Source organism: Delphinapterus leucas, chromosome 19 (genome assembly GCF_059928025.1).
Source record: "Delphinapterus leucas isolate spDelLeu-1000000601 "Yukka" chromosome 19, BTC_Dleu_Yukka2, whole genome shotgun sequence".
NCBI classification, from domain to species: Eukaryota; Metazoa; Chordata; class Mammalia; order Artiodactyla; family Monodontidae; genus Delphinapterus; species Delphinapterus leucas.
This window is the reverse complement of record NC_143147.1, coordinates 16274267-16327335: the sequence shown is the minus strand read 5'-3', so window position 1 is coordinate 16327335 and position 53069 is coordinate 16274267. Positions and strand designations below refer to the sequence as shown.

Below are 53069 nucleotides of genomic sequence, written 5' to 3'. Positions count from 1 at the left end.
GGTGAGGTCAGGGGACAGTCCCTGGTCACAGAGTGAATGTGACAGAGACCTCAGAGGGACAGAGGGCGACCAGGAGCTAGACCAAGGTGGAGCGAAGCCCCAGACACCAGACACTTGCCTTTCCAGAATGGATCTTCTCTCCTGGGACTGCGCCCGCGAGTGCCTGGGCCCTCACCTCTGCAAAACTGGTGGTCGTTCTCCTCAGAGCCCAGATGCTGGATGTCCTGAAAGTCCCTCGCCATGCTGGGTCCTGGGCTGGGGCTGGGGCTGAGCTCGGGCTTGCTGCTGTGCTAAGATGCTAATTCAGGCAGAGGCTGATAGTAGGTCGAGGCAACTGTTTGGGTTGGATCTGAGGTTGGCGGGAAGTGTGGGGCTGAAATACAGCTGGGTCCCATCCTTCCTCAGGAGATGCCTGGGCCTTGACATGGCCGGGAGCCTCCCCTCCATACGTTCCAAATCACCCCACATCTTCCCATCAGCCCCCCACTCTCTCTGAACCAGGGTCTCTTTAATCCCAGACACCCCAGTCCCACCTGCCTCCCGACCTCGGTTACCTGCTACAGGTTTGGAGGGCTGACTCTCCAGTCTCCCAGGCAGCCCAGGCCCCAGGGTGAAGGAGGGGCTTGAGCCAGAAGTGGAGCAGGTGGTGCTCACAGAGGAAAGGAGGGAAGGGGAGGGGGCCTGTCCAGGCGAGGGCCCTGAACCCGTGTGTCCGAGTGTCCAAGTGCTTCTAACCTGGCATCTCCTGCCCCTGGGACTTTGGACGGTAAACAGAAGTGGTTGGAACTCAGGCAAAGCGTGATGGGGGCGGGGGGCAGGACTGTCTCTGTCCCTCACAGAGAAGGGGTCTCTTTGGTCCGCTTTCCCCCCACAAGCAAGTCACCTCACTCCTCATGGCACATTTGGGAGGGGGCCAGGCCAGGAGGGGCCGGGGTGCAGTTGGCTCTTCCCCCCCTGCCCCTCCCCCCTTTCACTTCCCGCCTCTGAATTTCCCAGAATTGTTGGGCAGATATCCCTGACCAGGATCAGAGGGGTCGCTTCTGTGCTCTTGCCCAATCCGGCATCTGAGCCTAGGCGCACCCCGCCGCGTCCTGCTGCATCAGCCACCAGGCTCCCCGGCTCTGGGCCAGATGGCCTCACTCTCCAGGAGGGGAGTAAAGCCCCTCAGGGACCCAAAGTTCGAGGGAAGGAGGGAAGAGCATCCCTTCAGAAGGCAGTGGGCAGGAGGGGTTCAACCTCATAAAATAAGCCCCTTCTGTGGCCCTGGCAACACAAACCTCGGTCCTCACACCCAGCCATGGGGCTGAATAATCCACAGACCTTTTCTCAGGTAACTCTCACTCCAGAAGGTGGGTCTTCTGCTGTTCCCACTTCACGGAGGAGGAAATAAAGCCTTGGGGAGATTAAGTGACTTGACCCGGGTGGAGGTGGGTAGGGAAATTGGGAGGCAAAACCGGATAAAGAAGAAAAAAGGCATACCATCCGAGGGGGTCTTCACAGTCCTCTGAAGAAGACGTGCCTCCATGAACTGAAAAGCGTGATTAACTCGCCGTCTACTCTCGCGCAAACTTGCCGTCTACTCTCGCGCGAACTTGCCGTCTACTCTCGCGCGACCTCGCCGTCTACGCTCGCGCGAACAATAGCTTGGGAAAGAAAACCCGGTTTTCGTCCCTGATTTTCTGACCCTGACCAAACTTAGCTGCAGGCTACGGGCAGAGTTCCTTTTATAAAGCTGCCTGTGTTTCCCCTTGTGCTGAAAAGGGTTTGGGACAGAGGCCTGTGCTTTTCTTGGGGTAACTTTCTGACACACAGGAAGTAGCCACACACTCCAATAGCCTGGCATTCCTGCGAAGCCACAGAAGCAGTGGTGGCTGCTTTGCTTTTTGACTGTAACTCGCAGTAAGAGATACGTTTTACAGTGTGATCCAGAGCACACACGCGGGCACCCACACACACGCATATTTGTATGTTTTACTTTCTCCTGAATCCCCAGTGCCTGGCACATAGTAGGTTCTCAATGAGTATTTACTGAATGAATGAATGAATTTGTAGATAGATTATTAAGATGAACGTTTCATAAAACAATGCTTACCTTACTACTTGCATTCAAATTCATGACCAACTAAATTGAGTTTCCCAAGTTGGGGTCACAACTCAAAGTTTGAAAAACACGACCATGAAGTCCCAGTCTTGGCAGGGATGTGGTTTTAGTTCCAAGATGCAGGCACAAGCTTAACAAATGGCTTATTCTACTGAGTATCAAGGTTTACCAACGGCCATCCAGGGATGGGGGCATTCTCACCGGCCACATACGTTTACTGAACTGATTCCAAGTTTCAGGGTACAACCCCCCACCCCGGCACTGGCGAGAGAGAACAGAGAAGACGTTTCTCTGCATCCTTCTCTTTCTCCCTATTTGAAAGTCAGCATTTCAATCTACCAAAAATTGACATATGCTTGGGCTGTTTCTGAGGTTTCCATATTGTCTCATTACTTTTTGTTGGTTTTCTGATTTTGGTTATGGAATCCTGTTTTATTTGGTTGATTTAGATTTTTTGTTTGTTTGTTTCGTTTCTGTACCTCAGGTGCAGGAAGTTAGGTTAGTGGTATTCCTGAATTCATGACACCCAGTCCTCCTCGGAAGTCTGAGCAAGACCTTTCTCTTATTTTATTGCTTTTCCTCCTGCATCCTGTTTCCCCACACCAATTCCTCGACTCTTCAGAGGCAGCCAAAATCATGCGTTTGCAACTTGTTACAGTCTCCAAAGATGGTGGCCGTCAAGTTCTCCCCTCACTGTCCATCACCCATCCAGAGGTCGAGTCCATTTCCCCTCCCCTTGAATCTGGGCTGCCCGTGTGACTTGCCTCAACCAATAGAAAGTGCTCGAATTGATAATCTGTCAGTTCTGGACCCAGCCTTCAAGAGACCTGGAAGCTTCATTTTTCACTCTTGGAAGCCGGCCACCAGGCTGTAAGGAAGTCCAGCTATCCTGCTGGAGAGAGAGACCTAGTGGAGAGACCCGGGGGGTAAGACACAATATGGAGAGAGAGAGAACATGAAGGCGCACCAAGGCCCTCCACATGTGAACAAAGCCTTCTGGGAGCTTCCAGCCCAGCCCAGCCAACAGCTGAATGCATCCAAGTGTGTAACCCTAGCCAATGCCACATGGTCCATGTGGCCTAGGCCTGCTCAGATTTCTGACCCAGAGAATCCTGAGAAACAATAAATATACAATTGACCCTTGAATGATGCAGGGGTTAGGGGCACCGACCCTCCCCTGCAGTTGAAAATTCAAGTATAACTTCACCCCCTGTATCCCCGGTTCAGTATCTGCAGATGGTGTAACACATTTTTAGTGAAAAAAATCTGCATATACGTGGAACCACGCAGTCCAAACCCGTCTTGTTCAAGGGTCCACTGTAGTTGTTTGTTTTAAGCCACTGAAGCTTTGGGTTGGTCTGTTATGTATCAATAGATAACTGAAATAATATATATTCTTAAATATGTATCCTTATCAAATATGTGGTATAGTTTGTGTGCCTATCTGTTTTTTAAAGTAGATAAATGGAACTTTTATACATCTCATTTGTTCCTGATCTTTTTCACCCAAGAATAAATGTTTAAGATCTAACCATGTTGCTATTTGTACATCTGGTTTGTTGCTATGAACCGCTGCACAATATTCAATGGAGTGTATCCATCATAGTATATTTACCCAATCCCCTAATGATGAACCCTAGATTGTCACCAACACCCAACTACCACAATGAACACATCATGTCCCCACGTGGACCTAGGTGAGACTGTCTCTAGGGACTATAACCAAGAATGAAATTGCCAGGTCACAGAATATTCTCACACTTAATTTCATGCACACACGCACACATTATTTTTTTTTTTTGCATCAATGAGATCCTAACCGCAATACCCTTTTTCAGTACAGTTTTTCTTCCTTTTCTTTCCTCGATTGCCTTATGCTTCTCTACTCAGTCCCCTCACTGCATCCTCCATCCTTGCCTCTCCTGTGATAATATTAATCACCTAGAAATGGTCTTACTGTTTTATCTCTGCTATTAATGCTTCGTCAAGTTCCCATGTGGACCTAGGTGAGAATTTCCCTGTGAAATATACCCAGGAGTGAAAGTGGGAGGTCACAAAGGATTCTCTTGCTTAATTTCACTGAGTCCTGGCAGGCTCTACATTTTCCAGAATTGTTGTGCCCATTGACACTCCCACCACCAGGACATGAGGACTCCCTTTTTTGACTCATCCTTCTCAACACTTGATATTATCCAGCTTCTCAGTAGCTGCCAGCCTGATGCCATCTCACTGTTCTGGGTTGCATTTAGGGTTAATAGTGGGTCTGAACATTTCTTCATCCATTTTCTAGTCTTTCGGATTTCCCCTTGCACAGACTGCTTTTTTACATCCTTTATCCATTTTTCTATTGGGTTTCCTGAATTCACTTTGCTGATTTGCAGAATTTCTTGTATAGTCTTGATACTCTTTCGGAAAACAAGAAAGGTCTTTTGAAAATAAAAAATATTATTGTTAAAGCCAAAAATGTTAACAGAAGTTTTGGAAGATAAAAATTAGGAAATCTTTCAAAAAAAAAAGAACAGAAGGACAAAGTTTATTTTAATTTTTAATGAGAAAACAGCTAAGTTGGGGTATTTTTTTCCCCTGGCATCATGTTTCCATGTACATTTCCCAGTAGGGAAACTCTCTGGGCCTCCCTCCACAGGTCCCTGCCCTCACTCACTCTCCCCAGGGGAGGAAGCCTGACGTACTGAGAACGCCTGGCTCAGCCCCATGGGGCTCTCTTTGGTATCTCCCTGCTCAGTTTGTGATCTACTTTGTGCCAGGACACTTGAGCCTGCCCCTGCAGAGAAAGCCTGCTTTGCCCAGCTCTGCCTGTGACTAGGTAAATATGTCTGCCTAATTCCTGGATGAAATATTAACAAGTCCTTTTTTTTTTTTTGGCGGTACGCAGGCCTCTCACTGTTGTGGCCTCTCCCGTTGCGGAGCACAGGCTCTGGATGCGCAGGCTCGGCGGCCATGACTCACGGGCCCAGCCGCTCCACGGCATGTGGGATCTTCCCAGACCGGGGCACGAACCCGTGTCCCCGGCATCGGCAGGCGGGCTCGCAACCGCTGCGCCACCAGGGAAGCCCAACAAGTCCTTTTGATTTAAGGTTCTGAGCCAAATCCACCTTCACTGCTTATCAACAATAAAGCTATTATTGTATATTTATTATATAACAATAATAATAAAGAATTAGAATGGATTCCGCCTTTCAGCTGTTACATTCAACATTGGGAGACAGGATGATGCCTTCAGACTTCCAAGGGAAATTTTTTTCAACCTGGAATTGTAGGTGCAAATGATCATTGGCATGAGAAAGTAGAATAAAGAGCTTTCAGATGTGCCATGGCTCAGAATATTTATTTCCTATTTCTACTATGTTTGGAAGTACCATAGAAAGTGAGGAAATAATCCAAAAACAAGACACGTAAAAGAATATCTCAATATGGGACTTTTTGTTATTATTAAATAAAATCTTATTCAACTCTTTCTGTATTTCTGCCTACAGGTTGGCTTTTTTTCGTATAATGCTAACTAATGAAATTCGAGAGGCTGGCCTTAAAAATGCAAGTCATTTTATAATAAACTTAAGAGATACAAGGAAGAGATGGAGACTCACTTTTCTTTCTTTTCTTTTTTTTTTTTTTTGAATGCATTGAGTCTTCGTTGCTGCCCGCCAGCTTTCTCTAGTTGTGGCGAGCCAGAGCTACTCTTCGTTGTGGTGCACGGGCTTCTCATTGCAGTGGCTTCTCTTGTTGCGGAGCACAGTCTCTAGGCGCACAGGCTTCAGTAGTTGCAGCATGCGGGCTCAGTTGTTGTGGCTCACCGGCTCTAGAGTGCAGGCTCAGTAGTTGTGGCGCGGGCTTAGTTGCTCCGCGGCATATGGGATCTTCCCAGACCAGGGCTCCAAACCCATGTCCCCTGCATTGGCAGGCGGATTCTTAACCACTGCACCACCAGGGAAGTCCTCTCATTTGATAGGCTGTACAGTGAGAATGATCACAAGCCTACCCATCTTGTTATCCTGTGAACTATGGAGACCAAGGTGGACTTTCATAATTCTTGTGGATGTATTCTATTCTCTGCAACATTAACTCTCTCTTTGGAAGGCTTAGGATTCCCAAAACTTTCAAAGAAATTGTTGCCATCACTGGTAAAAATAATTTCCCCCAAATGCCTGTGGTTCTGACTGGTTGTCTTTCTTGGTCACTTGTTGTACTGGGAATTTCTAAGCAAGGATATAATTCTTATTTCAAATCAGAAATAGTGGCTCAGTGGCCCTTTCCTCTTTTCTCATGGGCATGATGGAAAAACTAAGAGCTAGGACTCTGCTAGACTGATACTTAGCAAATAATTTGAATTAACACTCAAGACAGTGGCTAAGAAGACTATAAAGAAGTCCTCCTGAGAAAAGTGAATTCGATTTTATGGAGTTTTAATTTTAAGAAATAGAAAATTATTATAAGGAAAACATTGCAAGATGAATAATTATTATATCTCCAGTAAAAGCAAAAGAAACTGTACAAGAAAGAAAATGTTATAATAGTAGAGTAATAGGTCCTAGAGGACATAATATTTACATAGACATATAATGTGAGTGCTTTCTTTTTATTTTTTTGAACACTTTATTTTTAAACTAAAGATGCCACTATTACTATATTTGGAAGATAGCAGTGGCATAAGAGAGCTAATTCTCATCTTTCATAGAAAATAAATGGTCTAACATTTATAAATCCCCTCCTCTACTTTGTCCAGTGGGCACATTGCAGGGGTGGGGGAGGGTGCAATAGAATGAGTTGGAGGAAACCTGACAAGTAATTGTCCTTTTGCTTTATGAAAAGGTTGGCCCTGGGCCTTGACATGACTTGTGCCCTGGTAGGAAACCATTTGGAGAACACAGTATCTTAATACATTGTGGACCCAGGCCTCTACTTCCTGTATCTTAAAGGATGTTAGCTAGAATTCTAGGAATCACCTAGAATTTTAACCAGTGGACGTGGGGAGCACATGAGAGCCAGGCTTCTGGCTGAGACAAGCATGTGACTAGTGGTGCCACTCATCAGTCGAGGAGCACATGGGGAGATCTGGTATGGCAGCAGGGGCAAGGAGGCTGAGTTTCACTGGGGACATGGGTTTATGTCCCATCTGGTGGCCCATTCAGATGGAGCTATCTAGAGGGCAGTTGGACACAGATGAATCTAAAGCTCAGTGGAGGGACTTCCCCGGTGGTGCAGTGGTTAAGAATCCACCTGCCAATGCAGGGGACACGGGTTCGAGCCCTGGTCCGGGAAGATCCCACATGCCGTGGAGCAGCTAAGCCCGTGTGCCACAACTACTGAGCTTGCGTGCCACAACTACTGAAGCCTGAGCTCCTAGAGCCCGTGCTCCACAACAAGAGAAGCCACCGCAATGAGAAGACAGAACACCACAACAAAGAGTAGCTCCCGCTCGCCGCAACTAGAGAAAGCCTGCACGCAGGAACAAAGACCCAACGCAGCCAAAAATAAATTAAGACAAAATAAAAATAAATTAATTAAAAGAAAAAAAGAAGGAAATTCTCACACATAATCCAACACGGATGAACCTGGAGGACATTATGCTAAGTGAAATAAGACAGCCACAAAAAGACTAATACTGTATGATTTAGAGTGGCCAAATTCATAGAGAAAGAAAGTAGAATAGTAGTTGCCAGGGGTTGGGGGAGGTGCGTATGGGGAGTTATTATTTACTGGGTACAAAGTTTCAGGTTCTCAAGATGAAAAAGTTCTGGAGATGGATGGTAGTGATGATTGCACCACAGTATGTACTTAATGACATTAAACTCTACACAAAAATGACTAGAATAGTAAATTTACTGTTATCTATATGTTACCACAACAAAAAAGGGGAGAAAAATGGAGAAACGAAAAGAGATTTAAATTGCTATATCTCATCAAATATAAGATGCCATCAATTGTAAGATACTTCATTATTTATGTGCCACATAATTTTTTTTTTTTTTTTTTTGGTCATGCCATGAGGCTTGTGGGATCTTAATTCCCTGACCAGGGATTGGACCCAGGCCCTCAGCAGTGAAATCAGAGTCCTAACCACTGGACCACCAGGGAGTTCCCACCACATAATTTCTTATCACTTAGAATTTCTATGGTATACTAACTACACGAGCTTTTTTAGACTTATTTGGACATGTATTTTATCCTATATCACTCCTGTGCATACCTAAATATAAGTAAAGTAAAACAGTTTAAACATTCCTTAAACTTCTTCATTTTCAGAATACAATTCTTTTGAATCGTTTTTGACTCAGAATTGTCAGTGCCCGTGTTTTCCCACACAATGTCGTTCTCTGTGCCATCAAGAGTGTTACTGATGCAGGTTTTCTTAAAAGAGTGCTCCAGGGCTTCCCTGGTGGTGCAGTGGTTGAGAGTCCGCCTGCCGATGCAGGGGACACGGGTTCGTGCCCCGGTCTGGGAAGATCCCACGTGCCGCGGAGCGGCTGGGCCCGTGAGCCATGGCCGCTGAGCCTGTGCGTCCGGAGCCTGTGCTCCGCAACGGGAGAGGCCGCAGCAGTGGGAGGCCCGCGTATCGCAAAAAAAAAAAGAGTGCTCCATTGTTATCTCCAGGATTTTCTTCCAAGCAGCTGATCTCCACTCTACAAGCTTTCTTTATTGTTCCAGAATATGTCAATGGAAGGTTCTCAGACAAGATTCAGAACTCATATTCTTTCCACAAATGATGCTTAAATGGTTAGCTGTCTGAAACACAGAGGCACTGCAATGACTGATCAAGCCTTCGGGAACAACAACCACATTTGGACATGCACATTTATGTCACAACTATCACCTGGATGGAAGCAATTGTGAGATGTCATCAACTATAACATATCCCAATTTCAGAGATGCTAATGTGAAAAAATGTACATGATAACAACTATAAAGTATAGTATAAGTAAAATTATGAGGCAGTAAGGTAGAACCACTATATCCAAAATACATGTAAGAACTGTAGAAAAAGAGTAGAAAACAATGGAGAAGAAATAACCTAAGAAATAAGAGAAAACACTTCCTCAAACTGTATAAAGCCTTCATCTATTGCTCCAATGGATTCATCTAGAAATTGATCCCTAGTGTCTGAAGCAAATGCAACCCCATTCATTTATTAATTTGCTTGTGTATTCAGTTAACAAATACTAGGAACTTGCTGTGCTTCAACACTTGCACTCCATACCTTATCAGTGCCTCAAAAAAAAGCCAGTATATTTCTTTCTCTCTGATAATAAATACTATGTAACCGTGTCTCCCTTTTCACTTTAGTTTCCAGGAGTCTCAGAGTGAAACCAGACTAAACATTAACTACTTTACAAAGTAGTAGTCCTGGTAGCCTGTATTACTTCTATTTATCTTTTTCTCTTTATCTTGACTTTCTACTTTTATTTTCAGTTTCCCCGATCCATATTCTTTATTTTCAGATATATTTTGCCGTCTCTCTACTATGTATTTTTATTGTAAATCCTTCAAATACTTTCAGAACTTATGTATCCCCTACCACCAGCAGCCAACCTGCTTCACCATAGGCTCTCCATGGAAAGCCCCAGAACCAGCCTTGACCCTTCTCTCTCCTGTCACACTGGTGAATTACACATCCTGCCCATCCAACCTTCTAAACATTTCTACAAGCCTTATTACAGCAGCCCCAGCTCAAGGTCCAAAAATGTCACTTTATTTTTCCATAATTGAATTTGAATAGTATATCAAGCCTTCTTTCTGCTTCATAGCAGAAATTTTATTAGAACAGGATAAGGGATGTAGTGTTTACTTCTAACAATAACTTGAGACATGGTGAAAGAAATCTGTTCACTTTCTTTTTGTGCCACTTACATCCCACCACACACACGCACGTGCGCGCGCACACACACACACGAAAAGAGACAATTACAAGCTGCCAGTTTCAACAAAGGTCAAGTGTAAACATAAACAAGTGGGTTTTGTGAACCAGAAGAAGTGGATGTTCTTTTTTATAACAAGAGGATGAGATTTTTAAACAAATACAAAGAGTGGGCTGGAAGGAAGAGGGGATGAGATTTGGAGAAGGGAGTTTCTGCAGGTAAGGGGTGCCTTATTCCCCCACCCTGGAGGCAAGAAGCCTGCATGCCTCCCAGGATGTATGGGCTTCCAGAGCTCTCTCAGAAGCTTAGCGATAGTTTCACAAATAGGGCAGTAGGGATGATGCTTCTGAGGGCCAGGGACCAGAGAATTAATTTACTCAAGCTAAGCCTGAAAGAACCATCCCTAGCAAGGTGAGGGAAGTCCCCTCTCAGCAACCCCACAGCTCTTGGAAGACTAGACTTTTAAGAGTTCCTGTAACCCCGCAAGGTGAAGGCAAAGCATGGGTGATCCTGGGGGAAGTGTCACAGAAGTCATCTGGCTGGGCCAAAGGAACCTGCCAGAAGGGGACAGAGTATGGACCACCATGGGGGCTAAAATGGAATGTTCCCCTATGGGGTCAGCACATGGCAAGTCAATCAGACATCACATAGAGGCCCAGTAGAGTTGGATCCTGCCCAGCTTGAACAAATGGTAAAGAATTCTATATTCACTCCAGCAGTAAAGTGAAGGAAGGCATTGCAACCTTAGTGGTTGTGTATACTTCCATCTATTCAATCTGACCAAACAAAGTTATGGAATAGATTCAATGGAACCCAGGGGATGTGAGTCGAGAGTTCAATCCCATCTTAGCAACTAGAAAAGGGCTTAGAAATTCTCCCTGTGGCTCCAAGAGAATCATTCAAATCACAAGCAGCCCCAGGTCCCATATCCCAGTCTCAGAACTCTGACCAGAGAGAAGTCTCAGCCCCAGGTGACATGGGATGGTAACGCTTTTCCTCTAGGGAAGTATATTCTAAACCCAGGAAGGTTTGAAACTAAATACATAAATGACAAAGTAAATCAAATACATGGTATTAGTACTTTTGAGTTAAATTTAAGAGCAATCTAATATATTGGGTATTGAGATGTGTAAGGAGATATAGTATACTAAAGAATTTGAAGTTAGCCTTGGGATATCAAGTTCAAATATAAAATCAAGTACTTGATTTTAGACTTGTAGTTTCAGTTGGAAAGTATAAAATAATTTGATGATGTCTGTAAACAGTACGGAATGTTTAAGAGGCCTTGAGATTCATTATGAATATTAATTTATAATAAATTAATAATAAACAAGCTTAGTTTTTGCTTGTTAGGTCAGGCTTTTTTTTTTGGCCATACCACACAACCTGTGGGATCTTAGTTCCCCAACCAGGGATTGAACACGGGCCCTCAGCAGTTGAAACTGCAGAGTCCTAACCACTGGACCGCCAGGGAATTCCCAGGTCAGACATTTTTAAATATGTAAAATAAAATACATTGAATGTGTAAATTCAGTTTAAAATGTTTCCAGGCATTTAACTGCACTGTGAATGGGACAGATTATTTTAGAGAGTTTTGTGTCTTCAACTTACGTCATTCTACATTAATTAATGAGAAAATGAAGTTGGTGGCTCTGATTTTGCTCAATTTATAAAGAGAATAATCACACTTAGAAGCTGAACTTATAAGAAGCTTAAAGAAAATGAGTTTTTAAATCTATTTGCACAAATTGATTATTAATTTTTTTAAACCAAATAACAGTAAATAGTCCTTTCTGTAAACAAATACCACCACAAAAATCAAAAATTTACCTTGACATTAGGGTCCATGTGCCAAGGGGCTGGGGTGCAGGGCAAGCTGTCTAGAAGGCACCCACCATGCCAAGAACATCCACAGTAGAGCCCATTCTGACTCCCCTCTGGCCAAGCAAATAGACTGAGCAGAACATCCACTGAGCTCCACCATCACCAGCCTCAGAAGCCAAGAAGGTGGACATCCCACTCTGGCCACCATCTTCCCACATCAGGAGGCTCTGTGTGCATCACAACCAACCCTCCCCTTCCCTCTTCCCTGCTCTCTTTTTCTCCATAGCACTTGTCACCATTTAATATATTACGCATTGGGGGTATATAGATTATCACAGTGCAGAAGCACATACTGGAACACAGACACCATGAGAAGAGGGACTTGGCCTCATTCAGTCCTAAACCCCCAGGCCTAGAATGGTACCTGCCCGTGGTCTGCTCCCAATATACTAATATGGCGCGTGAGTGAATGGATAGCTTTTGTTTCTTACTGTCTGTTTACACATCTCCCTCCCTGTCTGGACTCCAGCTCCTGGAGTTCAGGAGCTACCTTATTACCACTCAATATTCATGCCAAATATTCTGGCACCATGCCCAGAAAAAAAGCATGGGCCCAACATATGTAAACGTGGCCCTTGTCTGAAGGCAGTGTGGAGAAGACCAAGGCCTTTGGAGTCAAAAAACCACACGTTTGAGTTCTGGTTCTGATACTTACCAGCCAGAAGTGAGCCCTGGACAAGTTACTTAAGATCTCTGAACTTCAGCTTCTTCAGATGGAAATGGATATTCTAATAATACCTACCTCTTGCTGTTCTTGGGAGAATTAAATGGGTTCATGGCAGGGAAAATATCTAACACTGAGCCTTTACACAAAGTTCCTTTCACAGGAGATGCTCGATAAAAATCCATCCACTTACTCCTTTTCACCTCCTCCAGTTGCTACAGAGCAAGTCTCCTCCCCGACCACGCACCCTGCCTCCAGCTTCAGGTGCTCGATCTGCATTTACTCTCTGGGGTAGTGACAGGTATTGGAGAGACTGGCAGCCTCTGAGCCCCAGAGGGAGGCCACTGCTGCCTGTGACTCAGGCAGGGGGATGGGAGCAGAAGAATAGGCCCCTGGTTGGGGATTTGGAGACACCAGTAATTTGGGGAACTTCAAGGGCAGGAAGTGAAAGAAGTACGGTGCAGAGGGGAACGAGCAACCCGCATCCCTGTGCCTTCTAGACACACGCACGCATGCACTCCTGAGACACAAGAATGAGGAACCCAGGAGAGCAGACAGGAAGGGTCAAGGGGTAAAGACTTGGCCTGGAGGAGGAGAGTCAAGATGGCCCCACCCCCATTCCAACCCCAGGCCCAGCCCCTGGCCTGATCCAAACCTCTATCCTAGCCCTGATCTCAGGCCCAACTCCAAAGACACGAAGAGCTGGGAGCCCCGTAGGAACTGAGTGCCCCCAAATCATGATCGGATTTCCCCGGTCTCTGCCGTCTGCGTTCCTCCTCCTCCTGGTCTCTGTCTTCCTCCATATCTGCCTTCGCCTCTCTCTCCGCCACCAGCTCCCCTGCTGCCCCCTGGCTTGTTCGCTCATGTATTTCACAGCCGATATTTGTTAAGCATCCATTTGGGAGGAGGTCTGGAACCCCTGTTAGAGTCCTCTGGGGAGAGACAAGAGATGTGAGTCATAGAATCCTACAGTATCCCAGCTGGCGGGGCCCTTAGGCCAGCCCCAGGCTGCCTGCCTCCAACCAAGGAGAGGAAATTGATTCCCCAAGAGAAGACTGTATCCAGGGACCCGCAGCCCATCTAGGGCAATGATCCTGGATAGATGAGATCCTGAGGATGAACGTGTGTATTCATTAGCTAGGCCTGCCATAACAATACCACAGACAGGCTTAAACAACAGAAATTTACCTTCTCACAGCCTGGGGGCTAGAAGTCCAAGATCAAGGTGTCAGCACGTTTGGTATCTCCTGAAGTCTCTCTCCTCAGTTTGCAGATGGCCACCTTCTTGCTGTGCCCTCACATGGCCTTTCCTCTCTGTGTGTCTGCGTCCTAATCTCCTCTTCTTTTTTCTTTTTTCTTTTTTTGCGGTACGCGGGCCTCTCACTGTTGTGGCCTCTCCTGTTGCGGAGCACAGGCTTCGGACACGCAGGCTCAGCAGCCATGGCTCACGGGCCCAGCCGCTCCGCGGCATGTGGGATCTTCCCGGACTGGGGCACAAACCCGTGTCCCCTGCATCGGCAGGCGGACTCTCAACCACTATGCCACCAGGGAAGCCCCTAATCTCCTCTTCTTATAAGGACACCAGTCGTATTGAATTAGGGCCCGCCCTAGTGACCTCATTTTTTTCCAACTTAATTACCTCTTTAAAGACCCTATCTTCAAATACTGTCACATTCCAAGGGACTGGGGGCTTCAGGCTTCAACGTATGAATTTGGGGGAAACACAATTCAGCTCATAATAGCATGGAACAGAGAAATCTTTTCTGAGAGTGTATGTGTTTTCACAGGTGTGTGTCACATGCATTGAGGAAGGAGGGGTCAGAGGAGAGTTACTCTCCCCAAATCCAGCTCAGCCCCAGGCCCCAGAGGAAAGGGCTAGGACAGCCCTCCCATCCATGCAATTACTTTATTCAAAAGTATTTCCTGGAATTCCCTGGCGGTCCAGTTAGGTTAGGACTCGGCACTGCTTTCACTGCCAAGGGCTCGGGTTCAATCCCTGGTTGGAGAACTAAGATCCCGCAAGCCGTGCAGCACAGCCAAAAAAACAAATATTTCCTTAGTGCCTTCTCTCTGCCAGACAGTGCTGTAGGCAGCTCTGCCCTTAGCCCTAGGCTATCGAGCCCACACTTGAGAAGACCCCTCTGTGACCTCCTTAAGCCACTCCCCGACTAAGGAATCCATCAGGTCAGGAGACAAGCCCGCCTGCACCTTCTAGACCAGCTTCAGGACACAGGGACACCCTGCCCACATTCAGGGCCTCGCAGCTCTCTTTGCCGGGGGTGGGGTGGGGGTCCTCCCGAGGGCAGAATTCCCCTCTGGGAACATAGCCCTCGGCCTGGGGTGGCCGGGGGCCTCTGTTTTCAGTGGACCCAGAGGCGGTGTGGCAGGGCAGGCTGCACTGGCTACACCTTTGTGTGTGAGGTTCCTCTGTGAGGACGAACCAGGGGTGAGAAGGGAAGGGAGGGCTGGGCCCGGGGCCTCCATGTGGACCCTTGGCCTGGGCTGCAAGTTACTGTGGACCTGGATTTAGTGTGGGAACAGTGACAAACAAAACAGACATGGCTCCTGTCCCTTGCAAACTTCCTCTCTAAAAGGGAGACAAATAATAGACAAGCATGAAATGGAAAATAAACTAATTTCAGGGAGTGAGCCAGTGCTTGAAGAAAACAGGAGTGATGGCAGGGGGGATCTCTGGAGGAAACAATGCATGCAAAGGCCCTGGGGCAACAAAGAGCTGGGTGTGGCTGAGAAACAGCCAGGAGGTTGATGTGTGAAAGAAGGCGGGTTGGAGGAGCAGAAGTTGGAGAAAAAGTCAGGGGCTAGATCATGTGGGGATCTCAGGGAAGTGGAAGGAGTTTGGTTTATCCTCCTCTGTGAAATGGGGAGCCACTGATGAGTGACTTGGTCTGATTTCCATTTTCAAAGGCTGCCGTTTGAGGATGGACCTTTAGGGGCAAGGGTGGAAGCTGGGGGCTGGGGTTGGTCCAAAAGTCCAAGGAGAGAGATGGTGGTGGTTGAGACTAGGAGATGGCAGTGACGACAGCAAGAAGAGGCCAGATTAAAAGTAGATCTTGGAGGAAGAACCATCATCTCAGCACTGGTTGGGGAGCAACCGTGCGCGGGCAGGGATAGTAAGGCTTCACGAATGATCCCTCAGATGTGGCTGAGAAAGCGGGCAGATTTAAGTGAGTTGGGAAGATGGGGAGAGGGGGTGTGTGGATTTGCAAGTAGAGTGGAAACAGGAATTAAAAAAAGCCTGATTTGGGACATAGTCAGTGTGAGCTGCTTGTTGGACCCGGAGATGTAGATATCAGAGGGAAATCGAATATATAATCTGGGCAGGGTCACCCACACACACACTCACCCCCATTCCAGGAGCCCCTTTGTCCTCCTCCTGCCAGGCTGGTCCCTGGCCACTGGCTATGCTGGCCTCCGGTCTGTGTCTCCTCCCAAGCCAGGATCCCTGGGGGGCTGTGTGTGAGAAGCCCCTGTCCTTGGATCTCCCATGGGAGAGGACTAAGAAAGGGAGTGTGGGGACAGGAAACCCCATTAAAAACACCAAAATCAGAAAGTCCCCAGTTGTTGGACTGATGTTTCCTGCAAATAATGACATCCCTGCCCGACCCACCATCTCCATTGAGGGACCTGTGCTGGAGGGCTAGCAGGGCTGCAAGCTCCGTGCTCTTCCTTCTTTTTCTGTAAAGCAGGGCTCTATCACTCCCCGAAAGCCCCTGCGGAAGTCACGCCGCCCTCAGTCACTGTCGACGCACTTACCCATATCTGCCCGGCTGTGGCCCTATTGATGGAGGCCTCGTTCTCCTTTCCTGGTTTACAAAATCCATGTCACCTGGGACTTTTTGTGGACACACGTGTCACAAGGGCACTGGGAGGCTGGAATGGTTGAGGATATTAAAGATGTGAAACGTAAAAGAGGACGTGAGAAACGCAACCTTCGGGAACCTTCCTCAGATTCCTTGAGCCACAGTCCTTTCTGCCTTCTCGACGTGATCACAAGATCCTATGAGGCCAAATACAAGCAGAGGGGCCTGGTAATGGCAGAAGATGCCCACTGTGTGCAGCTCAGGGCTTACGCCAGGGGTATAGGTATAACCGGGGAGCCTGCCCTCAAGAAGACCGCAAATGAGAAGGAAACAGATCCATAGACAGCACAAGCTCGGAATCAAGAAAGAAATCCAGAAGGGACTTCCCTGGTGGTGCAGTGGGTAAGACTCCATGCTCCCAATGCAGGGGACCTGGGTTCGATCCCTGGTCAGGGAACTAGATCCCACATACATGCTACAACTAAGGAGCCTGCCTGCGGCAACCTGGAACAACCAAGTAAATAAAATAAAATAAATATACATTAAAAGAAAAAAGAAAGGAGGGCTTTCTAGAGAAGATGGTGGCTCAGCTGCCCTCAAGGGAACCTCAGCCTCCAGACTTTTCCACCTACGGTCCCCTAATGTCAGAGGAGAGTAAACTTTGAGAGATCCACTTGCCAAACCACTTTTTAATATAAAAATAATTTTAAATTAAATATCACTGGGACTTCCCTAGTGGTCCAGTGGCTAAGGTTCTGTGACCCCAGCACAGAGGGCATGGGTTCGATCCCTGGTCAGGGACCTAGATCCCACATGCATGCCTCAACTAAGAGTTCACGTGTCACAACTAAAGATCTGCATGCCACAACTGAGACCCAGAACAGCCAAATAAATAAATAAATAAATAAAATTTAAAATAAATATTACAGAGTCGGGAATTCCCTGGCAGTCCAGTAGTTAGGACTCCGCCTTTTCACTGCTGATGGCATGGGTTCAATCCCTGGTCAGGAAACTAAGATTCCACAAGCTGCGTGGCAGAGCCAAAAAAAATAGAAAAGAATTCAAAACAAATTTTTTTTAATATTAATGAGTCAAAATAGACTCTCCAGGGGGGAAAATGCACCTGACACATTACCAAGTAATAATCTAATAATACTAGGTTGACATTTATTGAGAGCTTATTAAGTGCCAGGCTTTGTACGACGTGCTCTACATCCACCATCTCAGTTAAGCCCAATGACAGCCTATGGCAAAGGTACTGCTATGATCCCCATTTTACAGATGAGCAAACTAAAGCTTAGAGAAATTAAATAACATCCCTAACGTCAGTCACAAACAAGTGGCTGAGCCAGGAGGCACACCCAGGTCCGTCTGACTCCAGAGCCAATGCTCTTGCTATCATGCACCCCTGGGTGCATCCCTTGCGTCACAGACTTGCATTGGTTTGAGAAGCACAAGTTAAGAAAGGTCCAAGCTCCTTGCCCCCACCCTCACACATGCTCATCTACAGTCTCCCACACGCTGAACTCTTAGAAGCTGCAGGAAACTACTTGGAGCCACCAGAGCATGACAAGCTGTTCTGTCTCTTTGTTCCTTTTTTTTTTTTTTTTTTTTGTGGTACGCGGGCCTCTCACTGCTGTGGCCTCTCCCGTTGCGGAGCACAGGCTCCGGACGCGCAGGCCCAGCGGCCATGGCTCACGGGCCCAGCCACTCCACAGCATGTGGGATCTTCCCAGGCTGGGGCACGAACCCGTGTCCCCTGCATCGGCAGGCGGACTCTCAGCCACTGCGCCACCAGGGGAGCCCTCTTTGTTCCGTTTCACAGGCTTCTCGCTTTCCTGGAATCCCAGCCCAGGCATCCATCTGGTGATCTCCCATTCATTCTCCAGGATATGACTTAAGAGTCCTCTCTTCCAGGACGCCCTCCCTGATTCACGGAACGGAGCTCACCACGCCCTCCTCAGCTCCACCTCCACACTGGGCAGATTCCCCCGTTGTGGCTCTGGAGCACCGTCTGTCTCTCCTGCTGCACCCTGACACCCTCCAGGCAGGAAGCCTGGCTTTTCCACCTCCGTGTCCCTAACACCCTGCACAGAACCTGGCACACAGCTCGCCTGGAGTCCCCTCCTCCATTTTGCTGTTTAAGATAGAGGAAGGCTAGCATTTTAGTACAAACATTGGGAGAGACTGAGGAAAGAGTTTATCAAAAATTATGGGAACAGGGAACTTCCCTAGTGGTCCAGTGGGTAAGACTCCACGCTCCCAATGCGGGGGAAGCGGGTTTGATCCCTGACTGGGGAACTAGAGCCACAACTAAGAGTCCGCATACCACAACTAAGAAGTCTGCATGCCGCAGCTAAGATCCCTCATGCCACAACTAAGACCCAGTGCAGCCAAAATGAAAATAAATAAATAAAATTTTTTTAAGATGTAGGGGAACAATGGGATTTTGTCTACCAGCTTTACAATCATTTGCATCTTATAACTCACTGGGCCCTGCTGGTACTAAGTAGACGTTGCTGGTAGAGAAGAGGAGGCAGAATTTCAGCCAGAGACCCCCAAGATCCTCACCTCCCCTGCCTCTCTCTTGCCCTCAGCATCTGTCAAATACGTTCTCTTTACTGGATGACCCCGTAGGGTCCTTGAGATCCCAGGCTACAGACAAGTCAAACCTTTGACAACCTTGCTCAGTGCTGTCCCCACCACTTAGAAGAGCACTTGGCACATAGTTGGCACTCAAGAAATGTTGATTTAATGACTTTCTAATCCGGTTATCATTAATATAGAATATTATATTCGTTTCAGGTGTACAACTTAGTGATTCGATTTTTTTTTTTTTTTTGCGGTACGCGGGCCTGTCACTGTTGTGGCCTCTCCCGTTGTGGAGCACAGGCTCCGGACGCGCAGGCTCAGCGGCCATGGCTCACGGGCCCAGCCGCTCCGCGGCATGTGGGATCTTCCCGGACCGGGGCACGAACCCACGTCCCCTGCATCGGCAGGCGGACTCTCAACCACTGTGCCACCACGGAAGCCCTAACGACTTTTTTTTTTTTGACGAAATAACATTTTTAAATTATTGTGGTAGGAAAAATGTTGATGAGGACGTGGAGCAACTGGAACTCACATACACCACTGGTGGGAGGTTAAAATGATGTGATCGCTTTGGAAATCTGTTTGGTAGCATGTACTAAATCTGGACACATGACCCAGGAATGCCAGTCTTAGGGGTATACCCAACAGATGTACACCCATATTTCACTACACAGCCCCAAGACTGTGCCACAATCCAGATGAATCTCACAATTAATAAGTGAAAGAAGTCAGACCCAAAAGAGTGCGTAGGGCCTGGTTCCATTTACTTAAGTACAAAAACAAGCATAACTAACCTGTGCTATTAGAAGTCAGAGAGGCAGCCAGGACTGGAAGGGGACACAGGGGCTCTGGGGCACTGATAATGTTCTTTCGAAATCTGGTTTCTGGTAGCACATGTGTGTTCAATTTGTGAAATCTGACCTATGCGTGTTTCTGGAAAACTTATTTAAATTACTGTAACAGGCGTTCAAAGTCATTCCATGTTTTGGGGGGTTTACTCTTTCACCATTTAAGAAGCTGGGTTTTTCTTTCCTTTTTCGCTTACCTTCCCAACATCCAGGATGGTAGCGCCACCGCGTGGTCACACCTGCATGATGCTCCAGTCTGCGAGGACCTAGGCTCTCCCGCTCATCCGCCCCCTAACATTTTAACTTCTTGCCTCTCTCCAAATAGCTGAAGCGAAACATTAAATAGCAAAGGAATCATTCTGATAGCTAAAAGTTTTCCACAAATCAACTCCTGGGGGCAATTTGGCAACTTTTTCCTCTGATCATTTCCCTTTTATTAACTTTTATTACCTTATTCCAGCTTAAATCCTATACACTTACTGGTTACTCTGACTTCTTAGAGTCGGTAAAGTCTTGCAAAGACCCTGAAGGTGTCACGGTGGCACCAGAAGGTGGTAGGTTCTCTGTGTAATGCCCAGGTTTTAAGTTCAGAAACCAGGATGACTGAGTTTATAAGCCCCAGCTTTATAAGAGCTGGGGCGGGGCGGGGAGGGGGGAGGGCCTCTTGAATTTTACTTTCCACGAAAGTGCTTAACTGATAGAAAGTGCACTCTCCTATCAGATCTTTGCTTCCCTTCTCTCTCTTAGTCAACTTGGGAAACGGGGGTGGGGGGATCTACACAGAGCAATGCCACTCTCACCCTATCTGGTTCTTCCCCCAAGAAGGAGAGAGCGTCCCCTTGGCTCCCCCGGAAGAAAGACAGCCCCTCCCGCCAGGCAGGATCACCACCAACCAACCCCCCACCCCCACCCCGCCTCCACTGCCAAAGCGCCTCTGCCAGCATCACCCTGCCGATGTCTCGGCAGCCCGCCTGCTTGACAACCGGCCTTAACGAACCCTCAAACTCTTGCCTTCAAGGTTAGATGCAAGCATATCTTCACCGATCATGCTTCTAGCATCCCCGTTCAGCAAGTTTCTGACACGGAAGTTCCAGCTGGTTTTGCGGTGTGCAAATAGGCCTGAGAGCGCCAGGGAGCCGAGGCCGGGGAGGGCCCAGAGCTGGGAGGCCAGCGGGACCCATCGGCCTCCGCACACGTCGGGCTCTCTGGCCCTTTCCCAGAGTCTGTGCTAGGCCGGGAGATGCCCTTCTCGCCAGCTCCGCCCGGAAAGTGTGATGAAGGGCATCTGCCAGGCCGCCGGGGGACCTGCGGCCCACTCCCTCCCCCACTGCCCTCGGCCTCCGCCGGGGACCCTCTGTCACCCCCACCCCCGAGTAAGCCCCGCCCTCTCCAGACTCAGGCTCAGTCCTGGACCTCCGGCCAGGCCCGAGTGAGTCTTCCTCCTGGGCCGGTTCTGAAGGTAATCCGCACTCTGGGTCTTAAACTGTTCGCTCTGCCGTTGACAGCAGGTGAGTTCTACCTCCTGGTTCCGTCTTGGATTCATCCCCCAGGTTGTTCCCACCCCCTCACACCACACATACCTCTGGTCTCCAACTCCTGACACCCCCAGGCCAGCCTCCTGCCTCCGGCCTGGCTCAGGGCCACCTAGCTGCCTGTGATCCATCCAGGCAATAGCTTTTCTTCTAATTAACTTTTAATGATGAAACACCGGTGCCTGGTTAAAGGCACATAAGCTTCTTTTGTTTTCCCAAGCTGACAGGTAAAACTTGCTAACAAATTCTCTGTCTGCAAGTGACTTTGCAAGAGAGGATTGCTCTGCTAGAAGCCCTGCAGCCTCTCCTCAGCTGTTTAAGTCGGGAGCCCAGCTGCCCACAGCGGGTGGGGACACAGGTCCTGTCCCCTGGCTTGGACAAGACTGCTCTTCTCCATAGGTCTTGGTGAGAACTTTTCACAGGGGCCAGAGAGCTTCCCATTTCACTCATCCCTACTTATACCCCACCTCTGGCAACCACCATTCTGTTCTCTGTATTTATGATTTTGGTTTTTTGTTTGGGGAATTTTTCTTTTTTCTTCTTTTGGTAAGATTCCACATATAAGTGAGATCATACAATATTTGTCTTTCTCTGTCTTATTTCACTCAGCAAAATGCCCTCCATGTTGTCAAAAATGGCAAGATCGGGCTTCCCTGGTGGTGCATTGGTTAAGAATCCGCCTGACAACGCAGGAGACACGGGTTGAGCTCTGGTCTGGGAAGATCCCACATGCCGGGGAGCAACTAAGCCCGTGCGCCACAACTACCGAGCCTGCGCTCTAGAGCCCACGTGCCCCAACTACTAAAGCCCGCGCGCGTAGAGCCCGTGCTCCGCAACAAGAGAAGCCACCGCAATGAGAAGCCCGTGCACCGCAGCGAAGAGTAGCCCCTGCTCGCGGCAACCAGAGAAAGCCTGCGCGCAGCAACAAAGACCCAAACGCAGCCAAAAATAAATTAATTTTTTTTTAAAAATAGAGAGGTTTAGTAAAAAAAAAAAAAAAAAAAGAGGCAATATCAAAAGTCTTGCTTTATTTGAGGAAATGACTTTTTTTCTTAAACACACAGCTAAATTACTGAACAAAAACAAATTTCTGCATTGGAAACCACGGGTAGATTTGTTTTTAATGTCTGTTTGTGTAGGTTGTACCTCCAGTGTGGAATTCATATTTTAAGTGTTTCTAACTGGTTAACTTATTTTTTAAACGGGTTCCCCACATCCCCAAACCCAGAAAGGGCTGATAACAAAAGAGTTCATTTGTTCCTAAAACAAACCCAAGTTTTTATTTCCCCAGTAGGCACATGACCCTCTGTTTTTGGTCTGTTTGCAATAAAAATACAATTTGTCAGGGTACCTAAATGACATGTTCCTTTAAGGATTGAGCCCCTCCCTTGAACCACAAACCTTATTGTTTGAGAACCGTCCTCTCGTTAAGGGAGGTTGGAATATCTATTATGTTTCTAAACAGTATCCAAGACAAAGAACAACAGTTGGACTGTTGTTGAACTGTAGTTGTTAGATCAAAAAATGTTATTATACATTGGATTGAACTTGAAAGAACTAATTTTGTATTTTAGGTTTGTGAGTTGTTCTCTTTTCCTCCCTAAGAGCAGAAAACACAGCCCTGCTGTGGGAGCTGGTGGGAGGGCAGAATGTTCTCCCTAGGCGATAAAGCCGCCAACCTCCGGGGAGGGGCGGGGGACAAGGAGCTGGGAGACAAGAACTACAAAATCCAAACCAAATTTAAAAGCTTCCTGTTGAACTTTTGCTCCTTTCACCCCAGGAATGTCTCCACAGCAAAACAAACTACTAAAACTACAAGGCAGGCTTGTTTGATAGCAAAGCCCCTCCTCTGCCTTCTGCATGATGGAATGCAGGTCGCTAGGATGATGGGGGTTTAGATTGGAGGAAAGAAGGCATTTCCTCTGCTGTGTGGCCTAGAAACTGCAGGGGTGGCCAGAGGGGGCCCTAAAAGGACACAGGGGGCCAACCTCATTGTCAACGCTCCCAGCGGGTATCTCTGTTCAAAGCAGTGCTATCCTTTTACACCGGCCTTCCTTGCCCACACTGACATCATGCAAAGGAGGAATTTGGGGATTCCAAAACAGGAATTCAATACAAATCTTGCTGGATGCCTTCCTCACTTGTAGGGTTTAATTTCTTAATAATCCTAACTGCCCTGGAGAGAGATTTTTATTGGTGGATTTGGCTCTTTTGTAGCATCACAGATTTTCAGAGGTGGCTCTTTTACATGCATCCACGTAGGAAGGGAGCTGTCTTCGTTTGCTAGGGCTGCTGGGACAAAGTACTGCAGACTGGAGGGCTTAAACAACAGAAATTCATTTTCTTGTAGTACTGGAGTTTGGAAGTCGGAGATCAAGGTGTGGGCAGGTTTCGTTCCTTCTGGGGGTCGTGAGGGAAGGATCTGTTCAGGGCCTCTCTCCCTGGTTTGTAGACGGCCGTCTTCTCCTTGTGTCTTCACTATATGTGTCTGTATCCAAATTTCCCCTTCCCAGTCATATGGATTAGCACCCACTCTAATTACCTCTCTTTAACTTAATTATCTATTTAAAGTCCCTGTCTCCCAATACAGTCACATTGTGAGGTACCGGAGGTTAGGACTTCAACGTATGAATATTGGGGGGACACAGTGCAGCCCTTAACAAGAGTATAATACAAAGTTTATGCACCTAGGCTCTGATGGCCAACTTGAAGATATGCTTTTTGGACAAAGCCTGCATTTGGGGACTGCTTCTGTATTTGTACACAGGTATAGGCTGCCCTCTCTGAATATATGTCCTTTCTGTGGCTTTACCGCCCCCCCAAAGAAATTGCCCCCCCCACAAAAAAAGCAGTTGCACTCTCACTGATTGTTGTAACATTGGCATTTGGTCTCGGGTTCAGGGAAGCCAGTCCTAATGTCTCTGGTCGTAAATGTCCAGAGTGAGACAGGAGAACTCTGCAGTCCACATCTCTCCCTGAGAGATGCATGCCTGCCTTTCCCCTACCCGTCCAGGTCTCTCTTGGTATCCATGCTCTACTCCTCCCACTGTGGAAGTCTGCCTGTGACCACCTTGAGGCACCCTGGGGTGACCCACAGCCAATGCAGGTCTGACTAGGAAGCAGGACCTGGTCTGATCAAGCTTGAGCTACCATGGTCATGATCTGGCTAGGCTGACCTTGGCAATGCACTTGAGACGTTAACCATTGCCCATTTTGAGCCGTAGGATTAAAGAGACAGGTCTGTGTGACACCTAGTTATTTTATTGATAGGAATGCACTTCCGAGAGATTCTGGATTCACTGAGTTAGTCAAAGGAGCTGAGAGCAGCTCTAACAATTTGGTTGATCGATTGAAATCTGCTCTGTACTGGTAGAGATTGAGATAATACCAAAGTGTCCCTGGTATCATGCAGATGAAAGAATACAAAAGCTGGACCTCATGATGGGGGCGGGGGAGGGGAGGTTGGAGACCAGCCAGTCACCCACCTAGTAGCACTTTACTGGTTAATGGTATTGGACGTCATGGAGGTGGCAGCATATATATCTAGTCATTATTCAGCCTATAGATTTGCCTTCACTGGCTGCAGTGCTTCTGCCAGCACCACCACTCATGCCTGGACTTTCAGAAAGCCTTACTCACAGTTGTGGTATACACAACGTACTCCTGAGCCTGCAACTCATTTTACAACAAAGGAAGTACAGCACTGGGCTCAAGCCCATGGGATTCACTGGTCCTTCCTTGTACCTCGTCGCCCAGAAGCAGCTTATCTGACTTCTGGTGGGATGATTTAGTCAACACTGCCTAACTGTGCCAGCTGGGCGACAACACCCTGTGAGACTGGGGTGCTGTCCTACAGGATGCTCTGTAGACTTTGAACGGTTTCTCCCATAGCCTGGATTCACAGGTCCAGAAATCAAAGGGTTCTTCTCCCTATTCCATTTAATAACTAACTCATATTTAGCTTCTGTTCTACCAACTTTAGAGTCATTAATTCCCAAGGGTGAAATGCTTCCATGAGGAAACATGATTGGTTGCACTGAACTGGAAATGGTATCATCCCCATGACCATTTTGGGCCCCTCCTGCCACTGAACCACAGACAGGTTACTATACTGTCTGGAATGATCGATCATGGTTATCAAGATGGAATGGGGTTGCTCCTACACAACAGGGGCAGGGAGGAGTATATCTAGAATTCGGGGCTTCCCTGGTGGCGCAGTGGTTGAGAGTCCGCCTGCCGATGCAGGGGACATGGGTTCGTGCCCCGGTCTGGGAAGATCCCACATGCCGCGGAGCGGCTGGGCCCGTGAGCCATGGCCGCTGAGCCTGCGCGTCCGGAGACTGTGCTCCGCAACGGGAGAGGCCGCGACAGCCTGCGTACCGGAAAAACAAACAAACAAAAAAAAAACACCTAGAATTCGGAGGATTCACGGGCAGCCCTTTGTCCACCCATGCCTTATAGTAAAACTTAATGGAAGACTACAACAACCTAATAAAGGCAGAAAAACCAGCGACTCTCCAGGAATGAAGGTTTGTGTTTCCCACCAGGAAAAGGCACCCTGTCTGCCTACTTTAGTGCATGCTGAGGGCAGAGGGAACAGGGGATGGGTAGTGGAAGAATGACATCATAAAGATGAACTACAGCTCTGTACCCATAACAGAAAGAAGGACTGTAGCAGATATGTATTTCTTCTTCCTTGCTTGTTACAGATTTGAATTCATTAACCAGTTATTTCCTTTTTCCCCTTTTCCTTTCTCCTCCCATATCATATAAAGAGTGGTGGTGGTGGTTAACTTTAAATTTTATTTTTCAGGTCACATAATATCCAGGAGTGGTTGTGACAGAGCTAGAGGAGAAATTAACATCACCCAGAGATGGATAAGGGGAATGATAGGACTTTCTGTCTCCCCTTTTTTGGGCGTCTTTACTGGAATGAAAAACAGTTGCCCCATGTTGGGTAGAAGTGTGATATTGTTATTATTATATGAAAATTAAGCATGGGTAGAAGGGTGATAATATTGAACCATCCTTGCATTTCCTAAATAAAGTCCATTTTGTCATAATGGTACCAATTCTTTTTTTAAAACAATTTTTTAAATTGAAGTATAGCTAATTTACAATGTCATGTTAGTTTCAGGTATACTGCAAAGTGATTCAGTTATATATATATTCTTTTTTAGGTTCTTTTCCATTATAAGTTACTACAAAATAATGAATATAGTTCCCTGTGCTATACAGTAGGTCCTTGTAGTTTATCTATTTTGTATATAGATATTGGGTCCCAATTCTTTTAATGTGTTGCTGGATTACATTTGCTAATATATTATTTAGTATTTTTGTATCAATATTTATAACTAAAATAGGTAAATAATATTTGTGTAATTTTTATTAAGTTTTGGAATTAATGATGTATTGCCTTAATTAAAATAATTTGGAGATTTCTTTCCCTCTTTTTCTGTGCCCTGGAACAGTATCCATATAATCCCTAAAGGTTTGTTAGAATTTTTTGCAAAACCATCTGAGTCTGATCCTTTAGGGGAAGCTATTGGCTCTTTGAAAACTACTTCTTTTATTAGAAATGTCTGTTTATATTTTCTCTCTTCTGGGATTTTTTTTTTTTTTTTTTTTTTTTTTGCAGTACGCGGGCAGTACGCGGGCCTCTCACCACTGCGGCCTCTCCCGCCGCAGAGCACAGGCTCCGGACATGCAGGCCCAGCGGCCACGCGCGGCACACGGGACCCTCCCGGACCAGGGCATGAACCCGTGTCCCCTGCATTGGCAGGCGGACTCTCAACCACTGTGCCACCAGGGAAGCCCCCGCTTATGGGATATTTTTGATGAATAATATTTTTTTAGAAAATGATGCAGCTTTTCAAATTTGTTTTTTATGAACAACAAATGAATTAACGTGTATTTCCATCTTCCCTCCTTCCTTCTCTCAACTCTACCACTGAATTTTTGTTTTAGTCTTATTTCTACACTAAATATATTCAACATTCACTACCTTCCTCTCACTAAAATTTACTCAGTTATCCCTTGGTTAACTCAAGTTCTTCCTCTAGTAATTTCTTTAAGAAGAGCTCGGGCTTCCCTGGTGGTGCAGTGGTTGAGAGTCCGCCTGCCAATGCAGGGGATACAGGTTCGTGCCCCAGTCCAGGAAGACCCCACATGCCGTGGAGCGGCTGGGCCCGTGAGCCATGGCCGCTGAGCCTGCGCATCCGGAGCCTGTGCTCCGCAATGGGAGAGGCCACAGCAGTGAGAGGCCCGCACACACACAAAAGAGCTCGTGAGAACAATATTTCCTGAGATCATACATGTTCAAAACTGTCTATGGTTTAGAGAATAAAAAGACAAGCCACAGTCTGGGAAAAAAAATATTTGCAAAACATATATCTGATAAAGGACTTGTGTCCAAAATTTACAAAGAACTCTTAAAACTCAACAATAAGGGACTTCCCTGGCAGTCCAGTGTTTAAGACTCTGTGATTCCACTGCCGGTCGAGGAACTGAGATTCCACATGCCACACAGTGTGGCAAAATAAAACAACAACAACACCTTAACAATAAGAAAATAAACAACCCAATTGAAAAATGGAGAAAAGATTTGAACAGCCACCTCACCAAAGAAGACACATGGATGGCAAAGAAGTATCTGAAAAGATGCTCAACATTATTTGTCATTAGGGAATTTTACATTAAAACAACAGTGGGTACCACTACACACTTATTAGATGGCTAAAATCCAAAACACTGGCAACAAATGCTGGCAAAAATGTGGAGCAACAGGAACTCTCATCATTGCTGGCGAGAATGCAAAATAGCACAGCTACTTTGGAAGACAACTTGGCGGTTTCTTACAAAGCTAAACATAGGCTTACCTTACAATCCAGGTGAGGTAAGCATTACCTTACAACGCACCCAGGTGTTTACCTAAATCAAGAGAAAACCTAGGTCCACACAAAAACCTGTACACGAATGCCCACAGTAGCTTTACTCATAATTGCCAAATTTTGGAAGCAACCATAATGTCCTTCAATAGGTGAATGGATAAGCAAACTGTGGCACTTCCATGCAATGGAATATTATTCAGTGCTAAAAAGAAGTGAGTGATCAAGCCAAACAGGAAATTTAAATGCACATTACTAGGTGAAAGAAGCCCATCTAAAAAGGCTACGTAGTATATGATTCCAACTCTGTCAAATTCCGGGGAAAGAGAAACTATTGAGACACTAAAAAGATGCCAGAAGGAGTTGGGGGTGGAGGAGAGAAAACTGTCAGTGACCTTTTTATAAAATCCTAACCCATGTTTTCTTTCCCTGACTATCTTGTACCATCTCTTCTGGCATTCGATATGGGTCTGCAGGCATCCAAGGCTAGCCTGATTTTTATCCCCTTTTAAGTGACTTGACTTTTTTCCTGGCTGTTCAAAAAATTCTGTATTTTTAAAAATTCAATAACTTGATCAGTTTTCCCTGGCATAGAGCTTTTTCTTTCCCTGTATAGAGTCAAGTCTCTTTTATCTCAGAAAAACTGTCTTGAAGTCATATATTTAAATGTGTGTTCCCCCAATTTCATTTTCATTTCTCTAATGTTTGTGATGTTTTCCTTCCATTGCTTCTTGAAATTCAGCCAGCTCTCATTCCATCTGCCCCTGTTGTCCCATAATCTCTTTTCTGAGCTCTTGCACCTCTGCCTTTGTATCTTCCTTCATCAGGATGATTGCTTAATTTTTTTTAATCCCTAGGAAAATGTTCAATCGGTGTTTTCAGCTGCTCCCTGGCAAAATTTTTTCTGGTGGGTACTCTTCCTCTACTTGTGAATTTTATGGCTGTCTCCCACATTTTTTTCCCTTTGGTATATCTTCTCAGTGCTGTGCTAGTTACTGTCTTGGACTCGTCATTGAATGAGCTGGATTTTCCTAGGTCAATATTTGCACAGTGTCCTTCCCAGCATCACAGCCCAAGGCTCTCTCCTCAGCTGCTTCCTCTAAATAAGGCCCAACTGTGGGAGTCTTTGTGGAGCCCCAACTCCTCTGCTTCACTGAACAAACAGTGAACAGAATAATCTCACTCCCTCCAGTTCCTGCTTCTTGCTCTACCCCGAGGATACACCAGAATGGTCCTCTCACCTTCCGGAGCCATATTTTTGCTCAGACTTTCAGAAAGCTGCAGCCCCTCCATCCTCTTGCCGTGTTCCCACCTTCCCTTTCTCCTAATCACAATCTCTGCCTACTCACAGCTGGAATTTTGCTGTCTGTGGATAGGTCTATTTTCTCGTTTTATTGAAAACGGAATTTTCCATTCTCTTTATTGCTTTTATGTAATTTTCAAGCAAAGCATTTAAAGTTGACTTTTCTGCAGACGTGTTTGAATTGGAAGTCCCTTTTGGAGATCTGAGGATGTTAGAATGGCTAGCAGCAGTGGTTATGGCCTCATGGAGAAGCAGATCTGGGAGAAACATGCCAACGTGCAGAAAAAGACAGAGCATCCTAACAGCATTTGGGTTCCTTCCAGGAGCCTCAAAGATCAGCTCCACCCCTGTCCTTCACAAGGTTTGGTTTTATGAGTCAATAAATTCTTCTTTTGGTTTCTACCACTTCCAAAAAGGGAGTTCTGACTAATACAGGATGTAGCCACACTCCCCGGTAATCTTTTCCTTGTTTGCTTGGTTTCTCCAGGTCCCGCTGCCCCAGCCTGACACATAACACAAGGTGACTGTTGTCCCCCAGGAGGAGCATAAAATAGGTCACCACCATAAACCAGCATCACACGTGCCAGGATGCAAGAAACGGTCAACCGTTGGAAGCCTTACATCCTTTTACCTCATCCAGCGGCATACCAAGTCCATCCTCCATGCCACGTTCCCTTTTTCCTCGCCATGTTGTCTCTGCCCTGCGTTCCCGTTCCACCTTGGACATCGTTTCCAGGCTTGACTGCTGATCCCAAGGCTGCACCCAAGCTTTCAGAGGGATGTATTGGCTAGTGGTCCTGGACCCACAGAAAAGGCATTTCAGAGATAGAGGGCTTACTATAAAATGATAAAAGATTCAAAGATTCTTTAAAGATATAACAACAAGAATTCTAGGAACTTAAATGAAATAACCTCAACAAATATAAAGGGAAAACTTGATAGAACTACAGAGAGAAACTACCAAATCCACCATCATGGTGGGAGATTTCAACATGCTTCTTGCAATTACTAATCGATCAATGCCCCCCCTCCCAAAATAGCAAAGATATGGAAGATCTGAAAAACCCAATTTTAAAACTTGATTTAATAACACATATAAAACCCTGCTCCAAAGAATTAAAAATTACGGGGCTTCCCTGGTGGCGCAGTGGTTGAGAGTCCGCCTGCCGATGCAGGGGACACGGGTTCGTGCCCCGGTCCGGGAAGATCCCACATGCCGCAGAGCGGCTGGGCCCGTGAGCCATGGCCGCTGGGCCTGCGCGTCCGGAGCCTGTGCTCCGCAACGGGAGAGGCCACAACAGTGAGAGGCCCGCGTACCGCAAATAAAAAAAAAAAAAGGTTGTAAAAAATTACGCAGTCTACTCAAGCACACCTGGAATCTATACTAAATTGGCTGAGCAACAGGATGGAGGCAAGTCTCAACAAGTCTCAAGGAAGGAATATCATATAGATCTCTCATCAAACCTCAGTGAGTAAGAAGCCATTAACAAGTAGAGAAATTTAAACATTCTTGTACAGTTGGAAATTTAAAAACCCACTTCGAATGTCTTATAAATCAAAAAAAAACCCAACAAATTTTAAATATTTAGAATTGAGCAATATTAGACATCAAAACTTGTAGGATGCAGCAAAAGCAGAACATAGGAGAAAATTTATATTCTCACGTCTTTTTATTAGAAAGCACAGACTGGACTTCCCTGGTGGTCCAGTGGCTAAGACTCCGTGCTCCCAATGCAGGGGGCCCGGGTTCGATCCCTGATCAGGGAACAGCTCCAGCCTCACTCCCTCCAGTTCCTGCTTCTTGCTCTACCCTGAGGATACACCAGAATGGTCCTCTCACCTTCCGGAACCATATTTTTACATGCCGCAACTAAAACCCGGCGCAGCCAAAATAAATAAATAAGAAAAGTATAGACTAAATAGCCTTCTTTAGAAGTTAGGAGTGGGGGCTTCCCTCGTGGCGTAGTGGTTAAGAATCCACCTGCCAATGCAGGGGGCACAGGTTCGAGCCCTGGTCCAGGAAGATCGCACATGCCGCAGAGCAACTAAGCCCATGCGCCAAAACTACTGAGCCTGCGCCAAAACTACTGAGCCTGCGCTCTAGAGCCCGTGAGCCACAACTACTGAGCCCGCGTATGGCAACTACTGAAGCCCACGCGCCTGGAGCCTGTGCTCCACAACAAGAAAAGCCACTGCAACAAAGAGTAGCCCCTGCTCGCCGCAACTAGAGAAAGCCCACGCACAGCAATGCAAGACCCAACGCAGCCAAAAATAAATAAAAATAAAATAAAATAAATAAATTTAGAAAAGTTAGGAAAAGAACAGAATAACTCAAAGAAAGCTGAGAGCCAAGATTAATTAAATAGGAAACAGAGACTCACCAGAGATTATCAGCAAAGCCAAAGGTTGTTTCTTTGAAATTGACTGAGAACACCAATCACGAAAAAAATGCAATTCAAAAGGAAATAAAACTTCAGATATAGCAGAGATTAAAAAGAAATAGAATACTATAAACAATATTGGGACATTTGAAAATAAAAATAGAATGGACAAATTACTAGAACAAGTATAACTTTCCAAAAGTTACTCAAAAAGAAATAGAAATCTGAAAATTTTGTTATAGCCAAGCCTTGAAAATAACCCAACTGAGCATCAGAAGGAAAATTAAAATGGGAGAGAGGGAGATTGTAGTAGTCAAAAAATGGAACCCTTTTGAGGTTTTATATGGACATAAAAATATTTCTACATACATTGACATGGATACATCTCACAAACAAAATGTTGGGTGAATAAAAGCAACTTGTAGAATGATTTATAAGTAGGATATTATGTATGTAAAGTCTAGAAACACACAAAATAATGCTAGCCTTTGGTAATGGGCACATACTACGTAAACAAACTAAAACACAAAAACTCATTAACTTCAGGGCGGTTTGTTTACCTAGGAAGAGAAAGGGACAGGATGGGCTTGGAAACAGATACGCTGGTGGCTTTAAATGAGTAGGTATCATTTTTAAAATATATCAGCAATACATGCAGCCAAATATTAAGACCTATGAAAGCTAGATGCTGGGTATATGGATTATTTTTCTTCTGTTTTTCTGTAGGTTTGAAATATCTCTTAATATTAATTTTTTTTAATTAAAAAGAGACTAGGAGGTGAGGAAGTGAAGACAACGAAAAAGCAACTCAAAGAGTTTCGCTCTAAAGAGAAGCAAAGAAGCTGAGAATTCGCTGAAGTGGTCCGTGTTCCAGAGAGCGGGCGTCTGAGGCGGGAGTGGGGAGAGCTTGTTTGTAACTTGTGGGAATGGCTCAGCAGGGAGAGAAAACTCATGGGTGCAGAGGGGAGGGAAGCCCTGGAATCAGTGAGGAGGTGTGGGCTCCAGGGTCTTTGATAGGAGCAGAGAGGCTCCACCGCCATTAACAAAAGGGAAGGAGAGGTGTGTGGGTGGAGATGCAGGCATGGGAGTTGGTACCTGGAGGTGGGAAAGTGAGTGTCTCCTTAGCTGCTGTAACACCCATCTCGGTGGTTTAGCATCACAAAGCGTGTTTCTCACTCACATCACAGTACACAGGAGGACAGGTTTCCTCAGTGGGGCGGCTTAGGGGTCCAGGCCCCTGCCAGCCTCGGCTCTGCTGTCCGTCAGGGCCTCCTTAGGATCCCTTCCATCTGGCAAGCTGAGAAGTAAAGAGACAGAATGAGAAGGACCAAGTAGGACGCATTATGGCCAGGCCTGGACACACACTACAGAAGCCAGTCACACTGACGCAACCTACCTCCAAGGGAGGCTGGGGTGTGAATTCCCCCACGATCGGTGAGAGGAGATGAGATCAGTGCCGATCCAGGTGGTCTCCACCACGGAGTATGGGTCGGTGGGGCGGGGTGGGGGGGCTTCTCATCAGACCAGACATTTTCTCAGTGAAGTAAGAAGCAAGGTCATTGACTGAAAGTGAGGAAGGATCAAGAGAGGGAAAATTATAAAACAACGATCTTGGAGAAATGGAGAGCAGATCAATGTATAGAACCTGCAGGAATGTCGGGCAGTGATGAAGAGTCACTTGAAGTTGGTCACAATTTTAAAGTCAGACAGGTCATCATGTGCTGGTGGGGTTTTTTTGTTTTTTGTTTTTTCGGTACGCAGGCCTCTCACTGTTGTGGCCTCTCTCGTTGCGGAGCACAGGCTCCGGACGCGCAGGCTCAGCAGCCATGGCTCACAGGCCCAGCCGCTCCGTGGCATGTGGGATCTTCCCGGACTGGGGCACAAACCCGTGTCCCCTGCATCGGCAGGCGGACTCTCAACCACTGCGCCACCAGGGAAGCCCTGTGCTGGTGTTTTTGTTGTTATTGGAGCTGCTTCATACAGCCACATCCACCTGCCTGGGTGCAGGACCAGAGCAAGAGGAAAAGAATTTAACTGGGGTTGGAGTTTTGCCTGGTGAGAAAGACAGAGGGAAAGAGGAGCAAGGGAATTCAGGGTACGAAAGGATTATAATTATAATTTTAATTATAGTTGCTTCAAGCTCGCCGAGAAGGGCAGTAAGCATGACAAGGGAAAGATAATTTGAAGGGGCCACAAGGAGCCCCTGCAGTGTCCTCAGGAGACAAGCTTGCCTACATGGCTGTGTCCAGGCAAGGAAACTCTGAGGAAGGTTTTGAACCACTGGACCTCGCATGATTTGCTTAAGAGCAGTCATGTCTGGGTAGGAGTCTGGGCTCCGTGCAGAAAAGGCTAGTGTGACCACCCCACTGATGATGGGAGGCATCCCTGGATGGCACATGGGGTTCATTTTCCAAGAGGTTGGAAAGTTGGCTGCAACATCTGTGAGAGGTAGATTCTCTCTTCTCCTTCAGTTTGCAAACCATGCTGGGTGCATCAAAGTGTACTGGCAGCTTACTTGAATAAGTAGTTTTCATGTTTTCAATACGCAGTTTTGAAAAATGAAGATTCTCCTACATCTTTCTTAGATTTACAACTAGGAAACCTTCCTCATATTAACAATCCATTTATATGTATTTTCCTTAAAGTATTCTAAGGCCTATTTTCCAAGCACAGTTCTGTCCTGATTGGCTTTTTATTCTGAGAGGTTATGCAACATTTGCTTCATGATAGAACTTTGAGGTCAGTTCCTATTAAATGAGTCCTTCTGCAGATAGCACATTCAGTAGCCTTATCCTTTCGATGGAATACTGTACCATATGCTCAACTCTGAAAACCTTGAACACACCAAAATCCATAAAGATTATAAAAGCAAACTAAGCCGTGAACCTATAGTACATGTAGGCATTTAGTTAAGGATAGCAATTCAAACTGACCGGCATCCATTCAAAGCAAGTTCCTCCTTCAACCTTATTTTCACTTGAAATCTGCTAGAAGAAACAGCAAGCTGAAATTTGTTTTATGCACAAGTTAATACCACTGGCTCAGCAAATACAAGTTATTTTGCTTTGGGCAGGAGACTTTTTTTGTAATGGAAAAAATGCTCTACCAATAAGAGGACAGATTTTTGCTTAGAGCAGGAGGCCCTTTATTATTGCTGCAGAAAACAAAAGCCTGGCTGCATTGATGTTTGACGCTCACCGTTACTGAAATCTACATGACGCTTCTTGCTGGGTTTTTGTACATGTGAATATTGTCAAGCTGTGAAAGAAAATGGCTGGAGGTGTGCTTTGTGTGAAAGGTGAGCAATAAAGTATTTGTACTTTCAAAAAAAAAAAAAAAAGTTTACTGGCATCGAGTAGAGAAGGATATGAAGAAAGCCCAGAAATTGCTGAAGATCCCTAAGAGCAACCAGATACCTATTGACCTCAAAAGCAAAACCAAGAAGATGGCATCATTTGTGAGGAAGAATGTTCCAGTGACAGGGGTACTTTTCGGAGGCTTTTGGCTTGGTATGGCATCCTTAGGAGGACGATTCCACTTCCATTGTCCCTGGATGGGTTTTTTCCCCTTCCATCGTTCATCAAAATGTGTCAGCTGTGTTTCCCAACCAGCAGACTCTACACTCCATCAAGAGACACTGAGTAGGAAATGGGGGAGAGGACGTATAAAAAAAGAGAGAGAGAGAGAGAGACACTGTCTCCTCCTCTTCTTCTCTCGGGTCCTCCTCCCTGCCGTTGCAAATCCGAATGGCTTTCTACAGACATCTGTTGGTACAGGCTAACTAATATGGCCCTAACATGAACTTGATGACCATGGAAGAGACCCTTCTCCAGCACATGCCTCACTTGGCTAATCTCTAGGTCAGCAGGAATGTTTCTTCTCCCCCACACCTTGGATACTTACCAGAATTGTTCCAAGATGTGTCACCTTGGAGGTTGAGTGGATCCTCAAATGCTGCTCCAAACTGTTGATCTGGAAAAGAAGTAGCAAGTGCATAGACCTGGTTATTATGTGCTGCGTGGAAATTAACTTAAAGCATTTGCCTTTAAGTATGAAATATTTTGGCATCTAGGTTTCTACTTTCCTTTTTAGTTGGTTTTAGATTACAGAAACAGAACTGTTGGTACCTGCTATTATTATCCTGACAAAAATGGCAACATAAGCACTATAATTGAAAAATCTGAATATGAGCGAATTTATGCTAAATGTATGTGCTGAAGGTATGGTGTTTGGTGGAAGGTCCTTAGGGAAATCAGTTGATTTCCAGACGGTGAATCATTTAGGGGCATTAAGACATTATCCATGGGAGGACTTCCCTGGTGGCACAGTGGTTAAGAATCCGCCTGCCAATGCAGGGGACACGGGTTCGAGCCCTGGTCCGGGAAGATCTCACTTGCCACGGAGCAACTAAGCCCGTGCGCCACAGCTACTGAGCCTGCGTGCCACAACTACTGAAGCCCGCGTGCCTAGAGCCCGTGCTCCTCAACAAAAGAAGCCACCGCAATGAGAAGCCCGCGCGCCACAACGACGAGTATCTCCTGCTCACTGCAACTAGAGAAAGACTGCACGCAGCAACGAAGACCCAACACAGCCATAAATAAATAAATAAAAAGATATTATCCACAGGAAGTTTTCCACCATACAGGTGGAATGCATTCCATGGCTATTTCAAAAGAGTTTATTTTTGGCAAAACATGTGACTTCAGGGGGGAAGAAGTTCTTGGAGTTTTATTTCATAGAAAGGGTTTTAAGCTTTGAAATTTGAAGTTTTCTTCATCTCTTATTAAAACTATGGGGTAACCATAACTTTTCCGTACCAATTTTACTATTCCTGGTCCGTCAGCATAAAATGTAATATTTGAACTGGCATTTTTGAGAAGTAGCATTCCAGGCATTCAGAATTGAGAAAGATGGCACATAAGAAATGAATTATCCCATCACCCAATATTTTTTAAGTGATGAGGTCAATGAATTGGATAAGTGTCCCACCAGAATTTGCATCTTTTCATTTCCGACTTGAAATGTCTCCTTAATTATTAAAGGAAAACTCTGGTTTCCTCTATTCACAACAATTCTGACACCAAATGTGGGGGATTTTCACACACCAGTCAATTCTCAAACTCTGCATATGCCAGCAGGGTGTCCTACAATTCAATTATGACACCAGCTACCTGGAGTTAGCACAGACCCACAGGTTAAGCACTCGGTCCTACAAGACTGTCCCCACTTCAGATACCATCACAAGTCCTGATTGTCATCTGTTCTTCTGACCAACCAGCTGTAAACCAGCCCTCATGAGGTGCAACAGTCTGCTATGAGGGCTCACAAAACTCGGGGAAACACATTTGCTGATTTATGATACAGGATACGATAAAGGATATAGATGAGCAGACAGATGAAGGGTTTCATAAGGCAAAGTCCAGAGGGTCCTGAGCGCAAGAGCTTCTGTCCCTGTGGAGTTGAGAGGGCCCCACTCTCCTGATACTTGAATGTGTTTCCCAACCTACAAGCTCTCCAAACCCTGAAGTTTAGGGGGTTTATGAAGGCTTCACCACATAGGCATGATCAATTATTATTGATCAGTTATCAACTCAGTCTCCAGCCTCTCTCCTCTCCATGGAGGATGGAGGGTGGGACTGAAAGTTCCAAGTTTTTCATCATGGCTTGGTCTTTCTGGTGACCAGCCCCCATCCTGAAGCCATCCAGGAAGGACTCCACCAAGAGGAGCCTCATTAGAACAAAAGATGCTCTTATCACCAAGGAAATTCCAAGGGATTTAGGAGCTGTGTGTCAGGAACTGGGGACAGATACCAAATATATATTTCTTATCACATCACAGCTATCTACTAAATTCCTATATGCACTTGGATATAATAGATATCTATTGTTTGGCTTGCACATCCCTGCCTCCATCCCCCAATCACCACATTTCTGTAAACCCTCCCCCTCCTTTCCATGTGGTCACTACAGCAGATGCCATGACATGACCCTACCCTTGGCTCCAGTTTATTGGCACAGAGTTAGCTGACCCAAAGAGAGCCAATCAGTGTCTTCCCTGGGAGTTTGGGGAGAAAGAGATGGGGTGGCGGGGGGAGAGAGGGAGAGAGAGAATATGTAGGCTATAAAACCCAGGAGTACTGTAAGCATGTGAACTGAAGAGCAGAGAAGCCATCCTGCAATAAGAGAGAAGAATGAGGAAGATGCTCTGAAAAAAGCACAGCTGATACACAGAAAGAACTTCCTGGGTCCTCTATAGAGCTCCAGTCCCCCTTTTGAACCATGAGCCCCAGCTGCACCCCTGCCCCGAGATCCCATGAGACACCCCACAATCCTTCTGATAAACTCCTTCTTTGCTTACGCTGGTTCCCACTGGATTTCTGTCACTTACAAACAAAACAGCCCCTACTAAGTCCCCGGATCCGTTTCTGGAGTCTATTCCATGTCACTGATTCATCTGTCCATCCCCATGCCAGTGCCAAGTGTGGTTTAATTACTTACCTTCTATTTTAATATCTGATAGGACAAGTTCCCTGATTGTTGGGTTTTCTCCTGCAGGTTATTCTCACACATTTATTCATGTTGTCAAATTCCTAAAAAAAAAATGCATAGGAATTTTGATTTGAATAACCTTGCCTTTATACATTAATCTAGGGGAAATTAAAACCATTGCCCTATTGAGACTCCCTAGCCAAGGATAAGCTGGCTGCACTCAAGTATTTCTATGACCTCCATTAGAGTTTTACAGCTGTTTTCGTACACATCTTACACATTTCCTAAGTTCATTCTCAGGGGTCTTATGTATTGGTTGCTATTGAGCATCCTCTTGTTTCTTTCTGCAGTCTGGGGATAGGGGCTGCGGTAGACACCTCTGTTGCCCTACATCACATCCCCTTGACTGCTTCCTATTTCAGCCACAGCAGAGGGGGTAGTGCCACGTGAGCTCGGGCAGGTCCTCCTGCTGACAGCATCCCACCTCCAGGTGCTGCCTGGTCAGCCAAGTACAGCCCAGACCTGCCGAGGAGTGAACCCACAGGGAACAGGAGCTGTGGGGAAATGCTCCAGCCACCCCTCCTTTAGGTTGGTAGCTCAGGAGATGCTGGGGAGCCCCATAGCCCAAAGCTCCTGAAGCATGCAACAACCCCGGTGATGCATCCCTACTGGTCTCTGGTTCCTGCCCCACTCCCCCTGTCTTCCCTCCTTCTTTCTAGAACCAGTTCCCAAGAAAACTCCCTCCCTCAAGCCTTTCTCTCAGGGAGAGACCCTTCTGGAAGAGACTCAAACCAAGACAGGCCTCCTGGGGGATTCTAACTCATGTGAGACAATGGAGTTTTATAGGAGAATCACTCGAGCTGGTTGGTTTCCCTGCTGCCAAGAAACATCACAGCACCTTCAGGCAGCATTGAACAGAGCTGGGAGTAGGCTGCCCTGTGTCTCTTCAGGTGAGAGTGATCCCGAGGGATAGTCCTCTCAGAGGACACAACGAGGGACAGGAAAGGCTAACTTGGACATGGTTTCCTCTCCTCTGACTCTCCTTCCCAGCATGCACATGTGCGCACACACACACACACACACACACAGACAAACATAAACAGACATGCACACATACATACATGCAGAGACACACATATACACACAAACATACATACACATGCACACAGACACATACATAAACATATACGCAAACATACATACACACAGAGAGACACACAGACACAAACATAAATACCTACACACAGATACACACACACAAACACACACGTCAATCTGTAAGCCAAATATTCCTGAGTTTTCTAGCCTTTGGTGCCTTACCAGTCTCTTTAATACATCTGACAAGCCTGTAACTCCACAACCCTGGAACCCTCCCTGGTCTGCCTCCCCCAAATCCAGGCCACAGCCCCTCTCTTTATTCCCCAAAGCAAGGTTAGCTTGAGGCAATAAAGAGGAAGGTAAGACAGTGGCTGGAGAGGGACCAGGTCAGGTGGGGAATTTTTGATGAGAAAGTCTTTGAACATGGAGAGAATCCATGGAGGGAGAGAGGATGAAAATACAGGAGAAAAGCGACAATCACTGGAGTAATTTAAGGAAATATAGAGCAATGGCAGGGCTTTTTATTGGGGAGGATACTACATAGATGGGATTATATTGTATATATTATTTTGCAGCCTGGATTCCTTTACTTAATTTCCTAAAGACCTTAAGCATGAACTCCCACTTCCGACTATCCCCACAAATTTGCATCATACATTCCAGACTCAACATTCTGCGGGACTTCCCTGGTGGCACAGTGGTTAAGACGTCGTGCTCCCAGTGCAGGGGGCCTGGGTTCGATCCCTGGTCAGGGAACTAGATCCCACATGCATGCCGCAACTGAGACTTCATATGCCACAACTAAGGAGCTCACGAGCCACAACTAAGGAGCCCACGTGATGCAACTAAGAGCCGGCGCAACCAAATAAATTAATTAATTAAATTTAAAACAAAAAAAACATCCTGGGAGAGAGGGTCCAGTGGGCAAAGTCTAAAGTACAAGCCCACCCCAGGTACACCAGGGAGGCGAGAGGGAGAATATGGTCCCCCTTGGGCTACTTATGGCCTCAAGTATGCACATAATGGGGGAGTCCCTAAAACAGATGACAAATGTTTACTACAATATCCTGCTTCTCTGTTGGGTTGCTTCTTTTTCTTGTTATTGTAGGAGTTCTTTATACTCTGGATATTAATTGCTTGTTATAAATGTTGCAAATATTTCATCCAAGTCTATTGCTTGTTTCTAATTTTAGTGAAGTCAAATCTGCCCATCTTTTCTGGAGAAGCAAAATATCTTTTCCCCCATATTGCACTTGTAAAAAATCTATTATGGCCCATATTTTCATTAAATCATATCTGCAGACCTGCATTTTCTAATTCAGCTGAGGTGAATAAAATATGTACAAAAGCTGAGAGAATAGTATGATGAACACCCATGTACCATCACTCGCTTCAACAATTATCAACATATGACCGGTTTTGTTTCTTCTACACCCATCCCAACCTGTCCCCCTGACCCTGCTGAATTATTTCAGAGTACATCCCAGACATGTAATTTCACCTGTAAATATTTCAGCATGCATCTCTAAAATACAGAATCTTCTGTTTTTAACTTAACCATAATACATACTATATACCAAAAATAATTGACAATAATGCCTTATCCAGGTAGTATTCAGAATTACCTGATATTCACATAATGTCTTTTTACAATTGGTCTGTTCAAATCAGGAGCCAATGTCCCCATGTTGCACATACAGGATATGCCTCTTAAGGCTCTTTTAATCTATAACAATCCCCCCTCCCTCTTTTTTCCCCTTGTCATTTATTTGTTGAAGAAACTGGAAATTGGCTCTGTAAAATCTTCCCCCTTTTGGATTTGACAGAATGCACACCTGTGTGCGTGCTCCCCTCCCCACTAAATTTCCTGTAAACTAGTAGTTAGCACTAGAAGCTTAATTAGATTCAAGTTCAAGGTTCTCTGAGAAAAGTCTTTCTCAGGTGATGCTGTGTAGTCCCTATTGCATCAAAATGGGAGCTACATAATGTCTGCAATGTTTTTAAATTGACCTTCTCCTTCCTAATCATTTTATTCTTATTTCTCGCTCTGGATCGACCTCCAGAAGTAGTCCAGGCGATGATTCACCTCCTTTTCTGGGTCCTATTTCTCATCTCTCCCCATTAAGAATCCCAGCAGAGTGGAGGTTGAGATGTGCATGAACGTTTTTCCTTCTGTACCAAAGATAAGGTGTGAGCTTCTCTCACTCACAGTTCTCAGCTTCGGTCTATTCAAGGTCCTCTCAGTGATGCCCCCTTTCACCCTGCTCACGTCCTAGTCTCCTCCCTTCCTTAAAGCAACCGCTTGAATGGGGTAGACGTGTCCTTGAAAATGTGTGGATCCTTGAAATGTACGTAGTGCTACTGTGTGTGTAGGCTATTGATTTTTTTTTTTTTTTTTTTTTTTTTTTTTTTGCGGTACGTGGGCCTCTCACTGTTGTGGCCTCTCCCGTTGCGGAGCACAGGCTCCGGGGCCACGGCTCACGGGCCCAGTCGCTCCATGGCATGTGGGATCTTCCCAGATCGGGGCATGAACCCGTGTCCCCTGCATCGGCAGGCGGACTCTCAACCACTGCGCCACCAGGGAAGCCCTAGGCTATTGATTTTTATCAGTGTTCTTGAGTTCTAGGCAGTATTCTATTTTTTAGTTTTTTCATTCAATGCTGATTTTAGGTGTCTCTTATTATTGTATGGACATGTAGTCACTGGGGTTTTTTTCTGTGCAATATGCTTTAAACTTTTTTTTCCCAGCTTTGTTGAAGTACGATTGACAAATAAAAATTGTATGTTTTTAGATTGTACAATGTGATTTTTTTAAGGTATACAACATGGTGATTTAATCATATACATTGTAAAATGGTTCCCATGATCAAGTAAATTAACATATCCATTACCTCACATGGTTACCAATGTTTTGGTGTAAGAACAATTAAGATTTACTTTCTTCGCAAATTTCAAGTATACAATATGTTATTGCTAACTATAGTCACCACGCTGTGCATTAGATCCCCAGAACTTATTCATCTTATGACTGAAACTTTGTATCCCTTGACCAACATCTCAGCATTTCTGCCACCTCCACTCCCAGCCCCTGGCAACCACTATTCTACTCTCTGGTTCTATGGGTTTGACTTTTTTAGATTCCACATATAAGTGAGATCATACAGGTTTTGTCTTTCTGGGACTGGCTTATTTCACTTAGCATAAACAATGTCCTCATGGTTCATCCATGTTGTCACAAATGGCAGGATTAGGATTTCCTTCTTTTAGGGCTAAATAATATTCCATTGTGTGTGTGTGTGTGTGTGTGTATATATATATATATATATATATATATATATATATATAAAATTTTCTTCATCCATTCATCCATCAACAGACACTTGGATTGTTTCCGTATCTTGGCTATTATAAATAATGTTGCAATGAACATGAGGGTGCAGGTATCTCTTCAAGATACTGATTTCACTTCCCTTGGTTATATACCCAAAAGTGGGATTGCTGGATCATATGGTAGTTCTAGTTCTAATTTTTTGAGGACCCTCCATGCTCTTTTCCATAGTGGCTGCGCCATAATTGCTGTCCCTAAATGCTGGACCGTAGCCCTTCAGGCACAAGCACCACATTATACTATCAGCGGGCACCTAGGTCGCCTCTAGTTCCTGCTACCCAAACAGCACTGCCATGAACATCTCCACAGTGTCCCAGAGTGGACCAGTGAGAGAATTTCTCTGGTATGTATACCCAGAAGTAGGACTGCAGGAATCGTGGTATAAACGCACTTTTAATTCCACGAAATACCTTGCGGAATGGCTATTCCAATTTATGCTCCCATCAGTGTGCATATAAGTTTCCCATTTCCCCCACATCCTTGCCAGCACTTGACTTTTCCTCTCTCATTTTTGTCAACTGAATGGGTGTAAAGGGATGGTTCACTGATGTTTGTTTTAAGTTGCATTTCTCTCCCTACTAGTGATTATAAGCATGTCTTCATATGCACATTGGACCCCTGGGGTTCCTCTTCTGTGAACTGCTGTTTATATCCTTGGCTACTTCCCTAGTAGATTTCCTATCTATTTCTTCATCTCTGGGCTCCTTTGGTGCTGAATGTCTTCTGTTTGTCCCTCTGCATCCACTGTCTACCCTTCTCCATGTCATTCTGTGGCCTCAGAGGCTGAGCTGTATGGCTGCATCAAAGTGTTCCCTTGCCATCTGGCTTCAAGCCCTGGAAGGAGATCAGAGGGAGGAAGAGGAGGGAAATGAAGATACTGACTCCCCAGCTCCCTCCCTGCTGGGTAGCTGTGGGCTAACTGCCTTCTGCAACCACAAGTCACAGACTGAAAAAGTCACGGCTTGGCTCCCGGAGGCCCTCTCCATGCAGCTTTCTCTTTCTCCGGGCTCCTGAAGGTGCCACCAGCTGCCCACTGTTGGGATACCTGGGTCCCTGCCCTATTTCTCGTGGCTTCCTTAATCCTGCTTACAGGATTTTGTAAATCATCTCTTTATTAAAACACCTTCCAATTACCCATTTCATATATGCCATCTGTTTCTTGCTGGGAGCCTAACTGATACATTGTCACTGAGCTGAAATTTTTAATTTGCACACTGTCAATTTCACTGATTTTGTGTGTGTGTGTGTGTGTGTGTTATGGTATGTGCTTTGGGGTTCTTATTTTTTTTTTTTTTTTTTTTTTTTTTTTTTTTTTGGGGTTCTTATTTTTGAAGCCCTTCTGTACTCATAGGTAAAAGATTCTCCTTCCTTTTTTCCCATTATTTTTGTAATTTTACCTTTTATATTAAGTCTTGAATCTATCCAGCATCCACCTTTGCATGTGTTGTTGGGTATCAATTTTTTTTCTTAATATGGAGAGCCACTTTTCCCAATAATGTCTTTCCTCCACCAACTTGAGATGCCTCCCTTATTATATATTAAGTTCCCATTTATGCATAGTTCTGTCTCCAAGCCCCCTGTTCCATACCATTGGTCTATTTGTCTGTTCTGTAAAATTACCATACTGTCTTTATGAATATGGCTTTGCAATATATTCTAATGCCTGGTAAATCTGGTTTCCCTTCAATTTTTACTCTTTTTTTTTTCCCAAATTGACTTTTATCATTTTTTTTTTGACTTTTATCATTTTTTAAAGATTGTTGAATTGCTTTTAAAAATCCAGCTGAAACTTGTATTTTTATCACATTGAATTCCTATATGAATTTGGCAAGGATTTTAATTTTGTTCTTGTATATTCTTTATATGTCACTGTGATGATAGGTAACAGATACACCTCCTAAATCCTCTTATTAGGTCTAATTGTTTATTGATATTGATTTTCCATGTGAACGATCATATTGTTTTATCTCTTCCCTTCATGGATATAGTTTTCTCTCTTTCTCTTCTCACCTTCCTCTTGCCCAGAATGTGTCACAGCTGGAGTGGGGCAGTCATCTTGGAACAGGCGATAGAATCCATATGCTGAGAACAGTAGAGCAACAATACAGAAGCAGCCAAGGTCCTAAAAGATTTTATCATAAATAGGTGTGGAGCTTTTGCCAAGTGCTTTTTCTGCATCATGTAATCTTTTCTTTTGTACTCCATTAATGTAGTCTTCTGTACTCTCTGTGTCTATCTTATGAATAGATTTTTCTGTTGTTAAAGCATTTTTGAGTTCTTACTCAAGGCATAGCTGTTACTTGAATATGTTATCTCTCTTAATACACCATTTAATTGGGCTAGTTAATATTTTATATAGGAATCTTACATTTTTTGGTCATTATAGCGAAAATACTCTATTTGAAATTTGTTAAAACTTGCCTTATGGGGGCTTCCCTGGTGGCGCAGTGGTTAAGAATCCGCCTGCCAATGCAGGGGACACGGGTTCGAGCCCTGGTCCAGGAAGATCCCACATGCCGCGGAGCAACTAAGCCCATGCGCCACAACTACCGAGCCTGTGCTCTAGAGCCCGCGAGCCACAACTACTGAGCCTGCGTGCCGCAACTACTGAAGCCCACAAGCCTAGAGCCCACGCTCTGCAACAAGAGAAGCCACCGCAATGAGAAGCCCACGCACCGCAACGAAGAGTAGCCCCCGCTGACCGCAACTAGAGAAAGCCCGCGTGCAGCAACGAAGACCCAACACAGCCAAAAATAAAAATAAATAAAATAAATAAATTTACTTTTTTAAAAAAAACTACCTTATGGCCCAGTATTTGCTCAATTTTTTAAAAAATGTGCCAGTGCACCTGAAAAGAATGAGTATTCTGCAGCTGATGAGCGCACTATACTAAATGTGTCCATCGGATCATCATACTTCAGCCTGGCATTCACAACATCTGTATACTTCGTGATTTTTCAGTCTGCTTGATACATCAATTACCGACAGAGGTGCATTACAATCTCCTACTATGAATATAGATTTGTCTTTTTGTACTTCCAGATTTTTTATTTCATGTATTTTGTGGCCATGTTATCCTGTGCACATATATTTAACACTGGTGTATCTTCCTGTTGAACTAAACCTTTTATCATTAGGAAGCGACCCTCTTTATCTCGAATAATAATTTTTGTTATAAAGTGTACTTTATAAGAAAATTATTTGGGGACTTCTTTGGTGGTCCGGTGGTTAAGACTCCATGCTCCCAATGTAGGGGTCCTGGGTTCGATCCCTGGTCAAGGAACTAGATCCCACATGCATGCCACAACTAAGACCTGGCACAACCAAATAAATTAATTTTTAAAAATAAGATAATTATTTGGTTAGAATTTTCCTAACATATCTTTCTCATACTTTCCCTTTCAACTTCTCTCTTTAGATGTGTCTCTTGGGCATGTGGTTGGACTTTACCTTTTATTCTGTCTGTAAGTTCATGTCTTTTAAAAACATAATTTAGGGAATTCCCTGGCAGTCCAGTGGTTAGGACTTGGTGCTTTCACTGTAGTGACCCGAGGTTCAATCCCTGGTCAGGGAACTAAGATTCCCGCAAGCCGCACAGTGCAGCCAAAATAAATAAATAAAGAGGTAGATAGATAGATGACAGATTATTTAGTCTTTTGTATTTAATGTAATCATCAACATATTTGGATTCATAACTCTTTATTTTGATTTTTCTTATCTACCTGTTCTGTTTTTCTCTCCTTTCCTGCCACTCTTTAGATTGTTTTTTCTTCATTTTTTCCCCTTTATAAATTTGGAAGTTAAAAGCTCTGTTTCTAAGGGATTAACCTAAAAATTACAACAATGGTAGGAGAAACTGTCTGTTCTCTGCTGTTTCAAATCAGAGAGTGTTACATAATTATATCCTCTATATCTGTTCTTCTGTAACCTTTTTCCTTTCTAAAATCATGTACCTGTATTTCCTTTATTCTCCTTCATGTTTGTTTGTTATTTACCTTTTCCAAGAATCAGATTTTGTTTTTACTGATGATATCTACATTTTTATTTTCTAGCGCATTAAGTTTTGCTTTTTTCAAGTGTCTTAAGTTAAAAATAAGCTTATTTCCTTTCAGCCTTTCCTATTTTTTTTAATAAATGTGCTTAAGGCTATGTACTTTTCCTCTGGGGAATTGCTTTATACCATCGCACAATCTCAGTCTGTAGTGTTCTCCTTGTTCACTTCTAAACCACTTGACTGTTTCATTTTTATTTTTTTTTAAACTCAAGTTATCTAGAAAGATGGTGAGTCATGTATATGTTGATAGATCTTTTTTAGCTATACTTTTGTGTTTATTTCTAACTTTATTTTATTGTGGTCAGAGCATTGCTCCTTTTTAGAATTAGTGGAGGTCTTATCTGTGGGTTAATTTGTCCATTTTGGTTGATAAACCCATAAGTGTCCATAAAGTCTTCATCTGTTTGTCCTGTTAACTCCCATCTGGGTTGTGGATTCTATTTGCTGTGGTTTTCTCTTCCATGGTATTGGTTTTCCTCCCATGTTGGTGATTCTGGGTTGTGGGTTCACCTTTGCATTTGTTGTATTTGTTACCTAACTGTGGATGCTGCTTCTGTTCACACTGGGGTGGTTCTATTCCTGGGGGCATTGCTGGAGGCAGGATGATCCCAGTGAAACCAAGCAGGACCCTGCGGGGACCTCCCAGGTACAAAAGCCCCTCCATGTCCCCTGTCTCTTGTTTATAAAAAAAATAATAATAAAATGCTGTACTCTCCCAAGCCTCCCCTGAGTCACAAAAAAACAAGCTTAAGAAGTTAATGATTAGGACAATAGAATCACAGAATCTTTAGTTCCTCCCTGAAGGACATAGACAATAGTGTCCGAGGCACACTCCTGAGTTGTTCTGCAGATACTAAAACCACCACCAAATGGAAAAACTTAACTGCACAATGACCAGACTGTAGTCATGACACAAACTGCTCCATCTTGTACAATTCAAGGACTGGTCTCAAGGAAATGGGAACAAACCGACCCTGGAACTGAAGATTAACTATACTTGAAACAATCAAGATGATGCTGCTCAGACCTCCGCATGACCAATTTCAAGGTGATTATCAGAGCTAACTGTGCTGTTCTGCATGTAGCCCCCTGCCCTGCCTACGTACCCATGAAACTCCCCTTTAGAAGCCCGCGCGCCCTGATCAGCAAGGGCAAGTTGGTTCTTTGACACATGAGTCCACCTCCTCCCCAGGACTGCCAGCTTCCTCAGTAAAGCTATCTTTCCTTTTACCCAGCACTTGTCTCTCAGTATTGGATCCTTGAGAGACGAGCAGCCCAAACTGAGTTCAGTAACATCAGTACCAAATGCCGCTTTACAGCTGAGACTCAGGGAGCAGAATAACTTGCCCTAACTCACATACCTGTAAATAACAAATCCAGGCCACCTGGCCCAAAGCCCAGACAGTTCTCAGGATGACCCGCTGCCTGCCCAAGGCTATCTAGTGCCAACCAGCCCAATCCCAATTCCTAATCCCCAACAACAAGACAACTCAGAATATTTCATATATTTCTCTTCTTTTTACTCTAAAAAACAAGTTGACAATAATAACCTGCAAACCACAGAAAGTGGCATGGGTTTCAATCTCTTCGCCCCTCCAAACATCAGTCTACATTCCTCAGACACTACCCTTCCCTCTAAATCTTAGATGAAAATCCAGAAGCCCCCAGATAGGAGGGTCCCCAAACCAGGAGCCCTATGGCAGGTAAAGGCATTGAGGAAATAAATTAGGGGGAGAGGAGGCTGCTAGTTTTCGCTGTCCCTGTCCCGCTGTGTCTCGCAGACCCACCGGTAGGGCCTCTGACAGACGTCATCGTTCCAGCGGCCGTCGTCCGTGAAGTGGGCACAGTCCTCACCTCCTCCGAGCCCGTGCCCATACCAGTCGTCCGGCTGCTCTGGTCTCCAGTTCCTAAAGAGACCAGATGGATGCAGGCCCGAGGGGCCCAGACCCTCAGCCAAGCCGAGCAGCCCCTGGCGCCCTGGGACCTGCCAGGCTGGGGCACAGGCAGAGGGCAGAGCTGTGGGGCGCACACACTCACTTGAAACCCGACTCATAGTCTGTCCCGTCCACCCATTTCCAGGGCCCGTTTTGGTCAGTGAGGCCCATCCAGGTGTTCACAGGGCCCATGTGGTGCTGGATAAATTTCTGGGGAGAGAGGAGGGGCTGGTGATCTCTCCTTAGACCTGCCAGCCTCCCAGCCGTGCCCCGCCTGGCCCTCACCTGCTCCTCCCAGGAGCCCACCACCACCAGGTGGGCGTCCTCCAGCTGGCAGTACTTCTCAGCCTCGGGCCAGGGCTTCCCCGAGCGAGAGAACCAGTAGCATTTGCCTTCAAAGTCCACCCAGTTCACCGGGCAGCAGGTCCTTTCAGAGCCTGGGGGGGTGGGGGGTGGGGGGTGGGGGCGGGGGCAGGCAGAGGGAGGGTGAGGGGCTGAGGGGAAGTGGGCAGGAAAGCGGGGCTGGGCAGCACCCACCCCCTCACCGTTGCCCTGGAGGACGGCCATCTGACAGCTCAGGCTTCGCAGGTCAGACACAAACTGCTTCACGTGGAGCAGCAAGCTGGAGTGATCTGGGGAGACAGAGGGCAGAGGGGGAGGGGAATGAGTGGGGGAGGGGACTGGGAAGGCTCTGTCGTCTGCGTGCTGGGGCGTGAAGATGGATCACAGATGCTCCTGCCGTAAGGCCCCTTGGTTTGGCCTGAGAGACCCCTGTATCCTGCATGCGGAAGCGCGCGCATGCACGCTCCCTTGCTGACCTTCACTCAGGTCCTGCTGCTGTTTCTCCAGTTGGGACTCCAGGGACTTCATCTTTCTGCCCACATTTCCTCCTAGAGGAGAGACTTGCTCAGTGTCCCAATGTCCCTACGTTCCCAGCCCCCCCAGCCCCATCCCTCCTCACCCTGGACGCTCAGGGCCTTGACCTTGGCCTCCGTGCTCACTGTGAGGTTGCTGAACGTTTCTCTCAGGGCCCGCAGCTCCTCCTGCAGCTTGGAGTCTGGGCAGAAGAGGGTGTGGATAGGACAAAATTAGGAGGTTGTGTCAACCATCACAGCAGCCAGCACGTCCCCTACCCACCCACCCTCAACATTGCTCCCTTCCCAGCCCACCCCCAGGGAACCCACTCTGGGATCCGATCACACAGACAACCACCAGCAGCAGGAGGCTAAGGCCGATGGAGATCAGGATGAGGCTGGGTCCGGAGCAGAGACGCCGAAAGAGCGAGTGGGGAGGAGGCGGCCCTGCAAGAGGAGAGGGCATCAGGAGCCTGGGGCAGCTCTGGGGTCCTAGAAGGAGGACAGTCTGAGCCTCCTCTAGCCGACTAGGGAGAACGTTATACATGAAGAAGTTTGGGCGGTGGGCGGCCCGGAGAAGCCAGAGGCAACCGGAGGTGGGGAGGGGCGCGAAGCTTTGACCCTCCGGAGCCCTACCCAGGCCCTGGGCCTTTGCTGACACCTGCTGGCCTGGCTGAGTCACTGCAGCCTCAGAACTCAGCCTGGAGGATGGACGGAGTTTGCGAGCTGGAGGAGACTGGGGGCGGGGGGGGGGGGCGCCTTGCAGGTGAGGCAAGAGCAGTGGATTTCTTGGTCACCCCTCGAATCCCACTCCTCTTTGGCTGCACACAGGGAAAGAGGCGGAGTAGCCAGACTTCAGGTCCCTCAAGTTGCTCCCACCCGGGAGCCCTGTCCCAGTGAGCTGGAATATGGGGGCTTCCCCTCCATTTTTGCCGGCAGTCCCTTCCCGCATCGAAGGTCGCTGCCCACTCCCATCCACCAAGAACTTCATCCTGGCTCAGCCGAAGCAACATCCCTGCTCGCAGGAGAAAGAAAGGGGGCTTGCTTTTTTTTTTTTTTTTGCGGGACGCGGGCCTCTCACTGTTGTGGCCTCTCCCGTTGCGGAGCACAGGCTCCGGACGCGCAGGCTCAGCGGCTATGGCTCACGGGCCTAGCCGCTCCGCGCCACGTGGGATCTTCCCGGACCGGGGTACGAACCCGCGTCCCCTGCATCGGCAGGCGGACTCTCAACCACTGCGCCACCAGGGAAGCCCGGGGCTTGCTTTTTGATGTAAGAGAGCCTCATCCTCCCCCAATCAGAGATCCCTCAGAGCCGTCCCAGAAATCTTCCCCTTGACCAAACTGATCCCTGACACCCATGCACTCACACACACTCACACACACTCACACAGTTGGCCAAGGCTCACAGGGTGTTGAAAGAGGAAAGAAGAAGGAGGCCTAACTTCTTCCAGTTAGTCCCACGGCCCTGGGCGCCCTCCTCCCCAGGGTCCTGAGAAGTCGGTGACAAGGTGAGGGACAGGAGGGTCATGCAGAAGCCTGGGGGCAGCCGTCACCAAGAAAGGAAATCCAGCCCTACACCCTGCACCTCCCCTAAGAGGGGCGGCTCAGACGCTGTGTCCCTGTGAGTGGGGCAGACCCAGGGAGAGTCGGGGTTACAGAAAGAAGCAGGAGCTGAGTGGAGAGAGCGAGAGCCACCTAATGCTCGCCTTTCAGAAATGGGGGGAGGCCTCCCCTCACTTTTTCTGTGCTGATGGTCATTCTCCTCGTTGTCCAGATGCTGAAGATCTTGATACTCCTTTGTCATGGTAGGGCTGGCTGGACCTGGGACCAGGTCAGGGCTGGAGTTAGGGCTGAGGCTACGGCTGAACAGAGTTGGGGTGTGTGGTCCAGTCCCTTTCTAGGTGATCAGCAGGAGACCTTTCTTCTTGCTCCCATTCCCTCCCAGGCCTGACATCCAAACTCTGTCTTCTACAGTTTTCCCACTCCATCCCCAGCCCTCCTGACATGGGTCCCCTCCATCCCCTCCCCCACCCCACCCCCCAGTTAGTCACCCCCCCACAGCCGTTCTTCCCCTTTTACTTGCTGAAGGTCTCAAGGTTGACTCCTGGGTCCCTCGATGCTGCACAGATCCCAGGCTAAGAAACGGGCTGAAGCCTGGAGGATTAGGGTGTGCGGACAGCCCTGGGTGGTGAGAGAGGAGGGGGCAGGGTCCATATGAGGGCCCTGAGCCCTGTGCGTCTGCCTGTCTGTGCGTCTGCGTGTCTATGTGTCCAAACACACCAAACCTGGCATCTCCAGTGCCCGGGACTTTGGACGTAAACAGAGGTAGAACTGGATTTGTAACTCTGGGGGTGTGGGGCTGGGAGCAGGGGATGGGTTGCCTCTTCTTTTCTTCCCGGGGGTGGGGAGTCTCCCCGGTCTGTCCCCATTCCTTGTATGCAGTCACCTCACTCATGGCACCGTTTGGGAGGGGGCCAGGCCAGGAGGGGCCAGGGTGCAGTTTGCCTTTTCCCCTCTGCCCCTCCCCCCTTTCACTTCCTGCCTCTGAATTTCCCAGAATTGGTGGTGTCTCCAAATATCCCTGACCGGGATCAGAGGGGCCGATCTCTGCTCTTGCCCAATCCAGGCCTGTGACCCTGGCATCTGAGCCTGGGCCCGGCTTCACTGGGGCTCAGCCGCCAGACTCCCCAGCCTGCGGCTGAATGGCTTTGCTCTCCGGGGGGAGTAAAGTCCTCCCAGCTGCGTAGGGGGCGGTGCGGGGAGAGGCAGGAGGACAGGCTTTTCCCACTCAGCCGGGATTGGTGCCAACAAACGTCCAGTGATTCCTGTGTGCTTTTCCTTCATTACTTCCTCTCATTAGCCCCTCGAGCACATCCCTATTCGATTCGCAGATGAGAAAACCGAGACCCTGAATGGTAAGACCTTACCCAGGCTCACACTGCAAGGAGGGCTGGGATGTGGGCAGCCAGACTCCAGGACCTGTGTGCTGCCCCCAGAACCAGGGTCCCGTCCCGTCACCATAGCTGGGCCCCGGGGTCCCAGAAATGCTAAAAGTGGTCCCTCACAGCCCCAGGGAGAGTTCAGGGAGTGTTATGTTCAGAGGAGTGTCTGGATTGGAATTATGCTAAATTAGAAATTGGGCAATGTTAAAGACGTTAATAAGTCTCACTTTAGGACCAAGTGTGAAGTCATGGGAATCCTAGGTTACAGTTATTTCAGTGAGAAAACTAGACCTGAGTTAGGAGAGTTTACATTACATGAGATATTCAGGAACACGTCCCTTGCATAAAATAAGAAGCCCTGGCTACATCTCCTTTGTCCGTGTCTTGAAAAGCCCCACGTTGTTTGCATGCACTGGGACTGTGGTC

At 46.4% G+C, this 53069-nt stretch overlaps 2 protein-coding genes across 2 annotated transcripts in view; both read right to left on the bottom strand.

Annotated features, from left to right (window-relative positions):
- LOC149744810 (asialoglycoprotein receptor 2-like) overlaps positions 1–242 on the bottom strand; it is a 13693-nt gene extending 13451 nt beyond the window's left edge. Inside the window, exon 1 of the mRNA XM_089900142.1 lies at positions 176–242. Coding sequence (XP_089756268.1) covers positions 176–242 — 67 coding nt within the window. The remainder of the gene's footprint in view (positions 1–175) is intronic.
- Positions 243–46658: 46416 nt separating this feature from the next.
- LOC111185803 (asialoglycoprotein receptor 1) lies at positions 46659–51048 on the bottom strand. Its single transcript, XM_022595727.2, has 7 exons — positions 50032–51048; positions 49809–49904; positions 49666–49737; positions 49393–49479; positions 49133–49284; positions 48951–49057; positions 46659–48820 (listed from the first exon to the last, which is right to left on the bottom strand). Exons 1-7 carry the CDS (start codon positions 50246–50248, stop codon positions 48658–48660), a joined length of 894 nt encoding a protein of 297 aa, XP_022451435.2. The 5' UTR covers positions 50249–51048; the 3' UTR covers positions 46659–48657.
- Positions 51049–53069: the final 2021 nt, after the last annotated feature.

Excerpts from the sequence above, each read along its gene's own strand:
- LOC111185803 (XM_022595727.2), bottom strand. The coding sequence starts at position 50,248 with ATGTATAACGTTCTCCCTAGTCGGCTAGAGGAGGCTCAGACTGTCCTC. Across the intron at positions 49,905-50,031 it reads CTGTGTGATCGGATCCCAGA|ACTCCAAGCTGCAGGAGGAG; the intron begins GTGGGTTCCCTG and ends TCTTCTGCCCAG. Across the intron at positions 49,480-49,665 it reads GCAGCAGGACCTGAGTGAAG|ATCACTCCAGCTTGCTGCTC; the intron begins GTCAGCAAGGGA and ends CTGTCTCCCCAG.